Source organism: Heteronotia binoei, chromosome 15, assembly GCF_032191835.1.
Source record: "Heteronotia binoei isolate CCM8104 ecotype False Entrance Well chromosome 15, APGP_CSIRO_Hbin_v1, whole genome shotgun sequence".
Lineage (NCBI taxonomy): Eukaryota > Metazoa > Chordata > Lepidosauria > Squamata > Gekkonidae > Heteronotia > Heteronotia binoei.
Genome location: NC_083237.1, coordinates 33605334 through 33677422, shown reverse-complemented (window position 1 = coordinate 33677422; position 72089 = coordinate 33605334). Strand labels below are relative to the sequence as shown.

The 72089-nt window shown below is 46.5% G+C and overlaps 2 protein-coding genes across 2 annotated transcripts; both read right to left on the bottom strand.

The window, feature by feature from the left end:
- Positions 1 to 31049: 31049 nt before the first annotated feature.
- Positions 31050 to 32015, bottom strand: LOC132583373 (olfactory receptor 10AG1-like). The gene has a single exon (XM_060255027.1). The coding sequence runs from the start codon at positions 32013 to 32015 to the stop codon at positions 31050 to 31052; it is 966 nt and encodes a 321-aa protein (XP_060111010.1).
- Positions 32016 to 46924: 14909 nt separating this feature from the next.
- On the bottom strand, positions 46925 to 62462 carry LOC132583372 (olfactory receptor 10AG1-like). Its single transcript, XM_060255026.1, has 2 exons — positions 62352 to 62462; positions 46925 to 47890 (listed from the first exon to the last, which is right to left on the bottom strand). The coding sequence occupies exons 1-2, from the start codon at positions 62460 to 62462 to the stop codon at positions 46925 to 46927; spliced, it is 1077 nt and encodes a 358-aa protein (XP_060111009.1).
- Positions 62463 to 72089: the final 9627 nt, after the last annotated feature.

The window sequence follows — 72089 nt, the reverse complement described above, 5'->3', positions numbered from 1 at the left end:
CACCAGGCATGTATCTTCCTGAAACTTAATCAATATTCCCAATTTTCCTGCCAAATCTCTCCCTAACAGGTTTATTCCTGCCTCAGGTAACCACAAGAATTGGTGCATGAAGCTGGCCGCCCTATCCCCTTCCCTTACCAGTACCAGAGTACAGAGTGGGGCCATTCTTTGATTTCCTTCCACACCAATTATTGAAAGTTTACAATTTGAAATTTGAACCCCAGGGGGCAGCTGTGCCAAGGAAGACCTTGTTGTCCCTGAATCTACCAAAAAATCAACCTCCTGCCCTTTTTGCCCCACTTTTAGGGTTATCATGGGCTCTGCAGAAGTGGGGCCAAAATGCAGAATGCCCTGACCCCCCCCTTAGTTTTTGTTACCTCTATCATACATGGCGGCCACCCGATGAAGTTCGGCCTGGCCCTGTCGGCGATTAGGACATTCGCGGCTCCAATGTCCCCTCATTTTGCAGGACTTACACATGTCCCTGGGGAGGGGCTGTCGGTATTCTCCCCAACTCTGTCCTCCTCCCCTTTCCTGCAGCCAGTCGCCTCGTCCCCTACTGGGCCTCCGGAGGGAAGGTCCGTACCTTCCCTGTGGCCTCGAAGATGGGGTGGGATTACCACCATCTCCGGTATCCAGTCTTCTCCTCCCACTATCAGTCCCTGCATTTCCTTTACCATTTGAACCATCAATTTAATCTTTTTCTTCTCCTCCACCTCCTGCCTCCTTGCTACAACTTTCTGTGCCTCCCCTACCAAGTCCTGTAAAGTCTTTTCCATTAAACCATCTATCTTTTGTAACTTCTTTCTAATGTCCTCATTACTTCCTGACACGAATTGGAGTTTCAGGACTGCCTCTCCCTCCCCGGAGTCAGGGTCCAGCCCCGTAAAGGCTGACATCCCTTCTCTCAGCCTCGTTAAGTACTTGAGGGGACTTTCCTCCTTCTTCTGAGGGTGTCCAAAGCCTTTTGTGGATTAAAGACCTTGGGTATCATTTTAACAATCCCTCCTAGCAAGAGTCCCCTATAAGTGACACAAAAGGTCCGACCTTCTGGGGTTTAAAAATCTAGATTTCCTGGGTTGGTTTCAGGGACGACTTCTAAGGACCCTGCTTCATTCCTATCATTCCCTTCTTTTAACCACTCCGCTCAGGCAATCCAAAGTGCCTGTCATGTCTCCTCCGTCCCCACCAGTTGTTTACAAATATGCATCAGTTCACTGGGTGTATAAACTGATGGACCCAGGAAACCATCTAGCTTGTCCCTGAATATTTTAGGATTTTTATACAAGGAGGGCAATTGAGTTTTTATGGTGTGTAGTTCTGTGGAGGCCAGTGGAATGTCCACAAATCCTACTCGCCCATTCCCCATTGGGACCTGGCGGAGGGGAGCAATTCTCCCCCCTGCCACCCCTTCACTAATCTCCTCTTCTCCACTACCCTCTCTTGCCTTTTCATCTAGCAACTTCTTTCGCTCCGCTTTTGACTCTGTTTCACTGGCTTGACCTTTTTTTCTTACCTCCTTATTTTTGTCCCCCCACACCTGATCTCTTTGAATTATGTCTCTCAATTCTCCAAAATTAACCCGCCCTCTTTCTTCATGAGGAACAGGGTGTCAACCCTGTTCTCCCTCAGGAAGGGGTTGACCACCTTCTTCCACCGGCGGAGCATTAGGCAAGTGATATGGTGGGGGATGGTCTAAGGGGTCCCACCTTTTCTCTTCTTCCTTTTTTTCATTTTCAGACCCTGTCTCTCCCTTCCTCCCCATAGCCATCACAATCTTTTGTGACGTAAAAGCCAACCACACATCTACACAATGTAGATTGTCTGGAACTTCACGTCTCGGCTCCAAATGGAGCCAATACTGTTCCATGTCTCTTATTATTCCCCTATCCTTAGTAACATATTTAGGCCAAATGTGGCCCCATGGCAAATCCCTAATGAGTGGCTACTCATTTAAGCATTTATTAACTACCATGTCCTTAGAGACTCCATAATCCTTGAATTTTTCCCACTCTTGGTACAACTGTCCGAGTGGAGAATCCCGAGGGAACTCAACCTTTGTCCCTCTTCCATTCCCACTTTTATTGCCCTTAGGTCTTTCTAGCAGGGCGTCCCCCTTGACCTTGGAACCCTTAGATGCCTTATTTCCCATTGTGTCTAACTTGACCAATAATACTCACCGGGGATGACAGTCTCTTTCCGTCAAGCATTGTCCCTCGCGTGCCTGGTTCTCCAACCCACTGGAACAGTTCGGCTCCGTGAGGTGTCAAGACAACACTGAGAAAATGACCGTCCTCTGGTCCCAAACACGGGCCAGTGGGCCAGGACTAGGGCGCCAGTCGGTGCCAGGACCCTCACTCAGGAGTCGTTAATTCCACCCCTGGCCAGAAGGCCAGTCTATTAGGAAGAAAGGAGTTCTGGACATGTGGGTCAAAGGAGCAAGCGTTTTATTGCGTGGTTTGCAAAGCAAGTAAACCCACCCAAAATCTCCAAAGTCTGTGTCGCAGCACAGTTCAATTTAAGCCCACCTGGAACTGCCTAGTCTGTAGGGTGGCCAGAATGTCCCGGCCTCCCAGGAAAGTCCCACCCCGCCTCCTGAATCCCGCGTCCCGATTGGCCAAGCTCGGGACTCATTCAGAGTCCCGGATTGGCCAGTGCCCCTGTCCGTCATTTTTTCTCCATTTTTTTTTATGATGAAGCCAATTACAAGGCAGCCTGCCTCCCCCAGCCAATCACAGGGGCACCTGGAAGGCAAGGGAGGGCATGCCAGGCACCAGGGCTCTCACCAGATTGGGCCCTGCTGGCTGCTGCCTGCCCTGGAGGCTCCGCCTCCAGGCTTCCCGCCCGACTGCAGTTAACCAGAGAAAGAAGAGGAGAGAGAAGAAGGTACGATGGGGAGGGGAGGAGGAGGGAAAACTGGGGTGTTTGGGGGCTCCGTTTTGGGGCAGAACCAGGAAAAGGTGCCAGGAGAAGGGGAGGGGGAGGGAAAACCTCTTCCCACCCAGCCCCGATGGCAGCAGCTTCAACTTGCCCCTTCCCTTCTGTCCCAGCCCCCATGGCAGCAGATTCAACTCGCCCCTTTCCTTCCCTTCCCACCCAGCCCCAATGGCAGCAGATTCAACTCGCCCCTTTCCTTCCCTTCCCACCCAGCCCCATGGCAGCAGCTTCAACTCGCCCCTTTCCTTCCCTTCCCACCCAGCCCCCATGGCAGCAGATTCAACTCGCCCCTTTCCTTCCCTTCCCACCCAGCCCCATGGCAGCAGCTTCAACTCGCCCCTTTCCTTCCCTTCCCACCCAGCCCCCATGGCAGCAGCTTCAACTCGCCCCTTTCCTTCCCTTCCCACCCAGCCCCATGGCAGCAGCTTCAACTCGCCCCTTTCCTTCCCTTCCCACCCAGCCCCCATGGCAGCAGCTTCAACTCGCCCCTTTCCTTCCCTTCCCACCCAGCCCCCATGGCAGCAGCTTCAACTTGCCCCTTTCCTTCCCTTCCCACCCAGCCCCAATGGCAGCAGATTCAACTCGCCCCTTTCCTTCCCTTCCCACCCAGCCCCCATGGCAGCAGATTCAACTCGCCCCTTTCTTTCCCTTCCCACCCAGCCCCCATGGCAGCAGCTTCAACTCGCCCCTTTCCTTCCCTTCCCACCCAGCCCCAATGGCAGCAGCTTCAACTCGCCCCTTTCCTTCCCTTCCCACCCATTCCCAATGGCAGCAGATTCAACTCGCCCCTTTCCTTCACCTCCCACTCAGCCCCATTGCAGCAGCTTCTCTTTCCCCCTTCCCTTCCCCTTAGGCTTCCCAATCCCCAGGTCCCAGCGGGGGATTCCTGAGCTTTACAGGCTTTCCCCAGCCAGCTGGCCGGCTAGATCTTGGGCAGGACCTGCCAACAGGTAGTTTGAAAATGTGTGTGTGCCTTTAAATTGGAGCAGGAAGTACTTCATGGGGAAGGGTTACCAACAGCAGGTCGTGAGAGAGTGCAGCCCCTCTGTTTGTTTTGCTTTCCTTTCGACAAGTGAGTGTGTGTGTTTAAAAAGCAGCATAACCCCTGTACTTTCCAGACCTGGTTGTGGAGGCACCAGAGACTCCTACTTTGTTCTACTGCTTCAGACCACCAAGGCTGCGCCAGAGACAGTTAAGCATGTGTCTGAGTGAGAGAGAGAAAATGGGGGGGGAGGGGAGGGAACTCTGTTATTCCCTATGGAGACTTATTCTCATAGGAAATAATGGAAAATTGATCCGTGGGTATCTGGCGCTCTGGGGGGGGCTGTTTTTTGAGGTCAAGGCACCAGATTTGCAGCATAGCATCCAGTACCTCTTCCCAAAATACCCCCCAAGTTTCATAAAGATTGGACCAGGGGGTCCAATTCTATGAGCCCCAAAAGAAGGTGTCCCTATCTTTCATTATTTCCTATGGAGGGAAGGGATTTAAAAGATGTATGGTCCCTTTAAATGTGATGGCCAGAACTCCCTTGAAGTTCAATTATGCTTGTTACACCCTTGCTTCTGGCTCCGCCCCAGTGTCTCCTGGCTCCACCCCCAAAGTCTCCTGGCTCCACCCCTAAAGTCCCCAGATATTTCTTGAATTGGACTCGGCAACCCTAAAGGGGGGGGGGATTCTCTCTCCTTTCCTTCCTTTTTTAAAAAATTAAACAGCAGTGTAGTGGGCGTCCCATGGCATAGGATGATACCTGTAAAGTGATGATGGACTCAATTGAGGATCTTTTTTGTTCCTTGGGGCAAGAAGTGTATTTTGTGTGTTATTTGTACATTTATGTTCTGCTTCTAGTAATTAATATTACTGTGAACTTTATTTGCTTTATAAAGTGCAGAAAACTAAAAGCTCACAAATAGGCAAGGTAGCTATTTTTACTGGATTCACATTTGTTGTTGAAAGAATATGTAGTGGTCTTTTAATTTAAACAGAATGCATTATAAAGCAGGAGGCTAGCAAAATTTATTCCAGCATAAGCTTTTGTGATTCAGTGCTTACTTCAAAAGATGCAGCAAAGTGTATATCCGTTAAATATATGCTCAATAGAAAGATGAGGAAGGGAGTGGGAGGATGTTACAAACAGGGAATGATTTAAAGGAAGATACAATAAAAAGGAGAATCGGAGGGAGTGGAGTCACTACTAACTGTTAGGCAAAGTAGAATGTGAAATCAAAGGCCTCATGATGCCAGCTGTGCTGTGAGAGAGTAGCTCGGGTATTCTGTGGAAGGCTTTCTTTGGATTTAAATTGATTCAGTTTTAATATTCTTGAAGTGCTTCTGGGAAGATGGACTTTTAGTTTTTGTGTAATATTGGCAGCAGAGAATGATTTAGAATTTTTCACAATAAACATTTTCTTGTTTGGGTTCTTACCTTTTTGGCATGCTTTTCCTAAAGTTTGGCACTATCTTGTGGCAACTTAAAAAAAAGATGAGATCTATTGTTTTAATCACAGGCTGCAATCACACACACTAAATAATGCACTTTCAGTCCACTTTCCAACTGGATTTTTACTGTGTGAACTGACCAATTCCGCACTAGACCTTTAATCCTGGTTTAACCCTGTCCCCAAGCTGACATTCTGTACAAAAATCATAGAATCATAAGAGTTGGTTTCTGTGATGCTAGTGAGGAATGTCAGTTTGGGGACAGGGCTAAAATAGGATTAAAGATCTAGTGTGGAATTGGTCTGTGTGTGATCTCAGAGAGAGATCCTAAATCAGGGACAACAAAGTTAGTTTAGTTTCAGATTATAATATACTGTGCTGAATATGATGTGTTTTTGAATAGTGCTGTTTGCATCTATCTGTGAAAACCCAATTCTTTATTAGTCCAGTCAATTATATGAGGTTTACTTTTGTTAATATGCTTTTATCTTGATGACCTTCATTCTGAGCTATTTCTCATGGTCAGATTTTGCATTACACTGTACAGAATTGCAAGTAACTAAATGGCACCCTGATGATCCTGAAAACATTTTACTTGGTTCAAGGCTGCATTGACTTCACTGTAGTGTCCATACAATTGCACTTATGATTTCAGACAGACAAAAATTATGCCACACATCTGTATTTGTATGAGAGAATCAGTTAATGCATTCAGGCTACTCCAGCAGACTGGCCAAAAAAAGGTGTCAATTTTAGTGATTTCCTGTTTTCTGGCAACAGCTTGAATGACTGAGAAACATAATCTACAATATCAAATTGCCATTAGTGAAGTGGAAAACTTCCTCAATATATAAATATTCATTATTCTTTTTTAATTTAAATCCATGTATCACTTCAATGTTATATATAAATGCTAAGTATTATTGAAGATGGATGTTAATTCCTGGGATCTGTCTGTCTGTCTACTGCATTTGCAGTCTGCCTTTCTCACTGACAGTTAGGGTAGTTTACAGCACATGACGCTGGCATGGCCATGAAGTAAACATGATGCTGAACCTAAGACATGACTATGTGGAAGAAGGCAGGCTTAGTTCGAAGTTACATTCTGTGATGCACAGCAGGTATTTACAGTGTAGACTTTATGCTGGAAATGTCTGGAACAGTCTGAAGAATTTCTTTACATGTTAAGAGAGTTGTTTGCCACTGTTTCCATACCACCCTGCAGTATATATATATTTTTATCCAGATTGGGGGAAGGGGTTAATGTTGCTGTCATGTTGTATAGCTGAGCAAAAAAATTACACATTCCAGGAACGAATGCTGGAATGCTGGAGAGATTTGAATCAGATACCAGCATCCTCCCGCCCCCCCCCTCTCCATAAGCAAATGGCGGCAGTAAACCCCGAGGATTTCCATCTGAGCTTCATGCCCTTCTGCCTAATATCAGACTGGTTGAGGTTAGCCAAGGGCAGGCCTCATTTGGGGTAGGAGCTCACAGGAGCAGAGCTCCGGAACCTCTAAATTTTATAGTGCTCTTTCTTTCTTACCCCTCCTCCCCCACATACTTGCTTCTGGACTCCATTGTTCAAACCCCCTGGGAGAATTTTGCTGGACTCTTAAGGTTCGACAAACTTTCTCATATTTTTCCCCACAAAAAATGGGGAAATAACCAAAATATATAAAGCAGACAGATGGAAATCTTCCTCATGCCACTGTGGCCACAGAGGAGAAAGTAATTTAAAAACTACAATGGGAGTAAGGTTTGATGGTGACAGTTCTAATTCGAGAAGCATTTTAAGGTAGATGCTGAGCTGATATAATTTCAGTACACCTTCTGGTGATGTCGGGGTGTGTGGCATATGAAAATGAGGTGTCCTAATTATGTCACTTCATGTTTCCAGCAGTGGCATTTAGGGGCAATGATGTCACAGGAAGTGATGTCACTTCCTGCTTCCGGCAGGTGGCGCGGGGGGGGGGAAACGATGTCACAGGAAGTGATGTCACTTCCTGTTTCCGGCGGTGGCACGATGTCACCGGAAGTGACATCACCGGAAGTGACATCACTTCCTGTTTGCGGTGGCGCACGCTTCGCGCGCACGCACACACATTCATTCCCCCCTCAAGGTGTCCCTGGCTGGCCTGCAGATATTATGGCCACCCTACTAGTCTGGCTCTGTTGACCAATTGGCCCACAGACTCACAATCTGTTCGTCCTATTCCCTACACTCTAACATGCACGCACCCTGTGTTTCCTCCCCCCTCCCTATTTCCCTAAGATATGCTTTGGCGCTTTTACGGCCGTTAAACCTTAAGTTTCACTTTCTCACCTCTGGCACAGTTTAAGTTTTGTTTCTTTGTTCTGAAGCAAAGAATGTAAGCCCATATCTGCTTGTGGCTACGAGAAGCTTCCTGCTGCCTAACTGTTGGCCTTGTAGTTTAGCTACATCCTGTTATGTAGTACAACCAGGTGTTTTATAACAAAATGAAACATAATTTCCTCTACTCCTATCTTATCACTGTCAAGTAGACGGATTCAACAAGGAGTCAGAGATGAAACAAATACTTCATTTATTGATTGACCGTTACTGTGGCTCAAGCCGGACGCTTGAGTAGAATGAAACCAATACATTGATACAAGCATTATAAGATACACTTCAAAAGAATTCCTATGGGGAGGGTAATAGGAGAGCATTCACACATAACTACAAAGATACATTCCCAGGCTAGTTATCACACCATTTGGCCTTGCTTAAATGTACGGCTCCTACTCCCTCGCACCTCTGTCTGGGAAGGCACAATTTACTACTTTCACAGCAGTTACCAGCCATAAAGGAAAAGAGGGGTCACTAAAGGAAAATAACCTAGCAGCATTTGGCCCAACATGATTTTAAGCAGGCCTGTTCTTGACAGGCAGGACCCATCAGTCTTTGAGCAGAATCAGGCTATCTTGACAATCAATAATTGTTCTTTCTCAGAATCCTAGTGCAAAGTATTGCTAGCCTTGATTTTGTATACTTGGTGCTGGGTTATTGGGACAGATTAGATATCCCACTGCTGAATAACCCATCTAGCTCTCTACTGAGTGCTCTCTCTGAGCTTAGGATGTTATCTCTAGTCTAATGTTGATCCCCAGGTTGATAGATGGGTCACCTAATGCTGGATCCATGCACTTTGCCATGCCAGTACTCTCATGATTATATTCAATAAAGCTGTGGCCTCCTTTCATGCTAGTCACATTCTCTAGTTGGTTTGTTCTTCTCTTCTCCCTCCCTCATTCCCCTGTCCTTGGACCACAATAGGGCTATCAGGGGTGGCCAACGGTAGCTCTCCAGATATTTTTTGCCTACAACTCCCATAAGCCCCAGCCAGCATGGCCAATGGCTGGGGCTGATGGGAGTTGTAGGCCAGAAACATCTGGAGAGCTACAATTGGCCACCCCTGGGCTATAGGGTTGTCAGGTCTATGTCTGGCAACACCAAGAGCTTTTAGGTTAGGGCCTGGGGAGGAGGGGGGGGAAGGAGGGTTGTACAACACCTGAAATTCTAGGAATTCACCCAGTCTCTAAGATAGAAGTGGCAATCAGAAGTGATGTCACTGCACCTGCAATGTCACTTCCTCCTGTTTTCTCTCACTTCAGGAGCAGGAGAGACAGCAGGGACAGGAGGATACTAGCTGTGATAGACAACCTGGTAAGCCTAAATTAGAGGGATGGTGCTCTAATGGCGCAGGTCCTTTCTGTGGGGTTTGTTGTTTATGATTACCTGACTGTACCTCCCTATGTAACCCTTTACTAAAGCTTCTGCACATGATTTTTCTGGGCTTCAGCTGTGGCTCACTATTTTAACTAGAGGTCTTCTGTTCTTTTAAGTACTGTCATTTATTAAATCTTTCCCAAGATGGCTGCTCCTCTAGTCTTCAAATGTCTTTCCTCTTTAAAAATAGGTGATTTTGCCTCCAATCCACCAAGAAAACACACAAACACACATAGCTTTTGGCCATCGTCCTAAAATGGCTCACAACAGCAATAACACATACGTATATAAAGCAGTACAATTTTAATGTTTACATCTGTATAGACAATGTCAAGAATGAAACCCATCAACCTGGTGGGCAAATATGCAAGATGGAGAATACATATTTAAAATTGTGGGCCCCTGCTAAACAAAGGGGTAGAAACTGAACAAATCTCTCTCTCTTTTTTGAAGATAAAAGCAGAGAGTCTGGTTGCATGATAAAAATAATGAAAGACGATTTGTGAATAAGACTAAGCTGAACTTTCAAGTACTAAGGGCTTCAGTGGTTCTCCAGATTGCACCTTCATTTCTACTCAGCCTAAAAATAATTCAAATATGAATTAAAATCATATTTCTAAAATGAAAGTTACATTGGTTAGTATCAGCCTTATTATCACTGACTTGTTCTAACTGTGTTTTTGTACTGTTGAGGGTTTTTTCTCTTTATAATCACTACTTCTGATCCATGTTAAGCCTCCCCATTGAAATGAAAGGGGCTGACCTCTGTGGATCTGTGATAACTTTTAGTCTCTCTGCTAGAGATGACAACTTTAATAAATTTTTAACCCCAGGGCAACAGGAAAGGAACTGCTTCATTGATTTCCTAAACTGCTCATGCATATAGGAGAGGGAAGTTCATAGCAAACATCATAGTAAAAAAAGGCAAAGTATTTTGTGGCAATCTTAAAACTGGCATTAGAGACATTTTAACAAAGCTTGCAACACTTCTTTGAGCAGCCATTCCCATCCAGAAATGGAGAATCTTCTGCTTCCAAACCTGGTGAGGATATGGATGCATGTTTGATTTGATTTATTTGATTATTTGGATAAGTATACACAAATTCCACACCATTTCCCCATAGATACATGGCTCACTGAAGCCACTTTGGACTCTTTGGGTAGTTCATTTGCATAGTTGTGAGCAACTAGTGTTGGATTAGTGTGACAGTCTTCCTCCAGATACCTTGAAAGGACACTCAGCACTCTGAAATATGTTTCTGGGGATATTTCATAGTGAAGGTTAAAGGAATGAGAATAATCTGAAAAATGTAATCCCCTCCCCCCCCAACTACACTATTGAGGGTTTTGCACAAAGAGCCACAGGAATAGAAATTACCTAACATTTCCAGGAAATTTGTTGACTGAGAATGCAGACACAGATCTACATTCTTTTAATTAGTTATTTTTATAATATGCTCCTTATTGTTCAGCTTAGGTCTCAGCACAATAATGTAACACTTTGGGGAAAAAATACAACCCAGTAAACCAGCACTGGAGGCCAAGATCGAGAAGATCTCCACAGCTACCATGTATTTTCCTTTGGTGCTCAGGTAGGTAGGGACAAAGCACAACCAAACACAGCAAAAAACCAACATGCTAAAAGTGATGAACTTGGCTTCATTGAAACTGTCAGGTAACTTCCTGGCTAAGAAAGCAACTGTGAAGCTGACAATGGCCAGGAAGCCCATATAGCCCAGGACAATGTAAAACATGGCAGCTGATCCCTCATTACATTCCAGTATGATTACCCCATTCAGTGAGTGCATGTCTGTATCTGGGAATGGAGGGAAAGTACTGAGCCAAAGAGTACAAATACCTGATTGAACAAAGGTACAGGAGAGAACAAGAGAATTGGCCATTCTTCTCCCCACCCATTTTCTTGCCCTGGATCCTGGTTTGGTGGCCATGAATGCCAGAACCACAGTGATGGTTTTGGCCAAGACGCTGGAAAGTGCCACAGAGAAAATGATACCAAAAGTTGTTTGACGGAGAAGGCAGGTCAGCTTTCCAGGCTTCCCAATGAAGAGCAGGGAGCAGAGGAAGCAAAGCAGGAGGGAAATGAGGAGGACATAGGAGAGGTTCTGGTTGTTGGCTTTGACTATGGGGGTGTCCTGGTGCTTCATAAAGGTTCCAAGAACAAAAATGGTGACCAAAGAGAAGGAAATAGCCAACACTGTTAAAATGATGCCTAAATGTTCTTTGTAAGAGAGGAAGCTTATACTCCTGGGAATACATTTATTTTTGCCCTTGTTTGGATATCTGACTTTTGAACATTTGACACAAGCATCCATGTCTGAAAAAAAAAGAGAACAATTTAACATTTTATTTTTTTCTAACTGTTTGCTATCCATTTAAGTATTTCCCCCAAAGTGAACAGCTAATTAATATGCAGATCCCTGCCTTCTAAAATCCAACACAGGAGAGGCTATACTAGGAGAGGAAGGAGATGTGGTAAGGGTGCACAGGGGGATACTTTGCCTCAGTTCAGTCACCAGTATTTTACAGGAGTATATGACTTGGATTTCTGGTTTGTTTCTTCAATGGTGTATACAGATATATCCAATTTGTAATGAATGTGGTCATTTAAGCTCTTTTCATTGGGTGTATAGTGAGAGATTTTCTCCATTGTAAGGGCATTGTGCTAGACAGTCTGTTAAAAATAAAGTTTGGTGATTGGAAAGGAAAGGTCCCCTGTGTGAGCACTGGTCATTTTCGACTCTGGGGTGACATTACTTTCACGTTTTCATGGCAGACTTTTTACGTGGTGGTTTGCCATTGGCTTCCCCAGTCATCTACACTTTCCCCCCCAGCAAGCTGGGTACTAATTTTACCGACCTCAGAAGGATGGAAGGCTGAGTCAACCTCAAGCCGTCTACCTAAAAACTCAGCTTCTGCCGGGGATCTAACTCAGGTCATGAGCAGAGCTTAGGACTGCAGTACTTCAGCTTTAACACTCTGAGTAGGTGATCCTTTAAAGTATTTTTTTTGTATGGTAGTGAATGGGAGTATACTCCATCTTGTTTGTATTATATACAGAATGTTTGCTGGACTGTCCAATTACCCCTCCTTAATGAAGACGTTGGATGACTGAAACATGCAGAATATACTGGCTATCCATGTTGAGGGTGCCCCGGGGCATGTTCTCTCCAGATTTGAATGTTTTTGTGGACTTTAAACATCATTTGAAATATCTTTGCATTAGCACTTTATCATTGTCAAAAATTATTCTAAGAAGCTTATAGTAATTTATGATTTTTTTAATGCTGCTTGTATGACTTGTATTACATGTGTTTATTCAGTACTTTATGAATTGGTCATAAATTGATTGGAAACAGATTTTGAATTGTATTAGTATTTGAATTGTCATGTCAAACTAACCTGATCTCTTTTTTTGAGAAATTGACTACCTTGCTGAATCAGGGGAATGCTGTAGACGTCATTTGTCTTGATTTCAGTAAGGGTTTTGATAAGGTTCCACATACTATCCTTGTTGACAAGTTGGTAAAATGTGGTTTGGATCCTGTTACCATTAGGTGGATCTGTAACTGGTTGACAGATCGCACCCAAAAAGTGCTTGTGAATAGTTCTTCATCCTCTTGGAGAGAAGTGACTAGTGGAGTACCTCAAGGATCTGTCCTGGGACCTGTTTTGTTCAACATCTTTATAAACAATTTGGATGAAGGAATAGAGGGAATACTTATTAAATTTGCCGATGATACTAAATTGGGAGGGGCTGCAAATACAGTAGAAGACAGAAACAGGATACAGGGTGACCTTGACAGGCTGGAAAACTGGGCTAAAACCAATAAAATGAATTTTAACAGGAATAAATGTAAAGTTCTGCAATTCAGTAGGAAAAATCCCATGCATAGTTATAGGATGGGAGAGACTTGTCTTAGCAGTAGTATGTGCGAAAAGGATCTAGGGGTCTTAGTGGATCATACGCTGAACATGAGTCAACAGTGTGATGCGGTGGCTAAAAAGGCAAATGCAATTTTGGGCTGTATCAACAGAAGTATAGTGTCCAGATCACGTCATGTGATGATATCGCTTTACTCTGCTCTGGTAAGACCTCACCTAAAGTATTGTGTTCAGTTGTGGGCGCCACATTTTAAGAAGGATGTAGACGAGCTGAAATGGGTCCAGAGGAGGGCAACAAAGATGGTGAGGGGTCTGGAGACCAAGTCCTATCAGGAAAGGTTGAAGGAGCTGGGGATGTTTAGCCTGGAGAGGAGACGGCTGAGAGGTGATATGATTACCATCTTCAAGTACTTGAAGGGCTGTCATATAGGGGATGGTGTGTAATTGTTTTCTGTGGCTCCAGAAGGTAGGACCAGAACTAATGGATTGAAATTAAATCAAAAGAGTTTCCGGCTCAACATTATGAAGAACTTCCTGACCGTTAGAGCGATTCCTCAGTGGAACAGGCTTCCTTGGGAGGTGGTGGGCTCTCCTTCCTTGGAGGTTTTTAAACAGAGGCTAGATGGCCATCTGACAGCAATGAAGATCCTGTGAATTTGGGGTAGGGTTCCTCAGCATGATCATCCAGCTACACGAAGACCAGCGAGGCCAAGTCAGACACTGCAACGACCTCTCGGAGCCCTTCCCAATAGGCACAGGTGTAAAGCAAGGCTGCGTTCTCGCGCCAACTCTCTTTACGAACTTCTTTAGCATGATGCTTCAAAGAGCCGCAGTAGATCTAGATGATGATGATGGTGTCTACATCCGCTATCGCACTGATGGCAGCCTGTTCAACCTGAGGCGACTAAAGGCTCACTCCAAGACAATGGAAAAACTCATCCGAGAGCTACTATTTGCTGATGATGCTGCACTCGTCTCCCACTCGGTATCAGCTCTGCAGCATATGACGTCCTGCTTTGCAGAGGCTGCCAAGCTATTCGGCCTAGAAGTTAGTCTGAAGAAGACAGAAGTTCTCCACCAGCCTGCACCCCAGGAAGATTATCACCCTCCCTGCATCACTGTGGGTGAATCAGTTCTGAAGACAGTCCAGCAGTTCAGCTACCTGGGGTGCATCATCTCCTCAGACGCAAGATTGACAAGGAGATTGACAACAGGCTGGCAAAGGCAAATCGTGCATTTGGCCGACTGCACAAAAGAGTGTGGAGCAACAAGCTTCTGAAAAAAGGCACAAAGATCAATGTTTACAAAGCGGTTGTGATGACAACCCTCATCTACGGCTCCGAATCGTGGGTTTTATACCGTCATCCCCTGCGACTCCTTGAGCGCTTTCATCAGCGCTGCCTTCGCACCATCCTCAACATCCACTGGAGTGACTTTGTGACCAACACTGAAGTCCTCAAGAGGGCGGAGGTTACAAGCATCGAGGCACTGCTGTTGAAGACGCAGCTGCGCTGGGCAGGGCATATTTCTAGGATGGAAAACCACCACCTTCCCAAGATTGCCCTGTATGGCGAACTTTCCACTGGCCATCGAAATAGAGGGGCACCAAAGAAGAGGTACAAGGACTCCTTGAAGAAATCCCTTGGCACCTGTCGCATCAACCATCACCAGTGGTCTGACCTAGCCTCAGATCACAAAGCATGGAGGCACACCATCCACCAGGCTGTCTCTTCCTTTGAGAACGCACACATAGCTGGTCTTGAGGACAAAAGGAGATTGAGGAAGAATCGCACTGCTACAGCACCAACCCCAAATCGGACTTTTCCCTGCAGCCACTGTGGCCGGATCTGCCTGTCCCGCATTGGTCTTGTCAGCCACCAGCGAGCCTGCAGCAGACGTGGACTACTGCACCCTTCTTGGATCTTCGTTCACGAAGTCAGGCCGAGAGAGAGAGATTTGTGAGTTTCCTGCATTGAGCAGGGGGTTGGACTAGATGACCCTAGAGGTCCCTTCCAACTCTATGATTCTATGATTCTAGTAATTGGTCACAGATCTCACATTGCTTTCAGTCTTTTGTCCGTGATTTTCTCCAGGGGAGCTGATCTCTGCCAGCTGGAGATCAGTTGTAAAAGCAGAGATCTCTAGGCCCTACCTGGTGCTGGCAACCGTATCTTTAACTGGTTAGTCTGCTGCAGTCTTTCCTGTACATAAAATATCTGGCCACTGTGGTGCATGTCTTGATAACATATAAATTCATTTACTGCAATGTAATGTAAAATTTTATTTATATCCCGCCCTCCCCCGCCGAAGCAGGCTCAGGGCGGCTAACAGCACTTCAAGTAAACAATACAATACAATACAATAATAAAACATTAAATTCACATTAAAATTCACATTAAAACAATCAATAATTAAAACATTCCTAATTCAGCACTGGCGGTAAACATTATTAATCTAACGGTAAACATTAATTCAGTTATTAGTAAACACCTGTTTGAAGAGGACGGTCTTGCAGGCCCTGCAGAACTGATCTAAGTTCCGCAGGGCCCGCACCTCCTCTGGGAGCTGATTCCAGAATTGTGGGGCCGCAGCGGAAAAGGCCCAAGTGCGGGTGCTTTGAAGTTTGACTTCCTTTGACCCAGGGATATTCAGTCTGCTTTTTCCCACTGACCTCAGTGCTCTCTGGGGCTCATAAGGGGAGAGACGGTCCCTCAGGTAGGTCGGTCCTTGGCCATGGGGCTGCCTTTGCTTGCAAAGTGTTTGGTAACCTCAGTTGATACAAATGCTGCAGCCAGAATACTGACTTTGTTTGCAGGGACGATATCACTCCAGTCTTGGTCCTTCTACACTGATTCCCAGCTTGTTTTTGAGCCCAACTGAAAGTGCCAATGCAGACCTTTAAGGCTCTGTATGGTCTGAGACTAGCATACCTTAAGAACCACCTACTCCTATATGAATCTACCTGACTACTATGATAATTTTCTGAGATCCTATTTTGGCTCCTCCACCTGCTGAGTTTAAGCAGGTGGCAACAAATGACCGCGGCTTCTAGGTCATTGCCACTGGTGGGTGAGCTTCTTCTTTTGTTTGACAGTTCCTCCTTCTTATCTTATGCTTTAATTTCTGTTTTCATACATGTTTTCATTTGGGTTTGAACTTATGTTTTGTAATGTTTTGCTTTTAATAGTTGGACTTCTTTGGGAACGGTGGGACATAAATTTTGTAAATAAGTAACAAAAGGCCAGAGCCTTGTAATTATTGAACCCTATGATAGTAATGCCTGCTTAGCTTAGCTGAATCCATATTGTAACTGTTAGGAAATAGCTAGCTCTGTATCTAACAGTGTGCACAAATGCTTCGCATTCCAAGCAAACGGGAGGGTGACGGGGAGTCCTTGGGAAACATCTGCCAGTAACCTTTGAAGCTGCCTCCCCCTCTCCTCTCTCACCGATAAGAAGCCTGGGAAACCAAGCAGGGCCTCTTGAGGGGTGGGAACCAGTTTGTTATTGTAACTAGAATAGCTTAAAGAATGTAACCGCTGCTGAGCTCGTCATCAGAATCAACTCGTCTTCTACCTGTATAGTTCTCAATAAACGCTTAGACTTTAACCAGAGTTATGGGCCTCGTTTGACGTTCTTCAAGTTCTGACACCCACCCCCCTCTGCCCCAGTTCAGTTGTCAAGCTATGGTACATTTTGTTTCCTACCCTTGTTGCCTGAAATCATTCCTTCAGGACAGGAGACACAGTTATAGCAGCAAAATTTCTCTTCTTCCTTCTTTTCTTTGCTGTAGCCAGGAAGGCAGGGATCATTGCACAGTGAATGGGGCACCACCTGCCCATAAATCAGAAAAAGTGATTACTGTCAAAGAAATATATAAAGAATATATATAGCCTGTCCAATACAAATTGGGTGTTGACATGGAATTATTACATCAAACATTTTGCCATTTGCACCTTGACTTTGCTGTTTACTTTTACTCCCCCAACAGGAAATGTGATAAATCACCAATTTAGAGATCAAAAAGGGTGACAATCAAGTTCTTTGATGCTTTATTATCCAGAACATATAGATATTGACTTCAGATATACATTAATCTATTTGTGAATTAATACAGATAGTATCATGATCCAGCAAAAGCAATTCTGAAAGTTTTATGTCATCAGACGTAGCCATTGAACATGAAATAAGACTGGAGCTGATTGGGATGTATTTTCCTGTTGTTTTTGTCAAATAAACTCATGACCAGTGTTCCCTCTGAGTTAGCATGAGCTAGTTTATAGATTTTTAGCCTCCAGCTCACAGATTTTCTTCTTAGCTCAGGAAGGATGACCCCAGAGCACAATAATTTATGCAGTAGCTCACAACTTCAATGCCAATAGCTCACAACTTTAATGCCAATAGCTCAACAAGAAGAATTTTTGCCCACTTGGAGCATTGCTCCAAAGTATATTTTGAGACTGTGGTAAACTTATCATGAAGCATATTTTGAGACTGTAGTAGATTTAACATGAAGACAAGTTTGATCTCAACAGGGTTTTTTTGTTACCATAGGAATAAGGATGGGGGACCCGTGTTTTCAAATTGCCATGTTATCCAGTTTCAATCATCATCTGAAGATCAGGCAGAGCTTTGAATGAACTAAAATGCATTTCTCCCACCTTTTATATCAATTCAAGAACCTGCTTCTATATCTTACCTGGTTAAAGCTTCTGTGCCACACAATTTGATCTTTGTGTAGAATTAACGTCTTTCTTGGTGGAGCATGAGGATCAAGTCTACCCACTTTTACTCTAGCAAAAGAGTTGTTTGAGAAAGTTACCCAGTTTGTAACATCAAAACCTGCTATTATTTCTCCATGTTCATCAAAACTCACAGTGTCTCCAGCACTATTGTTGAAGGAGATGCTTCTTAGAAAGTGATGGAGCTAAGTTGAAAGAGGAAATGAATTAAAAAAAAAAGATCAGTGAGGTGTTGAAGTCTTTGCACCGAGCTTTGCCTCATTCTGGCTTCCCTGGATATAGATTACTTCTGTTTCAGTTTGAACATGTGACAATTGCTAGAAGTGTTTCATTTTCTGCCTTTTGGCTCAAGTAGATGGAAACCAATTTCTTAAAAAGCTTTTTCTATTTTTTTCAGATAGATAGCAGTACTTAAGCAGACTGAATTAACCAATGCCAGGGAGCAACATCAGGAGAAAGCCTTGGGCCTATATAACTTGTTGTTGGCCATCCAGAGTATTTGGGTGGTCACTGTCTGAGACATGACACTGGACTAAATGGAGTATTATTCTGATCCAGCACAGCTCTTCTTATGTTCTTACATTCTTACAGCTGTAAAAACTGGATGAACATAATTCTGATGAAGTTGTTTTAGACTTGGTAAGAGAGCATAATTCCATCAGTTCTTGGATGACACTTGAACAATTGTTTTGAAAATGAATTGTGATTTTTGTGGTATTGTTACCTGCCATGGCTCCAAATTCTGAAATTTCCACTCCCTTGGTTGTACCAGTGCTCTGGATTTGAACTGAAATTTGTACAAGGCATGTAAAGCATGTGCCACAGCATGAACAGCATTGTAGACATTGTAGCTCTGTCCAGTCATCCTCACTTCAAACAAAGTCCCAGGAAGACTTTCTAGCTTCTCTTCTCCAGTGCAAGGTATCTTGGTTTCCTCATATTTATCAGAATGTTTCAAAGAACAGTCAAATGCCTGCTCCCAAAAGTCTTGGATAAAGCCATCACCTTTTGCCCAGGAAGGCTTTATGATCTGAAGGAAATTTTGGAATCCTGGTGGCTGACTTGAATGAACTGTAAAGGAAATGGCACCATGAAAGATCTGCGTATCCCAAATCCTTTGAAGGGATACTGATTCAAAAACCCACTGTGATGTAATAATCCACACTTTACTCAGATGAGGCAATGAAGAATCTTGTGCTAGACTTAGCAACATTCTCAAGGTGTACATTGATGTAGATAGTCCATATATGAAACATACATTTGCCTTGCTCTTTACAAGAACTGGATATTTTTCCATCAGGTTTAAAAGCTGGTCTAACAAATCATCCGTATCAGTCCGTTTGGGAGTTCTCAAAATGAAGTCATAACAGATTCTGTTCTGAGAAAGCAAGGGCATCACTGTCTGCAAAAACTTATTCCCATTGTCATCATCCACAGCAAAAAGCCCTATCCATGTCCAGTTGAAGTGATGAAGCAACTGAACCACCCCCATGTACTGAAAGTTCTCATTGGGGACCATCTCATACATGGATGGGAATAGTATTTTATCACCATGTGCTGGGGTAAATGATTCATAAGTGAACTGGAAAAAAATAAGTTTCTTTCCTCAGGCGTTATATGTAAAACTTGCAATACCCCCCATTTATTCATTTACTTGAAAAATCTGTATTGTGCCTCTTAACATGAAGGTTTTAAAGAAATGCACTATAATAAAAACTACCAAAATAAAATGCCCTGTCAGAATCTAAATGACAAGCCCATGTAACAGGGCTTCTAGAGTCATATATAGTCATGAGATCCTTCAGAAACCCTGGTCCCAAACTATTTTAGGCTTCAACAGTAGTAATCAAAATCAACAATTTAAATTTTGGCTTTTAGGGGAAAAGTAAAGCAACCTGTGTGGTTCTCTCAATATGTATTCTTGCTTTAAGATCTAGGACAACCAATTGGCTTACAATCCTCATCTCTTTCCCAGTGAAGGTTGTCTGAAAACAAGGCAGTTTTATTTCTAAAACTAAATCCGAAGTTGGATTGAAATGAATTTAAATAATTGGTTTCATTCAAAAGAGTATGGAACTTTACAGTAGCCATAAACTACCTTGCTCGCAAAGTGATAGTGATTTGAATGTCAGTTCTCAAGTTGGGATTCTACAGAAATGGTTTCACAACCACTTCCTTCAAGTGGAACCTTCACCTCCCTGAATTGAGTATTTACTATTATCAAGCCCCAGGCATCCCTCCAAGCTAGATGGAAATAGCTAAAATGAACAAGCAAAGTGCCAGTAGAACATATCCCTCAAAGTAGCTTGTTCACATCCTCAGACTGCAATACATGAAACTTATCCAAATTATTGTGACTAGACAATGCTCTGTTAACATTCTGATATTGGCCTGCTAATAAATTGTTGCCTTACTTGAGCTGTATATGAACACTCTCATCCACAAAACAATTAGGAAAAAGGATAACAGCAAGTTTCTACTTGTGTGTTTATATAATCAGCTTGTTTAGTATTGCTTCTCATTTGATTTTCATCTGTAGAACTGACTACCTAACCACTTAATGGCCACAAAATCCTTAGTAGACCAAAGAACCCATCTGGGTCTGTGAGAAGTTATGGCATACTTAACAGGGATCATATCACATCAACTGGCCAGGTCATCTCCAAGCTCCAGAGATAATCAAGGGCCTCAAATGGCATCATAAATACCCTCAAAACATGCTGAAAAATCAGCCTCTAAGTCCAAAACAACAGTTACTTGTTAGTCTGTTATAAACAGAAAATCTATGACACAGAAAAAAACTCTACTCCTGAACCATATAACTTCAAAGCAAAATTTAAGATCAGATATCTAACTGCACAGGTGGGAATATGATGTAATTGAGACAGTCGTATGATCAGTATAGAGGCTTAACAGTCCTTCACTGACCTGAACAAAGTGGCATCAGCAAGGATATTTTAGTCCAAGGTTTGAGACTCCCTTCATTAGCTCAGGAGATAAAATGCTTGGGTGGCATGATGGGTGATATAGCAACAGAATCTCAAAACAAGTTCTCCATCCTCAAAACAAAGTACCCTCTTGAAATGAAGACTAAAATTGCTTGATGAGGGCAATGTCAGCCTCAAGAACATGGTTTGTCCCCGTTGCTGACAATCAAGTCTTGGTTGATGCTTTACTTGGTGGGTGTCTCTATCCTATGCATGCATCTTACCTGAGGAATCTTGTAGTTAGTTAAAGTGGTGGCCATACTGGCATAGGTTTCAGTAAGACGTGATCCAATAACAGATATAAGTTTTTTCTGGGCATCACACCTGAAGTTGGGGATGAACATATTGTGTGTTGAAAGCAGGCTTAGGGTGGCTTTATAGGTGATCTTTGCAAGGTAGTAACCGCTAAGGATATGGAAACCCAAGGTTATGTTTGGTAAGATGCTGGGATTTTCATTTATCTCTTTAATAGCAAATACCAAGGCCAAGATGTTCTGGTAGTGCTTTGGCACTGAACTGCAATGAGAATTATAAGGCAGTGAAACAAGAGAAAATGCATTGTACTCCCTTCATGATAACAACCACAGAATCAATCTCTTATCTTCCATCTGTCACAAGCTTCACCTGCTGATTTCTGCACATCAGAAAAAAAAAATAAACCAAGCTGTGTCTTGCATCCTGTATCCTTTTATCAATTAAGCTTCAGACTCATATTTAAATATAAAATTCTTCCAGTGACAAGAACTTCTGGAGCAGGATGAAAAAGACTTTGGAAATTTCACTGTACTGTTATCCTTAGTGAACTGCTTGCTGCTTCTTTTGTAATAATTCTTTTTAGAACGAAAAACACCACAGTCCATTGAAGATGGGATCCATGAAAAGGATAATGCATTTAAATCAAACATAAAATATAAAGTGAGATAGTTTTGTCAAACTGACTTATCATTTCATAGGTCAATAAAATTTTGACATCAGAGCTGGGTGGGAGTAAAGGCCAATTTAGACATTATGATATACACCTAAGTGCAATTTGAAAGTATTGGAAAGAAGTGGGAACAAAACTTTGTATATGGTGTTTAAGGTTGTGACATGGGTAGCCTCTTTTTTGAGTATGGTTTACTAAGCCAACAGACAAATCTAGAGAGGTGGAAAGGAATTATGAAAAGTATACAACTGACATTAAAATGACAAAACTGAGGCTACCGTAACTTTGGTCTTATTATGAGGAGACAATAATGCTAGGAAAAGTTGGAAGAAGGAAAAGAGGAAGACCCAACATGAGATGGATTGACTCAATAAAGAAAGCCATGGCCATCAGTTTGCAAGCCCTGAGCAAAGGTGTTAACAATAGGATGTTTTAGAGGATTGCCAAAAGGCAGCAATGACTTTACAACACCATCAACACATAAAACAAGAAGATGGGAGGAGGAATGTTGGGGGCTGGGAGTGGAAGGAAAGTAAGGAAAAGGCAAACTGTAATGAAGAATTGCAAGAAAGGGTGTGCTGAATCCATATTTAAATAAAGACATAATTCAATGAGTGTTATCTTTTTGCATGAATTGCATGAAAACTCAGTTCTGTTCAGTTCCACAGAGTTAGTTCAGGAGAATTCTCAGAAGATTTTGCCCCACAATATATTGTGGAAGACACATCAAACATGACTGACAATTTCAGTGTCTCCTGGAACACGATTTTTTTCAGTGTCACTTAAGTGCAACTTAAGTACTCCATAGCTTAAATATTTTTCAGATCTAAAAAAAAAGTTACTGAAAAAAGAAAATAATTCCTTACAAGCATTCATCAATCAGCTTCTGGGTGGGTTGTTCTCTGAAAGTGGGAGAATCATGGAGCAAGAAGATGTGACTGACAATCTTGCCAATAACTAAATCTCCAGGCTGATAATATGCATGGAAAATAGGAAGTGGGTCATCATATATGGTGCAGTTAATAGAGTGTGTTTTGCACACAGTATGACACAGCAGAACAAGCAGCAGCACCAGTATTAGCACCATCTTGGTGACCAAACTTTCCTTCCAGATACAGACTCCCATGTTTCCACCTACATCATTATTTAGCATAAGTTTGGCAATCACCTTCCTTGAGTGATGACTCGAACAGTAGTACTAAGCTAAAGCTCAGTTTACAAAGAGATCTCTGTGTGCCCTGCTTTATAGTAATAATGGCTTATTTTATTACATTTCATTGCTCAGTATCTCTAGACAGTGTTTTGCTCCCAATATTCTTGTTTTCACATCTCAGAAGGAATGGGTTGTTGCTATGGCCCTGGGTACAGCTGTGCAATCAAAGTTGTCAGCAACTATATGTGCAAAGGAAAGCATGAAAATACTCAATAATACTATTTTTAAATGTTAACTGGCAGCAACAGTGGAGGACGCAGGATTGTTGCTGTCAAGAAAAGCCATTCAATAAGGCAATAGGCTTATGTGTATATATTAGGCAATTCGTCCTTATAAAGTACAGACTATTATGAGAAGACAGGAGTCACTGGGAAAGACAACAATACTAGGAAAAGTTGAAATCAACAGACTCAATGTGAGATGAATTTAATCAAGGAAGTCACGGTCCTCTGTTTGTAAGAGCTGAGCAAGGTTGTTACCAATAGGACATCTTGGACATCATTAATTCATAGGATCACCATAAGTTGGAAATGGCTTGATGGCATTTAACACACTCATACACACACCTTATAAAGTACAATATTTCTCACTATAACACCTAGGTAACTCTAACTTAATCTGGAAAATAGGAGAGAATAGGTACAAAGTTATTCACAGGTTATCTATTTTTTTCAGAAAAATAGAGAATTAGCTTGAGAAAAATACTCTAAAATATAAAGAAGAAATGACAAAATATAAATGTAAGAAGACAAACGATTTACAGAGCTCTGCCAACTCCTACTTTGCCTTCATTGTTATATGGGGTTCTTATAGTGTCTTTCACATATGGCTATTGTTGGCTAAGTTCATAGCCTTGAAAAGCCCATTGGGAAGTGAAAAAGAAAGCATTAATTTGGGAAAACGATGTTGGAGATAATCACCTCCCAGTGGACTGGCTTTCACAAAGACATCATGTGAAGTAACACAGCTAGAAAGTTTATTTCCATGACACCCCATCAAAACTTTTTCCTCCACTTGTCACCTATCCAGCCAGTTGCCCAGTTTTGTCCCCTCTTGTTGAGAAGGCTCCCACATGTCTATCATTTTACATAATATGTAAAATTGGATTGATCAATTTCCTTTTTCTTATGAATAAAACATGAACAAAATAGCACATTGTTGGCTAAAAAGTGATTTGTGTGCTGATGCTATAATGCTACAATGAGTACATGAATGTGATGGGAGCATTAAAGCATAGCAAGGTGGGCATGGAAAGTTTCATGGGCAGCCAGTACAGTGCCTTTTTTGTCTCAAGGGATGTTGTGGAAGAACAGGATAGTTCCATGTACTCTGTGCCAGAGAATAAGATGGTGTAGGGATGTGATAAAGATAAAAATAAACTCTACAACAGAGCTTAGTAGACTACATGTGGCTGGACCATGGTTGAGGTAGGATTCTAACTCACACTATGGCCAGGTCTTGCTTAAGTAACAAAGAATACATAAAGGGATTCCTTCTATTCATTTGATTTGTACTGTAAATGCAAAACCTATGAGGGATGCAAGTTAAGGGTGAGACTGAGCATCATGTTGTGTCACATAACCAGAATGTAGAGCATAATATCCGTGGGTGGGTGGAATCCATGGGCAGGAAATATGTTTCTGCAACTTCCAGATAGGAAGAAAAATAGGAAAAGGAGAAAAAATGGAGGATTAAAAAGTCCTGCCAAGTAAGGAACAGAGCTTGTATATGAAGAAACGACATTTGGTATCTTGGTGGAGGAACCAGGTAATGAGGTAGAGAAGGGAACAGCAAAGTGGCCAAGGAGGGAGAGGAAAAACAAGAGACTGGGAAAATAGACAATTTTATTTACTTTATTTATAGTCCAAAAATTAAAAAAGTACAATAAACAGCCTTTTTCATGCGGGAGGATTGCTCCTTCAGGAGGCTTCCGCCGCCAGAGATCAAGGGCGTGGAGTGTGTAGGCCTGGAGTGGGACGTTGGGGAGAGTCTGGCAATCTGGCTGGTGTACCGTCCGCCTAACGCACCAGCCAGTGCCCTGCCGTCCTTGATGGAGGCTGTAACAGGCTGGGCATTGGAGCATCCTCGACTTATAGTCCTGGGTGACTTCAATGTCCATGCCGAGGACGCAGCTTCCACTCCTGCGACGAACCTAGTGCTTTCCATGGCAGCACTGGGACTTTCCCAATATGTAACAGCGCCCACACACCAGGCTGGGCACACACTAGACCTGATCTTCGCGGCGGGAGTAACAATGGGTCAGATATCTGCTGAGGCAGTGCCATGGTCTGACCACCAGGTCCTGAAGGCCCGTGTGGACATACCACCTCTGTCCCATTTAGGCGGTGAGCAGATTTTGGCTCGCCCGCGTAGTCAGATGGACCCATTGCGGCTTCAGATGGCTATGCGGGACCCTTGGCCTACCGGCGACTCGTTGGATGGACTGGTGGAGACCTGGAACAACCGGCTCTCCGAGGCCATCGACGAAATCACCCCCAGACGTCCTCTTCATCCTCGATCACGATCCGCCCCGTGGTATACCCCGGAGCTGCGATCGATGAAACGACGATTAAGACGACTAGAGAGACAATGGCGTCGCGCTCGTGACGAAACTACGAGAACATCATATAGGTCATTTATGAGGGCCTATGAGATGGCTATTCGGACTGCAAAGAAGGAACACTTTGCATCCAGAATCGCATCTGCGACCTTGCGCCCAGCACAATTGTTTAGTATAATTCGGTCATTAACAGAATTGCCACAGGGCAAACAAAATAGTAGAGAATTGGAAATAGGCTGTGAGGCTTTTGCGAGCTATTTCGCAGATAAGGTCTCGTCACTCCGACACGACCTACCCGCCATAATTAATACAGTATATGAACTTGGGGCACCGAGCACGTCTTCTGGTTCAATTCTGGATTCCTTCAGTCCACTCAGTCTGGAGGAAGTCGACAGGACCCTTGCAGCTGTACGCCCTACGACCTGTAGGTTAGATCCGTGCCCGTCTTGGCTTATAAAGGCTAGCCAAACGTGGCTACGTGAACCACTACAGGACATCATCAATAGGTCCCTGATTGAAGGGATCTTTCCCACACCTCTTAAAGAGGCAGTGGTCCGTCCCCTCTTAAAAAAACCATCAGCAGACCCGGCCACATTGGCGAACTATCGGCCGGTGTCAAACCTTCCCTTCCTGGGTAAGGTCATAGAGCGGGCGGTGGCGACTCAGCTGCAGGGATTCCTGGAGGACACTTCCGCACTGGATCCATTCCAGTCCGGCTTTCGGCCAGGTCACGGGACGGAGACAGTTCTGGTCGCCCTCATGGATGATCTTATGCGACATCTGGATCAGGGCGGCTCTGCAGTGCTGCTGTTATTAGATCTGTCAGCCGCTTTTGACACAGTTGAACACCAGCTACTGACTGACCGCCTCACCGATGTGGGGATACAGGGATCTGCCTTGCAGTGGCTGACTTCCTTTCTCCAAGATCGGGGACAAAGGGTGGTGATAGGGGAGGAAGCATCCCAGAGGCACTCCCTTAGTTGCGGGGTGCCGCAAGGAGCGGTCCTATCCCCGATGTTATTTAATATCTATATGCGCCCCCTTGCCCAGATTGTCAGGAGGTATGGACTGGGTTGCCATCAATATGCGGATGACACCCAGCTCTACCTAATGATGGGTGGCCAGTCTGACTGTACCCTGGAAAATCTAGACCTGGCATTACAAGCCGTGGCCTCCTGGCTCAGACTGAGTCAGCTGAAATTGAATCCGACGAAGACGGAGGTTCTCTACCTGGGTCAGGGCGGTCCGGGGAGAGAGATCCAGCTGCCGGCCCTTGACGGGGTGCCACTAATACTGGTCCCCAAGGTCAAGAGCTTAGGCGTGCTCCTTGAGTCCTCCCTTACAATGGAGGCTCAGGTGGCAGCCACTGTTAGATCTGCCTTTTTCCATCTTCGGCAAGCACGGCAGCTGGGCCCTTACCTGGACCGCAGCGACCTAGCGATGGTAATCCATGCTACGGTCACCTCAAGAATAGATCACTGTAATGCTCTCTACATGGGGCTACCCCTGACGCTAACCCGGAGACTACAACTAGTGCAGAACGCTGCGGCATGGCTGTTAATGGGGCTACCACGATGGGAGCACATTCGGCCAGTACTGAGAGAGCTGCACTGGTTGCCTGTTGTGTTCCGAGTTCGCTTCAAGGTGTTGGTATTAACCTTTAAAGCCCTTTATGGTCAGGGACCTGCCTATCTACGGGACCGCCTTTCCCCATATATCCCCCAGAGAGCACTGCGATCAGGGACAAAAAATCTGCTGTCTGCCCCTGGCCCAAAAGAAGCCAGGCTATGCACAACAAGATCTAGGGCCTTCTCGGTGGCAGCACCAGAACTCTGGAACACCCTCCCAGAAGCTATAAGGGCCCTGCGGGATTTGTCGGCGTTCCGCAGGGCCTGTAAGACCGAACTGTTTAGACAGGCTTTTCTGGTTGACTGAAAATGGGCTGCCACCGGACATCCTACAGAAGCTGGTGGTCATAGTCAGAACCCAATACCGCCAGACTGGATTGAGATAGCGTAATAGTTTTAAACTGATAAATGTATTATGGTTTTATATGTTTTATGGAATTGATTGTTTTTATGATACTGTAAGCCGCCCTGAGTCCGCTTGCGGAGAGGGCGGGATATAAATGCAAAGTAATAAATAAATAAATAAATAAATAATAAAACCAGAATGTGAGGTTGAAAACAATGCAATAAACAAGTATAATACATGACACAGTATGAACACTGCTAAAAATGGATTACATAAATCAGAAAACAATGCAGTAAAAACAAGATAGTACATACAATAAACAGTGAAATAAGTTTAATAATTCCCTTTATAAAATTGCCCTCCAGATCAATTCAATTTTACATATTGTGTAAAATGACAGAAGTGTTGGAACCTTCTCAACAAGAGGGGACGAAACTGGACAAGTGGCTGGATAGGCAACAGGAGGAGGAAAGAAGCCAAAGGTGTAGAAATGGGTGAGTGGCCAGGTAGACAACAGTTGAGGAAGAGTGGGTAGCTGGGAGTGAGGTGGTAAAGAACAACTAGGCAGCTACATGAAAGGGGGCAGCAACAGCAGTTGGGAAGGTGAGGGAGGTGAAGGCAAAATGGACAATTCAGTAAGGATTGATGGGGAAATAGGGATCCCAGCCTCCCACTGGGGGTGGGTTTCCCTGGTTTTGGGACCCCCAACCTGTCAGCACAGAGCTGGCATGTGTGATGTGCCTGGCATGTGCCTGGCATGATGACATCACTTTTGGGTGATGTCATCATGCTGCATGTTCATAGTACAAACAAGGATCATCCCCTGTACAGAGCCAGGAAAGACCTGGCAACCCTATGGTGAAATCAGAGCCACTTCAAGAGGGGAGGGAGCAGGAACCACTAGGAAAGGGGCAGAACGTGGATCCTCATGGATTGCCTGGTTTTCATAAATGTAATTCTGAACTGAGTTATGCAGTGAGGATTAATAGATCTCCAAAATGTATCAAAGAACAGATAGTGGGTGTGTGACAGTAATGGAAGGGTTAATAGAAAAACTAAGGACTCATAGAGCCTGAGTCAGGTGATCTGAGGGTGGGGGCCGAAGTGCTCAGAACTCTCAGGAGGAGTGATTGACAGATAACGGCTGGTGAGTCGACAGTGACTAACTGTCTGAGGGAGACAGTTGAAGAGAGGAGTTGGTTTTTCAACAGAGAGCTGAAGAGACAGGGAGATATCAGCTGAGAGCTGAGGAGAAGGAGCTGAGACAGGAGCTGAGGAGAGACTTCCAGTGAAGTAAAGCTCGCTGCTAGCTCTGTGGAGACAGCCAAGGGGCTGAGTGTGACAAAAGGAGAGTCACAGTGAAAGACCTGAGACGTCACAGAAACATATACACTTCTCTTAAGAACTAACAAGGTTGCTGAGGGAGAGAAGTGGGTCTAGAAAAGTCAGAAGGGCTGGGAGGAGAGACACCAGTCGGCTCAAGAGACTAGATACATAAAACCCAAGAGGCCAACCTGAAATAGTGTTGGAGAGTGAAGAATATATGAACTGTGAACCCTGAGAGACCTCAGTAAAATCTGTACTGTAAAGCCTGAACTATTTAGCAACTGTTATTCATCTGAGATACAATATAGCCCATGTAAATACATATCATCCCCCAGTTGGAGACTGTGTAAATAAAATTCTGTGGTTTACTTTTAAGTTCTCTGGTGCCTGTATATTGGGAATAACCATTGAATCAGCCGTATATTGAGTTATCCATCCATCTGTAAATAAAACAAAACCTCCGAAGAGACTAGTTTTGAGAAATCCATATTATACCCACCCCTTTGGTTCAGTAGTCATGAGGTAAAACACAGAAGAAAGGAACAGAGGCTGATATAGGGGCTGGGGTCGCAATAAGTCGCCTCTGAGTGTGCAGGGCGGTCATAGGGGGGTTCTCTACAAACTTGAAGGAAGTCCCAGGTTTGCAAAAAATCTGAAATCCCAAAATGATACGAAACAAAAGAAATCCAAAAATGAAACAAAAGAAAACTTCTCAAAGTAATAGAAACTATGCCAGTAGATTTATGAAAAGAAAAGAGAGCTCTCAGCTGCCATTATGGAGATTGTTAGGCAACCACAATTACATTGTTGAGCTTTCCAAAAGTTATATAAAGCAAAGCCAATCTAGGGAATCTCACTTATTATTAAACCTTACATGACACTTTAAAGATGCTACTATGGACTTTCTCTTGCATTTTTTCACTGCTCCCCCTGAACTGTTTTTTATATTTCAATAGACCAGGTAGATGAGATCACAACCACCACAGCTTTTTTTTTTTTGCTGGAAAGGGAACTTCCAGGGGCTTTCTTCCTTCCCAGAGACACTCTTTCCATTAGCTCTTTCAGAATGCTGTAGTAATATCAGTATGTTAGTCAAGGTATACTGATATTATGATATTAAGTATGTTAGTCAAGGTATAGAGCCCTGTGGCACAGAGTGGTAAGCTGCAGTATTGCAGTCCAAACTCTGCTCATGACCTGAGTTCGATTCCGGCAGAAGCTGAGTTCAGGTAGCTGGCTCAAGGTTGACTCAGCCTTCCAAGGTTGGTAAAATGAGTAAAATGGGGTAAAGTGTAGATGACTGGGGAAGGCAATGGTAAACCACCCCATTAAAAAGTCTGTCATGAAAACATTGTAATGTAATGTCACCCCAGAGTCGGAAACGACTGGTGCTTTTACAGGGGACTACCTCTTACCATTTTTAGTCAAGGTATGGCAAAGCATCTTGAATCCCTCACTGCAAAACCCAAGGGTTCAGCTAAAACAACATCTCTGCAGGAGAAAAGAAGACAGGATACAAGAATTGGGCATGTAAGAAAGTTATAGTTATCTGAAAGTTTATTAAAATATTTCTTATCTTTTTGTTCTCATACCTCATCAAATTCTGCGCTGCAGAGTCCATTATTTTGGATTATATAACACATATCCAGTTAATTCAAGACAGGAAGCTCAGAGGATTACCAATGATCAACTTTCAACAATATTGTCAGAAAAATGGTCCTTCTCCACACAGTAGTGTTACTTAGATCTAACAAAAGTGACACTAGATCTAACAAAAGACATGTGAGTCAAAGGCATGTCAGGATTTCCATGTGTACTTGTCAACATAGTGCTGGATATAAAAAAAAACTATAAAAGACTTTTTTGGGGGAGGGGGGAAGGGTTATTGAGCAAGGTTATTGAGAGCTAGTTTGGTGTAGTGGTTAAGTGCACTGACTCATGTTGAGGTTCCCCTGGCTCAAGAGAAACAACAATTATGATGTTTTTGGGTATTGGGATTGACACCAATAGACAGTTTTCTTGGCTCCCTGTAGAAAAGCTGGAGAACACTCCTCCACTTGCAGCTGCTGGAATGGCCTTGGATCAGCTATAGCTCTCATAGGAGTTGTCCTTGAAAGGGCAGCTGCTGTGAGAGCTCTCTCAGCCCCACCCACCTCACAGGTTGTCTGTTGTTTCAGATGGAGATAAAGGAAATTGTAAGCCACTCTGAGACTCTGATTCAGAGAGAAGGCCATGGTATAAATCTGCTGTCTTCTTCATCAAGTAGAAACATGGATGAAAATTGCATGATGGCCTCATCTCATTCCTGTATCCACTTCCATAGACCATTTTTTCCCCAACAGTTTACCAAAGGCAGCTTTTACCTCCCTGTTCCTCAGAGTGTAAATGAGGGGATTGCAAAAGGGAATGACAATTGTGTAGAGCAAGGATAACAATTTGGAAAACTTTACTAAGTTGCTAGTCTGTGGGCATAGATAAACAAGCATCGCTGAGCCATAGAAGAGACTCACCACAGTGAGGTGGGATGAGCAAGTGGAAAAGGTCTTTTTGCGCCCAGTGGCTGATGGCATACGCAGTATTGCCCTGGCGATGTGTACATAGGAGGCCACAATGAGGAGAAAGGGGACCACTACAAAGAAAATGTTCTCAGTATACACAGCCAATTCATTGGCATACAGGTCAGCACATGCCAGCCTTAGCACTTGTGGGATGTCACAGAAGAAGTGATCAATCTCATTTGATGCACAGAAAGGCAAGGAGAAGATGAGCCTGATTTGCAACAACTGCACAGGGAAGCTGATGGCAAAGGAAGTGACCACCATCACCACACGCACCCTGTGGCTCATGATGGTCGTATAGCGAAGAGGGAGGCAAATGGCAAGATAGCGGTCATAGGCCATGACTGCCAGCAGGAAGCATTCAGTTCCACCAAAAAAGAGCATGAAGAACATCTGTGTAGCGCAGGCTGGCAGGGAAATGGAGTGGTCTCCAGAGACCAGACTGGCCATCATCTTAGGAAGAGTTACTGAAGTGTAACACATCTCCAGCCCTGAGAGGTTTCTCAGGAAGAAATACATGGGAGTATGTAAGGCAGAGTCCAAAGTTGTCACCACCACAATCAGACCATTCCCCAGCAGAATGGCTAGATAGGTGGCTAGAAAGGCAACAAATAGAAGGACAGGATATTCATGGTATCCTAACAGAATGAACTCATCCACTGTGCTGTAGTTCTCCCAGTGCTTGACCTGCTCATTGTCCATCTGTAGAGATAGAAAAGGTATATGAGTCAAAGGCATTTCTAGACATTGGGTAGCATTCAACCAGCTTTTCTGTTGGTAAAATTCAGGGCAGGGTCCCATTTGATCACGCAAAAGGCTGTTCTGGGGATCATGTGACCTAAATAGTTAAGAGCCATGTGGCTTAGGATTTTTAGTAAGGGATAGAATTGGGTGACAATGAACAAAAGAGCTGGCAAGAGCTGGATCTAACAAAAAAAAAGCTAGTAATCTCTTGCAATACAGCTGTGGACTGCACATTCAGCACTTGGATGTAACATTTGGTGATGATTTGCATGTGTGCATAGACTATCACATGTCTAATGCAGCCCAACAGAAACCCATCTCTTATAGACTGGAATCTCACAGTTTCTATAAACTGGCACTTTTACTATCATCCAGTTTCTAATGCCACCTGAAGCTCTTTCTGTTGCACCCTCTGCAAAGGGGAGCTTGAAAGCAGGTATCTGACATTAATTGCTGGGGATCAGAAGAGACTATTATGGAGATGCTATATGTTATGTGGCAGGGTCAGCCCTTGGTGGGCAGTCAGTGGTCCCCTACCTAGGGCTTGGGGCAGCTGCCCCAGATGACTGGTGGCAAAGGCCATCCCTGATCCTCCTCAATTTGGTGCTGGCAGGCAGAATCGTGTGATCAGGCATCACTTTATATATTTGTTTAATTTGTTGCATTGGTCTTTTGCAGTTATAATTGAGGAGCTGCAAAAGTCTTTTGTAGTATAGTTTTTTTTAAAAAAAATTCAACCTATGGACAATTTTTTTTTGGTACGTGTATATTTTTTTTAATGCAACCTATGGATATTGATGTAATAGTCTCCTGACCTAGTAAAGAAAAGAAATCCAGAAACCTGCTAGTTGGAGTAAAGATTGGTCTGTAGTAGAACAGCTGGATTGGAATCTAGCTGCACCCTGGAGACAAAAAAAATATTTTTGGGGTATGAACTTTTAAGAAACAACTCTTTGAATCTTGAAACTCATACCCAGAAAATCTTGTTTATCTCTAATCTGCTACTAGAGTCAAACCTAGCTCTTCTAGGAGTGAAGAAAATCTGGGAGAATAGAAGGGAAGTAGAATAGTTTCCTTTTCTGTTACTTTTAAAGTTCAAAATCAACCCATGAAGAAAAATATATAGGAACCTTTCTCCATAACTATGGAAAGAACTCTCTCTCTCTCTGGTAAAAACATAATTATCATACTACAGATCATAACAACTAAATGCATATACAGTCATGCCTGGATGTGCCAATATTGTGTTAGTATTCATTGAATCATAGAGTTGGAAGGGACCTCCAGGGTAATCTAGTCCAACACTCTCCACAATGCAAGAAATTCACAACTACCTCTGTCCATGCCCTCAGTGACCTCAGTTCCATGCCCAGAAGATGGCAAAAGAACAAAACCCAAAAAAACTCCAGAATCCCTGGTCAAACTGCCTTGGAGAAAATTGCTTCCTGACCCCAAAGTGGTGATTGATGTTTCCCTGGACATGTAAAAAAGGGCCATGAGAACTAATCACTGATGTAACCCTTCCTGCCCTTCCTCTCAAGATCTACCTTGTATTTTTTAACTCTTATTTTTTATTTATTTACCTTAGATTTATATGCCACACACTCCGCAAAAAGACTCAGGGCGGCTAACAGTCATGTCAAAATTACAATTTCAGTTATAATTTTATAATGATAAAACTTAATAACAATTTAACAATTTAAATTTCTATACACATGTACTAAATTTTTATACACATGTGTACTGACAATTTCTATACACATGTACTAAATTTCTATACACATGTACTAAAGACAAATGTGTCCACAACAGCACTCAGAAATTGTCCCGCCCAGCCCGGGCGAGGACTACGCAAGGGGGACCCCCCGGCACCTGCCAGCCACTCCCGGCCCCCGCCGCCGCCCCAAGAGCCTCCCACACCTTCCCAAGCCCCCGCGGCAGCCCCACCCCTCACCTGGGCTGACGGAGTGCGCCTCTCAGCCACCGCGCCCGTCTCTGGGTCCGAGGAGCCTGGACAGAGCGAGACGTCGGGGAGCAGGAGGGAGAAGCTGAGCCCAGCACTGGGCAGAGAGGAGGAGAGCCACCTGACCCGTGGTCGTGAGAGACGCCACACCCCAGCACGCTGCAGAAGTCCGAGACGCCCGAGGCACGCCCAGGCAGCCCAGCCCCGGCTCGCCTCTCCCGGGCGTCTGGGGCTTTGAAGGGGGGGAGGAGCCAGAGAGGGGCAGAACACAGGAGGGGGGAGGACTGAGACGGGGGGATAAAGGGAGGGAAGGAGGAGGTCAGGGAGGAAGCTGGCCGGTGCTTATTGAGGCTGCCTCGCGAGAGAGAGGGACAGGAGCCGCAGCACAGCCAGGAGGGGAACGGGGGCCTGCGGTGAAGTAACCTGGCTCCCCCCCCCTGTTTCTGAGACCTCTGGGGAATGCCCCAGAGTGCCCAGGAGGGGCGACGGCGGTGCCGGGAGACCGGGAGAGGTACCCAGAGCGTGACAACGTGGTGGAGGAGGCGGGCACTCTCCCGAGTCTAAGATGGCCACACCCCCATATTCCAGCCCCGCCCGGGTGGCACTCAAGTCGAGTGGCGACCCCACACATCGAGCCGGAGTCCAGCGACTCGTCAACAGACGAAACGAGTGAGGACTCCGTGATAAACTTAGAACTGACGTCCGCTATGGACACTAACCTCGCCGCCCTGGATTTGGCCCAATTTGGGCAGTGGCTGGCAGGCCACCAGGCACAGCTCCTACGGGAGGTCACCTAGCAGCAGACGGCGGTTCAGGCCACCCTGGTGCGGGACCTCCACCAGGCGCTCCTGGCCCGCCCGGAGCCGCAGGGCCACCACCATTTGGCGCCGGAAGGAGCCCTTGGCCCCCTCTGACGAAGCTGGGGGTGGAGGACGATGTTGAGGCCTACCTGGAGGCGTATGAGCGAGTGGCTGAGGCCGCTCGTTGGCCCAGAGAGCAGTGGGCCTTTATCTTGGGACCCTACCTGACAGGGGAGGCCCAGGCTGCCATGAAAGCCCTGGAGCGGGCCCAGGCGGCGGACTATACAGCACTCAAGGCAGCCATCCTAGACCGCCTGGAGATCACGCCCGAGGCCCATCGCCAGAAGCTGCGCTCCTGGCTTCCAACAGGGGAGACTCGACCACGCTCGGCGATAGCGACCCTCAAGGATGCTGCCACCCGTTGGCTCGACCCCACCACCAGCGACGGGCGGCGCATCGTGGAGCTGGTGGTAGTGGAGCAGCTGCTGCAGGTGTTGCCGCCGCGTACCCGCCATTGGGTGGCCTGCTGGAAGCCAACCCGCCTCTGAAGTCCAGGAGCTGTGGGAGAACTTTCAGGCTGCCGACCACCGCAGCCTGCCCCCCCACGCAGAGGGCGGCAAGCCAGGGAAGGGCTCTCCCCAGCCCGGTGGCCGGGCTGCCCCAGGAGCAACACCAGGAAAGACGCCCGGGACCGGAGACCGCGGAGGCCGGGCGCGGCTGCTGCTGGCCCACTCCACGCCTGGATGGTGGGGGCCTGGAGGACACCCGATGTTACCCGGACTGAGTCTACGCCCCGGGGGCCGCGAGGGGGAGAAGGAGGGACGCCCGCCGCCGGAGGCCTGCCGCACTGTGGGAGACATAGGGCCCTGCTTCACCTGTGGCCAGTGGGGCCATCTCAAGCGAGAGTGCCCCCTGATGGAGTGCGACGTGAGCTGGGAAGAGTCCTGGCAGGCGGCCGAGATGGGGACTCGCCCCCCCCCCCTGGACGATCCTGGTATCCTTGGGAGGGCGGCAACTGCAGGCCATGGTCGACAGCGGCAGCTCACTGTCCATGATACGGGCCCACCTGGTGACCGCCCCGCTGCCTGTCATCCGCACCGCCGCCATCAAGTGTGTCCATGGACACATTGAAAGGAGCCCAGTGGTGTCCATCCCGCTGAAGTACTTGGGCTGCTACTGGAGCGTGCCGGTCGCCAAAGTAACCAGCCTGCCCTACCCAGTACTGCTTGGGCGGGATGCTCCGTGTTTTGGAGACGTGGTGGAGGCAGCAAACCCTGGCCAGCAGGGCCAGCCTGCCGGGGCCGGCTATGACGCCGCCGCCCCCGCGGGGGAGACAGAGGATACTGACCCTGGGGAGGGCCCGTCCACTGCAGAGCGTCCCACGACGGGCGGCCGAGAGACGTGGCCGGCGGACCCGCAGTTCGTGGAGGCTCAGGCAGAGGACGAGGAGTTGGAGGCGTTGCGATGGCACGAAGCAGTCCGGGACGGGGTGGTCGTGGATGAGCGGCGCCTGCCTCGGATCATCCAGGAAGAAGGCGTTTGGTTCAGAGAGGTAAAAGAGCGGCTGGGCCCCAGGAAACAGCTGCTGGTCCCCCACCGGTACAGGCCCAAAGTCCTGAAGGGCGCCCACGACCACCAATGGGCGGGCCACCAGGGGGTGAAGAGTACTCTGACTCGGGTGTTAGCCAACTTCTTCTGGCCTTCCGTAGCGTGGGAGGTCCAGGCCTACTGTCGCTCCTGCGACATCTGCCAGCGCCTTACATCTAGGGCAGAGCCGCAAGCCCCCCTAGCCCCCTTGCCGGTAGTGGGGGTTCCATTCAAGCGGGTGGCCATGGACTTTGTGGGGCCCCTACCCCGCACCCCTCGGGGGGCCCGCTACATCTTGGTCCTCATGGACTACGCCACCCGTTATCCTGAGGCTATTCCCCTGCCCACCATGAAGAGTGCTGGCGTGGCCAGGGCCTTGATGCATTACTTCGCACATGTAGGGCTGCCTCGGGGGATACTCACAGACTGGGGCACACCCTTCACGGCGAGCCTCATGCGACAGGTGTGCCAGGCGCTGCACATCAAGCAGCTCTTCACTTCCGTCCACCACCCCCAAACTGACGGGCTGGTGGAGCGGATGAACCAGACCTTGAAGGCCATGCTGAGGAAGACAGCATACGACCACCCCACCACCTGGGATCTCTATGTGGATCCGCTGATCTTTGCCATCCGAGAGACGCCCCAAGCGTCCCTGGGGTATTCCCCGTTTCAGCTGCTGTATGGGAGGCAGCCTCGGGGGTCCTGGGCCTGCTCGGAGAACAGTGGGTACAAGGCAGGGGAGGGCCAGAGGAGACCCCAGAGGAATACGTCAGGCAGCTGCAGGAGCGCCTGGAAGATGTGCGGCGGGAGGCCCGGGAGAACCTCACACAGGCCCAGGAAGCCCAGAAGAGGCGGTACGACAGGGGCACTAGGGCCTGGGGGTTCCAGGTGGGAGACAACGTCCTGGTCCACAGGGGAGTGATGGGTCAGACCCAAGGGGACCCATGGCGGGGACCCTTTCAAGTCACCCGAGTCCTAGGCCCCCTGACGTACAAGGTCCAATGTGGGCCCCGGGCCCGCCAAAAGAAGACCCTTCACGTGAACAGCCTAAAGGCCTGGGTGCAGCGGGAGGCGGGGACTGAGCAGGGGCTCTTGGCCGAAGATCCAGGCGAGCTCCAGGACGGAACCCTGCCCTGGACGACCGCGGAGGGCGCCGGGGGAGGCCCGGTGTTGGATGCCGCCCTCACCCCCAGCCAGCAGCGGGATCTGCAGAAGGTCCTGGCCGAGTGCCCGACGGTGTTCTCTGACCAGCCGGGCTTGACCACCCTGGTCAAGCACCGAGTAGTAACCCCCGCCGGCCAGGTGGCTCGCGCCCGTTGGAGGCCCGTGCCACAGAAGCGCTGGGATGTCATCGCCTGGGAGGTGGAGGAGATGTTGCGCCTCGACGTCATCGAACCATCACAGAGCGAGTGGCGCAGTCCGGTGGTCCTGGTGCCAAAACCCGATGGCAGCATGCGCTTCTGTGTGGACTATCGGGAGGTGAACAAACTGGCCAAATTCGATGCCTACCCAATGCCACGGGCGGATATCCTGATCGACCAGCTGGGGGAGGCCCAGTACCTCTCCGCCTTGGATCTCACCAAGGGCTATTGGCAGGTGCCCATGCACCCGACTGACAGGGAAAAGACCGCCTTCGCCACCCCACGAGGTCTGTTCCAATTCAAGTGCATGCCCTTTGGCTTGAATGGGGCTGCGGACACGTTCCAGCGGCTGGTGGACAAGGCCCTGGCCCAGTGCGAGGGTTTCGCTCGGGCCTATATTGACGACATCGTGGTGTGTAGCCCCACCTGGGAGGCCCACCTGCTCCACCTCTGCCAGGTGCTCCAAGCCCTGCGAGCCGCCGGGCTCCACGCCAACCCGCGGAAAAGCCGCCTTGGGTTCCAGGAGCTAAAATACCTAGGATTCCTAGTGGGGAAGGGCCAGCTCCGACCCCTGCCAGAGAAGGTCATCACCCTGGAACAACAGCCCCGCCCGCGCACCAAGAAGCAGTTACGGCGCTTCTTGGGATTCGCGGGCTACTACAGCAAGTTTATCCCCAACTTTGCGGCTGTGGCCACCCCGTTGACGGACAGCCTGCGGAAGACGTGTCTGAACGTCCTCCAGTGGGGGCCAGCCCAGGAGGCAGCGTTCGAGACGCTGCGCACTAGCCTCTCCCGTGACCCCGTGCTGCGCAACCCGGACTTCTCCCAGCCCTTTGTGTTGCACACCGATGCTTCAGGGACCGGTATCAGGGCGGCCCTGCTCCAGGGGAGCCCCGGGGACGAACGCCCGGTGCTATTCATCAGCCGCAAGCTCATGCCCGCTGAGCGGGCGTACTCCACCGTAGAGAAGGAGGCCTGGCGGTCAAGTGGGCCGTTGGGGCGTTGAAGTTCTGCCTCACCAACAACCCCTTCCGGTTGGTGGTGGACCACGCCCCCCTGCTGTGGATGTCGAGAATGAAGGACTCCAACGACCAGGTCCTTCATTGGTACATGTCTCTTCTCCCCTTTTCCTTCACAGTGCACCATCAAGCTGGGGCGGACCACCGCGTGGCCGACTACCTCTCCCGGATCTTCGAGGAGGAGGCTGAGAAGCAAGGGACACGGGGAGGGGGGGTGTCCCGCCCAGCCCAGGCGAGGACTACGCAAGGGGAACCCCCCGGCGCCTGCCAGCCACTCCCGGCCCCCGCCGCCGCCCCGAGAGCCTCCCACACCTTCCCAAGCCCCCGCGGCGGCCCCACCCCTCACCTGGGCTGACGGAGTGCCAACAGCCGCCCGAACGGTGCCTCTCAGCCACCGCGCCCGTCTCCGGGTCCGAGAAGCCTGGACAGAGCGAGACGTTGGGGAGCAGGAGGGAGAAGCTGAGCCCAGCGCTGGGCAGAGAGGAGGAGAGCCACCTGACCCGTGGTCGCAAGAGACGCCACACCCCAGCACGCTGCAGAAGTCCGAGACGCCCGAGGCACACCCAGGCAGCCCAGCCCCGGCTCGCCTCTCCCGGGTGTCTGGGGCTTTGAAGGGGGGGAGGAGCCAGAGAGGGGCAGAACCCAGGAGGGGGGAGGACTGAGATGGGGGGATAAAGGGAGGGAAGGAGGAGGTCGGGGAGGAAGCTGGCCGGTGCTTATTGAGGCTGCCTCGCGAGAGAGAGGGACAGGAGCCGCAGCACAGCCAGGAGGGGAACGGGGGCCTGCGGTGAAGTAACCTGGCTCCCCCCCCCTGTTTCTGAGACCTCCGGGGAATGCCCCAGAGTGCCCGGGAGGGGCGACGGCGGCGCCGGGAGACCGGGAGAGGTACCCAGAGCGTGACAGAAATATAATCTGTATAGATCTGCAAGTCAGAGCCCTGAATAATGACAAGTCATGCAACTAACAGTAGCAGAATGTTAAGTCATACTCAAAGGGGGGGGGGGGGAATGTGGACATAATAAGGCCAATGACTGTCAGAAAATCAGGACTGTCCCTGCAAAATAAGAACAGCTGGAATTTATGCATATACCCCCTCTCTAGTCTCATGCTTTCCCCCTCCTCTAGTCTGGTCAGTTTCTTTGCTAAAAGCATTGAACTGCAAGGAATTAAGAATAAATGTCTGAGTACAAAGAAACATTGGTTTGGTGTGCCATGAGAAATGTTGAACATTCCAAAGATATGAATGTTATATATTCCAAAGCTACACATAAAAATCTCACTTTTTCACAAGAATATAAGAGAAGTCATGTTGGATCAGGCCAGTGGCCACCCAGTCCAACACTCTGTGTCACACAGTGGCCAAAACCCAAGTGCCATCAGGAGGTTCACCAGTGGGGCCAGAACTCCAGAAGCTCTCCCAAAGTTGCCTTCCAAGCACCAACAATACAGAGCATCTCTGCCTGACATGCTGTTACATCTAGACCATGTAGTTAATAGCTACTGTGGGACTTCTGTTCCATATTTATCCAATCTCTTCTTGAAGTTTTCTATGCTAGTAGCCCTGTTCATTTCCTTTTGCTGTTAGATCTGCACATGCAAAGAAAAGTGCATATGGATCAAGTGCCTCCTGTGAAATCAAAAGCTTTCAAGCAGGAAACCCCTTCCCCCAGCATGAACAGAAGTTTCCAGGTTTACACATCAACTGTGGATTAGAATGAATATGTTTATGATGGGGGTGGATATCTGAAGCCATTCTTCTGTGGGATTTCATGGATCTCTATCTCTAGAATTCAAGAGAATCATACATCTGTTTGTAAGAAAAAGCCAATGTGTGCTCAAGTTTCAAATGAAGCCAGGGGTCAGTATCTGGAGAAATATGTGGTTTCACACACATGTTCAGTTGCACATGCATCACATGTAGCCTGAGAAGTGCTCATCACATATAAAGAAAAAGCAAGTATATACTGTACACAGATTGTACATGTGTTTAGTGTAACTTGCTAACAGAGCTAAAGTCTCTCCCCAGCTCCACACTGAGTCCTGAGGATTCACTGAAAAGGAGTCTACAATTCATCCACACCAGTCTTCAGACATCTGTGCTGGACAGCTCACATGGGAAAGCTGTGCATTGCACCATCATAGTTATTGATCCCAATTTAGAATTTGGAGAATCTTGAATTTTTATCCAATAGAAATATGTTCTAGTTTATTCTGTTTACTGGGAAAGAGCTGGGAATATCTGCATAGCTCGTTTTAAAGGCTCAGAAACTACAAAAGGGCTAGTGGGATTTCCAATCCATCTTAATAACACAGTCTCTTCTCTCAGCCTTTTATTGATAATTTAAGAAATGAGCTTTCCTGCACATCTGTCACTTCTAAGCCACATAGAAAAATGTGCTGATTTTTAGGCTGGTGGATAGTAGGTGGCATTCCAAACATTAATTTTCCTAAGCCCAACTGAATAGAATGGAATTTATTTCTGCATGGACTTGCTTAGGACTGCTCCGCTTGAGTGCAATGCTAAGCACACTTAGTAGTGAGTTTATCTCAGTGAACCCAATGAACTCCATATGGGTTAGCAGCATTGGTGCATGAAGTACAGGAACTGGAGCACAGGCTGAAATCATAAGAATACTTTCCTGGGAGTGAGCACTATTGAATAAAATGAAGGTTACTGCCAAGTAGACATAATTGAAATTGCTCCCTGAAAAGCAGATCCAATAATATTGTCAGGCCTTTTAGACCTTTGCCCAAGGCAGTTTCACATTTTATTATTATTGTTTTGTGGTACTGTCAGCACCTTTGGAAATTAAGCTATCTCTGGGAGCCTTAAACTTTGGGGCAAATGGTACTGCCAATGAAATACATTCTGCAAATGTAAATTCTATTCTCCTGTAACAGAAGGTGACCTTTCTTGCAGCTGAATTAAAGTTGAGATCTACAGTTTTCATAAAATTGTGGTGATTAAGAATAAATAAAATGGACTTGCTATTGGACTAATTCTCTTTCAAGGCACACTGAGGCATCTAATACTGTGATCTGTATTAAAAACTTGCAGAGATGAAAAAGAGGAACTGGGAGCAGATAGATTGCATTTGCCTTGACAATATATGATGTATAATTGTCACAAATCCCATTCTGATTCATTTTTATTCAATGAATAAAACCCGATTACCTATTGCAATGGGGTTGATACAAGAGAGCTTCCTCATAGATTATGCACCAAATTTGATATCTGCTCATAGGACAGGTGAAATGACATCAAACAATCGACACTGAAAACAATTATTTCAAAGACTTACCAATATGCCTTTTAACACTAAAGACTTCGATTTAAGACTCAAATCCTTCATTTTCTTCTTCATGGATATTCCTAATCCACCCTTTGTCCAAGAAGCCCAAAGTAGCACAATGTGGTTTCCCTCCAGTTTAATGATCCTCACAACAACCTTGTGAGACAACTTAGGCTAAGAACTAGTCCAAGGCTAGCTGGTGAACATTAGGACTAAATTAGATTTGAACTCAGATTTTTCTGATATAAATATGCAACATTACAGTTACTAGACCAGCACTCAAGGGGAGCAATCCTAAATGGGCTCAACAGTAGGAATCTTCTTAGAAACCTGGAAGACCAAGGTGCAGTTAACAGCAGTGTAGAACTGTATGGTATGAGACAGATGTGTAGAGGAGGTCCAAGGTAATCCAAGTTCATTGCTAGAGGAAAGAAAAGACTTTACCTTCTTTGGAATAGAGGGAAACAATGGCAAAGCTGAGTGAGATCCTGTATTTTTTCTTGCCAGTGTCTAGCAGGAAGAACTCAGCCTTTATTCTGTGGAACAGTGGTTTCCCCAGGTCTGTGTTATGTGGTTAACAGTGGGGAACAGTGGTTTCCCCAGGTCTGTGTCTGTGAGTTATCTGGTTGCTAACTGAACCACCAAGGGACATTGTTAGCTACCAGAATGGTTTCTTCAACATTAGTGCTACCAGCAGTAGGTCCCAGTGGGGAAAATGGGCTCATTTCAATAAATAATGGAGAAACAGTTACTTTTAAACTAGAGAAATTCAAATGGGAAAGAAGACTGGTCAGCAGCATGAGCAGCCCTAGAATGATGTTGGGCTCTCAATGCCCAGAAACACATGAACTCATGAATCTGAGCACTGGTCCATCAAGGTCAGTATTGTCTACTCAGACTGGGAGCAGCACTCCAGAGTCTCAGGCAGAAGTCTTTCACCTCCTGCCTGGTCCTTTTAACTGGAGATGCCATGGATTGAAACTTGTACCTGCTGTATGCAAAGCAGATGCTCTTCCACTGAGGTACATGCTGTGTTTCTGTGGCATTGAAAGCCCAGCGACCCCCCTAGAGTCCCTTAATGAGGCCTAAGTCCACCCCCCACATTCCTCCTTGAAAGCCCAACCCACTTTCAACTTCTTCAAAATTTAGCTTCCAGGAGTGTGTTCGTATATAAAAGGAAAACTCTGGAACTTTAATAAGCAAGGTTCCAATACAAGGATTCTGAGGCCCGGCTAAAAGTCTGGCAAGCCCAGCAAATTCCAGTTTGCAGAAATTCTTGTCACATTTGAAGCTTCTGTTGCAAAAATTTTAAAGTCTGTTCAAGGACCAAGAAGCATCTCTACTTTTGTCCTCCACACCATGGGAAGATAATGTTGGGGGGCAGGGAATGCTAAAGGGATGTGGTAGCTCAGAACATGCCCCCTAATCAGCTGAGTCAATATTTGCAAAGGGTTTTGACTTGCAACCTAGTGATATAGGCCTTTTTTTGATAGAAAAAGCATAGCAAGAACTAATTTGTATATTAGGCCACACCCCCTATATCACTATTGTTTCACACAGGGCTTTTTGTGTAGAAAAGGCCCAGCAGGAACTCATTTGCATAGTAAGACACACCCCTGATACCAAGACAGCTGGAACTGTGTTCCTGTGTGTTCCTGCTCAAAAAAAGAGAGATCCCAGTAGTGATATGTCTAATATTGATGGGTGACTCACCATGTAGAGCAAAATCACCAACCTTGTGTGTGGGGAAATTCATGGCTATGGTATATGTTTCTGCAACTCCTAGATAGGTTGAAAAACATGCCAAAAAATGGAGAATTAAAAAAATCCTGACAAGTAAAGAACAAAGCTTGTATATGAAAAAACTATATGTGATATCTTGGGGAGGAACTGTTTAATCAGGTAGGGAAGGGAACAGCAAAGTGGCCAAGGAGGGAGAGGAAAAACAAGACACTGGGAAAATGGATAATTTTATTTATTGTATTAATACTCCAAAAGTTAAAAAAACACAAACAATAGGATCAGAATACGGGGTTAGAAAAGAATGCAACAAACAAGTGTAATACATGACACAGTATGAACACTGCTAAAAATGGATTACAGAAATTAGAAAACAATGTAGTAAGAACAAGACAATACATACAAGAAACAACCAAATAAGTTAGAGCCTTAATCCCTTCATAAAATTGTATGTATTTATTTATTTTATCAAGTTTATATTCCGCCCTCCCCTAATGGGCTCAGGGTGGCTAACAACAGTTAAAAACCACATAGAATATTGAAAAAACAGAATAAATAATAAAACCGATTCCATACATTTTCCAACCATAAAAATCCAAGATGCAAGTTAATGTTTCTGATTATCTGTATTTGTCCAATGAGATTGTCAGTGCTGCGGGGCATTAGCTACCTCCCCTTAACTGTTGAAGGCAAGTTTAAATAGTTTGGTTTTACAGGCCTGGTGGAACTGTGGCAGGTCCCATGGCGTCCTGATGTTTTCGGGTAGGGCCTTCCACAGAGCGGGGGCTATTGTTGAAAACGCTCTGGCTTTAGTGGTGGACAATCAAACTTCTTTCAGTTCAGGGATCTTAATAAGATTTGGGACCCCAAACATAGTGCTCTCTGGGGCACATATGGGGAGAGGCGGTCCTGAAGATAGACTGGTCCTAGGCCATAGGGTTATGACCAGCATCTTGAAACGAATCATATCCTGATCATATTCAATAAAATGATAGAGTGTGGGAGCCTTCTCAACAAGAGGGGAGGAAACTGGCCAATTGACCTGATAGGAGATAGAAAGAGAAGGATAAAGGGGGTAGAAGTAGGTGAGTGGCAAGGTATACAAGAAGTGGGAAGGGACAGTTTGGCTGGCGGATGGGGCAAAGAACAACTGGGCAGATACATGAAAGGGGGCACCAACAGCAATCAGGAAGGTGATATGGGGAAGGCAAAATTTACAATTCAGTGGGAGTGTCAGGCAATGCTAATTTCTCTGAATTTAAGATGCTTGTTACTAACCTTGAATAAAGCCATGCACATCAAAGCAGGCCCTGGCTGGGGCCTTTCTTTCGCTTTTACTAACAACTGCAAAACTTTGCCTTTGAAGATAACACTTCCCAGGGAACTGGCCGGAGGCTAGCCCGGGAATTTAGACCACAAGAGATAAGAGGGAGAACTCGTGTGAATCTTCACACGTGAAGGTAACATTGTTTGGGGAAATGTAGCTTTGTTTAGAAATGCTTTGATGTAACTCCATAAGTATGCTTCGCCTATGTTAAAATCTATCAGTCTCAATCTTCCTATTGAAGCATATGGATTTACAAATAAACTATACTTTGTTTCAACTCAAGGACTAGTTATTTTTGAAATCTGATTGCCTGACAGGGAGATGATGGGAAAATCAGAGCCACTGCAAGAGTAAGGGAAGCAGGAACCATTAGGAAGGGGACAGAAGGGGATCCTCATAGATCTCCTGATTTTCATATTTGTAACCTCAAACTGAATCAAATAGTGTGAATTAATAGATCTCCAAAATGTATCAAGGAACAGATATTGAGGGATCCTCTACACACCTGAAGGAAGTCCCAGGTATGCAGAAAATCTGAAATCAAATTAAACAAAACAAAACAAAACAAAACAGTGGGGGATAAAACTTCTCAAAATAATAGAAAAGATGGCAGTAGCTTTATGAGAAAGAAAAGAGAGGTCTTAGTTGCCATGTGGAGGTTGTTAGGCAATCACAACTACAGTGCTGACTAGTTTCCCAATAACTGATTTATGTAAAGGCAATCCAGGGAGGTCTCACATTATTAACCCTTATGTGACAGTTTAGATATGCTAGTATGGAAAAAGCTGATCAAGGTTTAGCTGCACTTTTTCCTGCATTCTTTACAGCTGCCCCTGAACTGTTTTTTTTTTTACAGTTCAGTAGGCCAGGTAGCTGGGATCACACCCACGGCTTCCTTTAACTGGAAACGGGGCTTTCCACCTTCCCCAAGGAAAGGTCCCCTGTGCAAGCACCAGTCATTTCCGATTCTGGGGTGACGATGCTTTCACAACGTTTTCATGGCAGACTTTTTACGGGGTAGTTTGCCATTGCTTTCCCCAGTCATCTACACTTTCCCCCCCGCCAGCAAGCTGGATACACATTTTACTGACTTTGGAAGGATGGAAGGCTTAGTCAACCTTGGGCCGGCTACCTGAAATCCAGCTTCCACTGGAATCAAACTCAGGTCCTGAGCAGAGAGTTCAGACCACAGTACTGCAGTACTGCTGCTTTACCACTCTGTGCTATGGGGCCGCTTACCTTCCCTAAACACCCTCTTAATTTGCTCTTCCCAAACACTGTAGTAATACCAGAATGTTAGCCAAGATATGGCAGAATATCTTGAAATCTCACTGCAAATCCCAAGGGTTCAGCTAAAGCAACATCTCTGCAGGGGAACAGAAGACAAGATACAAGAACTGGGCACGTAAGAAAGTTATAGAATTATCTCAGAGTTCATCACAACATTTCTCTTCCTCACACCTCACCAAAATCTGTGCTGTGGGGTCCATTATTTTGGATTGCATGACACATTTCCTGTTAATTTGCAGCACAATTCAAGACAGGGGAGCTCTGAAGATCAGCTATGATCAATTTTCAATAATATTGTCAGAAAAATGGTTCTACTCCACACAGTAGTGATTAGTGACAGTTTTTGCTCCTGTCAGGATTCCCATGTGAAATTGTCAACATAGTGCTGAGATCTTGAAATAATAAAATATGACTTCTTGGGGGGGGGGGGGGCGGGGTCGAAGGACATTTAACAAGTTAAAACATACATGAAAATTGTGTGATAGCCTCATCTATTTCCTGTATCCATTTCCATAGATTGTTTTTTGCCCAACAGTTTACCAAAGGCAACCTTGACCTCCCTGTTCCTCAGAGTGTAAATGAGGGGATTGCAAAAGGGAATGACAATTGTGTAGAGTAAGGATAACAATTTGGAAAACTTTACTAAGTCGCTAGTCTGTGGGCATAGATAAACAAGCATCGCTGAGCCATAGAAGGGACTCACCACAGTGAGGTGGGATGAGCAAGTGGAAAAGGTCTTTTTGCGCCCAGTGGCTGATGGCATACGCAGTATTGCCCTGGCGATGTGTACATAGGAGGCCACAATGAGGAGAAAGGGGACCACTACAAAGAAAATGTTCTCAGTATACACAGCCAATTCATTGGCATACAGATCAGCACATGCCAGCCTTAGCACTTGTGGGATGTCACAGAAGAAGTGATCAATCTCCTTTGATGCACAGAAAGGCAAGGAGAAGATGAGCCTGATTTGCAACAACTGCACAGGGAAGCTGATGGCAAAGGACATGACAACCATCACCACACGCACCCTGTGACTCATGATGGTCATGTAGCGAAGAGGGAGGCAAATGGCAAGATAGCAGTCGTAGGCCATTGCTGCCAGCAGGAAGCATTCCGTTCTACCCAGGAAGATCATGAAGAACATCTGTGTAGCGCAGGTTGGCAGGGAAATGGAGCGGTCTCTAGAGACCAGACTGGCCATCATCTTAGGAAGAGTTACTGAAGTGTAACACATCTCCAGCCCTGAGAGGTTTCTCAGGAAGAAATACATGGGGGTATGTAAGGCAGGGTCTAAAGTTGTCACCGCCACAATCAGACCATTCCCCAGCAGAATGGCTAGATAGGTGGCCAGAAAGGCCACAAACAGAAGGACAGGATATTCATGGTATCCTAAGAGAAGGAAGTCTTCCACTGTGCTGTGATTCTCCCAGTGCTTGACCTGCTCATTGTCCATCTGTAGAGGCAAAAAAGAAATGTTCTGTAAGTCTAAGGCATAATTTTTCATTTCCAGACAATGGGTTTTATTCAACCAACATTTCTGCTGGTAAAATTCAAGTCAGGGTCCAATTTGATCACCCAAAAGGTTGTGCTGGGTATCATGTAAAGTAATAGGTGCAATCCACATGGTATTTTGTTGTATTAAGTGGGCAACAATGAACAAAAGAGCCAGCAAGAGCTGGATCTCACAAAAAAAGGTAGTAATCTCTTGCAAAGCAACTTGGACTCCTTCACACATGCACATTCATCACTTGGATGTAACATCTGGAGATGATTTGCATGTGTGCCAAGGTCATCATTAATTTAATGCAGGCCAACAGAAATTCATCTCTTATAGGCTGGTATTAAATACTGGGTTCCAGACACATTGCAGTGAAACAGCTCTGCTTTATTTAGTGAAATTAGCAACAAGACTGAAACCCAGGGCCAACAGCTCTGCTTAATGCACGCAAATGATCCCATCCAAAACCCAACAACCCTTAACTATAGGTATAAGTACTGGCCCATTGTCTCCTGATTGGCCATTTCCCAGAGTCCAAGTGACTATTGTTCTGGAGCCTCAAGCTCAGCAAAGTCTCTGGTAGAACACCCAAGAACGTTCTCATCCCAATACATAACAGCTGGCATCTCACAGCTTGTATAAACTGGCACTTTTACTAGCATCCAGTTTCTAATTCCATGTGATGCTCCTTCTTTTGCACCCTCAGCAAAGGACAGTTTGAAACCAAGTATCTGACATTAGTTGCTGGGGACCAGAAGAGACTGTTATGCATATGAGATGCCAAATGTTATGTAATTGTGTGGGGGTCAGTGGGTGGGCAGTTAGTGCTTAGAGCAGCTGCCCCAGATGCCTGGTGGTAAAGACCATCTCTGATCATCCTCAATTTGTTGCTGGGGGGAGGGCAGAATTGTGTGATCAGATATCAAATTATATTTGTTGAATTTGTTGCATTGGTCTTTTGTAGTTATCATTTAGGAATTGCATTGGTTTATCGAAGCATAATTTTTTTTTTAAATGCAACCTATAGACCAAAGAGAAGTCAGATACTGATGTAACAGTCTCCTAATTTAGTAAAGAAAAAAAATGATAAAAACCTGCTTGGATTAAAGATAGTTCTCTGAGAGAGCCAGGTTGGTCTGTAGTAGAACAGCTGGATTTGGAATCTAGTCACACCCTAGAGATGAAAAATATTTTTGGGGTATGAGCTTTTAAGACACAACACTTTGAATCTTGAAACTCATACCCAGAAAATCTTGCTGCTCTCTAATCTACTACTTGAGTCAAACCTAGCTGTTCTAGGAGTGGAGAAAATCTTATCTTTAAGGTTCCAAATCAACCTGTGGAGAAAAATATATAGGGAAGGAACCTTTCTCCATAACTATGGAAAGAACTCTCTCTCTCTCTCTGAATTTTGAATTGTGAAAATGGCTGGAAGGCAAAGTGTTAAGCAGGCTACTGTTCCTCCTCTCAAACTGGTAACAAATTGGAATGACATATTAAGCTTCATAGCAGAGGAAGAATTTGAACCTTGCTCTCCCAGGTCCTAATCCAACCTTCTAATGACTGTACCACAACAATCCACACCAGACATTTGTTCATTTACATTAAAATTGTGGTAAAATATAATCCTTATACTACATTTCATAACAACTAAATGCATATACAGTCATGCCTGGATGTGCTAATATTGTGTTAGTATTCATTGAATCATAGAGTTGGAAGGGACCTCCAGGGTAATCTAGTCCAACACTCTGCACAATGCATGGAATTCACAACTAACTCCATCCACAACTTCAGTGACCCCAGTTCCATGCCCAGAAGATGGGGGGGGGGGGGGGAAACCGGTGATAATTGCTTTCTGACCCCAAAGTGCTTCACTGGGCATGTAAGAAAGGGCCAACTAAGCACTGATGTAACCCTTGCTCCCCTTCATCTCATGATCTGCCTTGCATTTCTATACACATATACTAAAAACAAATGTTTCTACAACTCCACTCAAATATAATCTGTAGAGATCTGCAAATCAGCACTGAGCCCTGAATAACAACGTCATGTAACTCGCAGTAGCAGAATGTTGTCATACTCAAAGGAGGAAATGTGGACATAATAAGGTCAGTGACTGTCAGGAAATCAGGACTGTCCCTGCAAAATATAAACAGTTGGAATTTATGCATCTCTCTAGTCCCATGTTCTCTAGACCCCCTCTCTAATCCCATGTTCTCTTCCTCCTCTTCCAGTCTGGTCAGTTTCTTTGCTAAAAGCATTGAACGGCAATGAGTTAAGAATAATGTCTGAGTACAAGGTTTTGTGTGCCATGAGAAATGTTGTACATTCCAAAGATATGAATGTTGTATATTCCAAAGTTATGTATAAAAATATCACTTAGACTTTTTCATACGAACATAAGAGAAGTCATATCAGATCAGGCCAGTGGCCCATCCAGTCCAACACACTGTGTTACACAGTGGCCAAAACCCAAGTGCCATTAGGAAGTTCACCAGTGGGGCCAGAACTCCAGAAGCTCTCCCAAAGCTGCCCTCCAATTACCAAGTATACAGAGCATCTCTGGCTGACATACTGTTCTGTCTAGACCATGTGGCTAATGGCACCTAAGGGACCTTTGTTCCATATTTATCCAATCTCTCCTTGAAGTTGTCTATACTAGTAGCGCCATTCATAGCATTTGGCTGTTAGATCTGCACTTGCAATGAAATGTTCATATGGATCAAGTGCCTCCTTTGAAATAAAAAAGAAAGTTTTCAAGCAGGAACTGCCCCCCTTCCCCAGCATGCACAGAAGCTCCGAGGCTTACACATTAACTGTGGGATTTCATAGATCCCTAGAATTCAGGAGAATCATACATTTGTTTGTAAGAAGGAGCCAGGGATCAATATTTGGTGAAATGTGTGGTTTCAAACACATTTTCAGTTGCACATGCATCAAATGTGGCATGAGAAGTGCTCATCACATATAAAGAAAAAGCAAGTATACACTGTACACAGATTGTACATGTGTTTAGTGTAACTTGCTGACAGAGCTAGTCTCTCTCCAGCTCCACACTCAGTGAGAAGGACTCGACAATTCACCCAAACCAATCTTCAGGTTGAAGTGCTGGACAGCTCACATGGGAAATCCGTGCATTGCACCATCATTGCAACTAACCCCTAATCTGGAATTTTGAGAATCTTGGATTTTTCACAAATGTAAATATGTTCCAGTACATACAGTTTACTGCGAAAGAGCTGGGAAAATCTGCATATCTTGTTCTAAAGGCTCAGAAACTACAAAAGGGCCAGTGGGATTTCCAGTCTGTCTTAATAGCATAGTTTCTATTCCTCTCTCAACCTTCCATTGACAATTTAAGAAGGGAGCTTTCTTGCACATCTATAACTTCTAATCTATGTAGAAAATATGTTTTTAAAAATGCTGTTACATAGCAGGTGGCATTCCTAGCGCTATTTCCCCTGAGACTAAGCCTAACTGAATAAAATTGGACTTGTTTCTTTGTAGACCTGCTTCGGATTGCTCCCCTCAAGTGCCGTCTTAAACACACTTCATGGTGAGTAAGTCTCAACAAACCCAATGCACTGAACTCAATGAGCCCAAGCTGCCCTGAGCCTGCTTCAGCAGGGAGGGCGGGATATAGATTAAAAATTATTTTTATTATTATTATTAAGGTTAGCAGGATTGGAGCAAGAGGTGCAGGAACAGGAGCACAGGCTGAAATCTTAAGAATACTTTCCTGGGAGCAAGTGCTATTGAATAAAATGGGGCTTATTTCAAAGCAGACCTGATTGGAATTGCTCCCTCAAAAGCAGAGCCTATAGCATTGACAGGTCTTTGATCTCTCTTCCCCATGACACTTTCAAATTACCAACCACCACCACCCCCCAAGAAAAAACAAACAAACAAACAAAACAAAACCTGGAACTGCCACACCTTTGGAAATTAAGCTCTCTCTGGGAGCCTTAAACTTTGGGACAAATGATAGTGCCAATGAAGTGCATTCTGTAAATGTACATTCTATTCTCTTGTACCTGAAGATGTGCTGAATTAAATTCACAGCTGAATCACAGCTGAATTAAATCTGAAGTCTACAGTAAGAGACATTTTTATAAAATTGTGGAATTAAAAATAAACAGAATGGATTTGCTATTGGACTAAATCTCTTTCAAGATACACTGAGGCATCTAATACTGAGATCTGTATTAAAAGCTTGTAGAGATGAAAAAGAGGAACTGGGAGCAGATGGATTTGCATTAGCCTTGACAATATATGATGTATAATTGTCACAAATCCCATTCTTATTCATGTTTATTCAGGAGTATCCCATTGAGTTTAATGGGGCTTACAAATACACTTCTTATTGCAATGAGGCTGATACAAGAGAACTTCCTCATAGATTATGCACCAAATTTGCCCCCCAAGTCGGAATAAAGAGACGGACACAATTAGATTGGTGAAACTATGGGCCACTTTTATTAAAATAACCAGCAACGGCAAGGGCAACCGAACTGCGGCCAGGTCAGGGCCAGGGGTCTCCTCAGACCGCTCCCCTGCCTTTTTCAGCGGGTGAGAGACCCGGCCCCCCAGCCGGAGCCGTGAGCCACAGCTCCCGTTAGGCAGGCCCAGCAGGGAGGCTCGCACCGGAGGGCCCAAACACCAGACGCGAGTCTCAGCGAAAGGCACCCATCCAATCGAGTCTCCAGGACAGTCTGCATTCACATACCTCGGGCCACACCAAAGGTTGATCCTGCCAGACCCCTAACTCCCCAAAAGGGGGAGGCTAACCGGTCCTCCCCAGGCCGCATGGTGCCATAAACCCCGTAAAACCTGCCACAACTAAGGCCAAGTCTCTACTTAGGGCTTAGCACCCACAGAAAGGCCCAAAGCCAACACAAGCCCTTGCCATAAATCCCTCAGGAAAAGCATATTACCCTTTTCTGAGAGATGCACACCATCCCCTCTGTAGAGGTCGGGACATTCCTTAGAAATATCCGGATGGGGCAAATAGTGGCCCAAACCACCCTCCGAAACCTTGCGAATCTCCTTATTTGCTCTATAACGAGCCCTTTCTAATCCAGCTGGATTCCAAGCACTGCGCCACCCAAGCACGGAATCATGGCCAACCAAATTATAATGGTACCAGGCCATCTGTTCCTTATGTACTTGAAATTGTCTCAGGCCTTGCCTTTAATCAGCCCGAGATCATTCCCTCCCAGGTGAACAATTAATACCTGCGGAGGAGGGCCCAAACACCCATGAAATAAGAAAAAAGGCGGGGGGAGCAAGCCAGGCCACTGAAGACCCCTGCTCCCCCGCCATTCAACCGTAACATATTTGCTGAGCCCCAGCTGAGAGCCAACAGCAGTTCTCTGAGCTTGACTGTGCCCACAGATGAGAACTCTGCTCCTCTGGCCAGGAACAACAGCATCTAAAAGGAAAAACATACAAGTTATAAAACGAAAACTTAAACTACCCCCCACCCCGCTCCTAATAACAACTACCAGCGGAGCAAAGGGGCGAATAGCACTTTTGTAAGCCTGAGATCGCCAACGGCCAAGGCTGAATGGACGAAGTAGGATAACCCAAGGCAGCAGCTGTAGAGGCCGCGCCGATTCTAAGAAATGGATACAAAACCTCACTCCAAATAACCCCAAAAATTGATGTCTTGCCAGAGGGCTACCCTCAAAATGGCAGAACAACAACCTTTCGCAACCTCAGAGCTACCTTACCCCCTGATAACTTAACATCCCTACCTGAAACTAAAACTTTTAACAAATATAAACTGTTCCCCTTATGTGGGTACCTGCGAAGCCATTCCTCAAGAGGACCCACCTTCATCGGGCTGAGGCCTTTCCCCAGATTGAGAAGGCCCCCCCCCGATCCTTTCTGGCCCTTGCGCGGCCGGACTCTCGGGCAGTTGTTGAAAGAGTGTGGGCCGGCGCACAGGGGGCATTCGTGCTTGAACTGGCAAGCTTTACGACTGCACGCCCCCTGGGCCCCAAACTCCCAGCAGAGCAAGCGGTGCTGAACTGCCTGCCCCGCAGCGCTGCGGGAGGATACTGAAGCACTGGAAGGAGAAGAGGAATCCTTGGTTACAAGGTGACCACTGTCGGATCAATCCCCCAAATTGGGCCAAGCAGGTGACATCACCTGCAGCCACAACTGCTGGTGAATCCGATCCCAAGGGAGTGAAGGGTACAAAGCGGCCCTCATCCTGAACTCCTGGTCATATTGGATCCAGGCCGGGCCGCTGAACATCGCATACCCCTTGTATATGATGTCCTTATACTGAATCAACTCTGTGTCACACAGTGGCCAAAACACCCAAGTGCCATCAAGAGGTCCAGCTCCTCCTTGTCCTTTTTCTCCAATTCCCTAAATAAAAGGGGGAATACGTCCACGTATTCCCCTTTTTAGATTTTCTCCCTCGTGGCAGGCAGCAGGTGATCACCCAGTGGCAAAGCCACTTCCCCAAAAGCCATAGCACTAAAGGGGACCGCCCCGTACGGAGATGGGCAACCCCAGCCTCCAGGCCAAGCCGCTGCTGACCCCTGCTGCCCCACCCCGGGCCAATTACCAAACGCACCGAACTGACCCTGTGGCCACGTCCCATTGCTCAGCTGCTCTAAACCTAGAGCAGAAGGAGCCCCAGCACCGCTTAACGGAGCACCCGCCCCACTAGGAGCAGCAGACACCCAAGCCCTCCAAGGCCATACAGGCCCAGAATGAGGCAAAGAGCCGTCCCCCGACTTACCAGAAGGTAAAGCAGGCACCAAAGCTGATCTGGTACCGCCCGCACCGGACAACAGGCCCGCTCCAACATCAGAGCCAGCGGGCCCCACAGCTCCTCCAGCAGCAACCGCAGCAGATCTGCCCTCCAAAGAGATAAGCGGGTCAATATATCTGCCTGCAAAGCACGCTTAAACAACCGCCCCTTCTTGGGCAACTGAGAAGGTGGAAACCCCGATGCCTGCTCAAGTGCCCGCAGCCTCTGAAAAATGGCTGCATTAACTTCATCATCCCCTTCCTTGTCCGACGAAGGGGGGGGCGGAGGCTTAGATGGAGGCTTAGGAGCCTTAGGGGCAGGCTGTTTCCCTTTTGACTTTCCACTGCCTTTGCGACCCGACATGCTCACTGAAGAGCACAGCACAAAGCAGAATTTCTTTAATTAGCTTAACCAAGCCTGGGGCAAACAAAGGAATAAAGGTGGGAAAAAACAGCCTTCAAAATGGCCACCACCCCAGTGAACTCTAAAATGGCCACCGCCTCAACATCTCGTAAAATGGTCGCCCCAAGAGTAGGGTTGCCAAGTCCAATTTAAGAAATATATGGGGACTTTGGGGGTGGAGCCAGGAGACTTTGGGGGTGGAGCCAGGAGACATTGGGGTGGAGCCAAGATCAAGGCTGTGACAAGCATAATTGAACTCCAAACGGAGTTCTGGCCATCACGTTTAAAGGGACGGCACCCCTTTTGAATGCCTTCCTTCCATATGAAATAATGAAGGATAGGGGCACCTTTTTGGGGCTCATAGAATTGGACCCGCTGATCCAATCTTTTTGAAACTTGGGAGGTATTTTGGGGAGAGGCACTAGATGCTATACTGAAAATTTGGTGCCCCTACCCCCAAAAACAGCCCCCCCAGAGCCCCAGATACCCACGGATCAATTCTCCATGATTTTCTATGGGAATAAATCTCCCTAGGGAATAATAGAGTTCCCACCAGACATTTCCCTCCCCTCCCTCCGCTTTCTGAAGACCCTGAAGCGCGGGGAGGGTCTCCAAACTGGGGGATCCCCTGCCCCCACCTGGGGATTTGCAACCCTATATTTTCCAACCCAGACTGGGCAACTCTACCTCTGGGCTTGGCTTGCTGGAGGCAAACATTTTTCCCTTTCTGCTAGCAAGGCAATGGAGAGGCAATCACTACCCAATTATTTTTAGAGTGTTTTACACATGGCTGCAAATCACTGAGCAGGGAGTAAAACTGAAGCCATGATCCTTTCTCACCCCTCTCGTGGTGGCCGGCCAGCTCTCTTACCGTTTTGTAGATAATTCTCCCCAGGCCCTGTGAATTCATCTGCATGGTCACTCAGCAGAACTAACAGCAAATGAATTCCAATTTTCCCTCTGAAGAGAAGCTCTTGCCCTTAAAAATTATTGCATTTTGTAAAAGGCTTGTATCCAAACCAAGCCAAAACCCTCAGAAGGCTTAAAAACACAATAAGGAAGGGGTGCAAAAAACAACTGCCAGTTCTGGGAGAGAGGGACACAGCAGTCCACACCACACAGGGCTCCGCCAGAACATCAACGGTGCCCGACCCGCACAATTCCGTCGGCAGCGCAAGACAGACAGGCAGGCCCCAAAGTCGCGTAGCGTGCCGGGGTCTGCCGTCCACACTGGCGCCCAAACCGCAGAGTGACAGGGGCCCAGTGGGACGAGGGAAAGGAGACCCTCCGCCGCTCTCCCCAGGCAGCCCGCAGCGGCGGCGGCAGCCCGCAGCGGCGGCGGCCTGTGCCTGTGCCACGGCCACTCTCCTCAGGCAGCCCGTAGCAGCGGCGGCGGCCGCTCTCCTCAGGCATCCCGTAGCGGCGGCAGCAGCGGCCTGTGCCGCGGCCGCTCTCCTCAGGCAGCCCGTAGCAGCGGCGGCGGCCGCTCTCCTCAGGCATCTCGTAGCGGCGGTGGCAGCAGCGGCCTGTGCCTGTGCCACGGCCGCTCTCCTCAGGCATCTCGTAGCGGCAGCAGCAGCAGCGGCCTGTGCCTGTGCCGCGGCCGCTCTCCTCAGGCAGCCTGTAGTGGCGGTGGCAGCAGCGGCCACTCTCCTCAGGCAGCCTGCAGCGGCGGCTGCTCTCCTTAGACAGCCTGTAGCGGCGGTGGCGGCAGCAGCAGCAGCCGCTCTCCTCAGGCAGCCTGCAGCGGCGGCAGCCTGTGCCCGTGCCGGCGGTGCCGGCCGCTCTGGTGCCACCGCAGCAGCGGCGGGCACCGTGAGGGGGAAGCACTGTCCCTCCCCCACCTCCAGATTTTTGGAGAGCGGGGGAGGAGGCTGCCAACCTGGGGGTCCCCCGCCAGGGCAGGAGGGTTGGGAAGCCTACCCAAGAGCAAGGGTGTGGAGAAGAAGAAGCAAGGCCAAAATGGCCGCCAAACACCAGGGAAAAGTACAGCACTCAAAAAATGGCTGCCCCAAGCACAGGGTATGGGGAAGAAGAAGCAAAGCCAAAATGGCCACCAGGCACCAGGGAAAAGTACAGCAACTCAACAATGGCCACCCAAAGCACCAGGAACGGGGAAGTAGCAGCAAGGCTAAAATGACCGCCAAGCCCCAGGGTAAAGTACAATTACAAGCACCCTCGAACCCATTGACCAATAGCTGCCTCTCAAAATGGCCACCGAGCCCGGCTGCTCACCACTGTCTTGGCCAAATGGCCACCTAATCCCCTGACAGAATGAAGGGGGAGGGGGTCCAAAACTGGACTGCTATTTATAGAAGGTGCTGCTACTAGGGCCCCTGCAAAGGAAGCCTCCCTCAGCCCAAAGGGCACCCTATAACCCCCCTGGGCACACAGTCAAACTTTAAAGAACAATGCTCCAGCGACGCGCTCGGCTCAGCTCCGCCGATCCACGCGACGATCCCCAGCCTCCCGGCCTACACAGCCCTCAAACACTAGGAGCGTGCAAACACGCTCCCAGCCCTTCCGAAAACGCCGAGAGGACTGCACGGCGTCAGACGGGGCTTCAGCAATAGCACTGAAGCCCCGCCCCCTAGAGACGCGCTCAAAAGCGCGCCGAAAAAGTTCGCTCTCCCTCCAGGGGGGGGCAAAATTCCCCCTCTAGCCATGCTGCGATGCAGTGGGCTCAAGGAGGCTCCATTGATAACATCAGTTCATGGGACAGGTGAAATAACATCAAATAACCCACATTGAAAACAATTATTTCAAATACTTGTCAATATGCTTTTTAACGCTACAAACTTGAGTTTGAGACTCAAAACCTTTTTCTTCTCCATGGATATTCCTATTTCACCTTTTGTCCAAGAAGTCCAAAGCAGCACAATGTGGTTTTCCTCCAGTTTAATTATCTTCACAACAACCCTGTGAGACAATTTAGGCTAAGAACTAGTCCAAGACTAGCTGGTAAACATTAGGACTAAATAAGATTTGAGCTCAGATTTTTCTTATATAAATATGCAACATTACAGTCACTAGACCAGCACTCAAGGGGAGCAGTCCTCAATGGGCTCAACGGTGGGAGTCTTATTAGAAACCTGGAAGACCAAGGAACAGTTAACGGCAGTATAGGACTGTATGGTATGAGACAGATGTGTAGAGGAGGTCCAAGGTAACCCAAGTTCATTGTTATAGGAAAGAAAGGAGTTTACCTTCTTTGGAACAGAGTTGTTCTGGAGCATGGGCAAAGCTGGGGTCCTATATTTTTCATTGCCAGTGACTAGCAAGAAGAACTCAGCATTTATTCTGTGGAACAGTGGTTTCCCCAGGGCTGAGTTGCAAAGAATGTCCCCATGAGTTCGCTCATTGCTAACTCAACCACCAATGGGCATTGTTAGCTACCAGAATAGTTTCTTCAACATTAGTGCTAGCAGCAGTAGGTCCCAGTGGGGAAAATGGGCTCATTTTGGTAAATAATGGAGAAACAGTTCCTTTTAAACTAGAGAAATTCAGATGGACAAGAAGACTGGTCAGCAGCGTGAGCAGCCCTATGATGTTGCTGGGCTTTCAGTGCCCAGAAACACATGAACACATGAATCTGAGCACTGGTCCATCAAAGTCAGTATTGTCTACTCAGAATGGGAGCAGCTCTCCAGAGTCCCAGGCAGAAGTCTTTCACCTCCTGCCTGGTCCTTTTAACTGGAGATGCCATGGATTGAAACTTGGACCTGCTGCATGAAAAGCAGATGCTCTTCCACTGAGGCACATGCTGTGTTTCTGTGGCATTGAAAGCCCAGTGACACCTTAAAGTCCCTTTAAACCCTTGCTTTCTGCTGTGGCTATGAGCCACCAAAAATAGCATGGAAGTTTGGATCCATCATAAACTTCAGTTCGCAAACCACGACCAGGGCAAAATTCATGACAAATTTTTCTTCCTGGTTCAATTTGTGCCTATCTCTAGTGTTTATAGGCCCTAAGGATCTCAAATAAAATTGAAGATATACATTGTCAGAAATACTTAGGAAGATGTGGGTTCAAGAGGGGGTGGATATTTTTAAAAAGTTAAATACTGAAAGTACAATCACAGACAATTCATGTGAGAAGAAAAAATGGAAGAAGCCAAGGTGGCTCCATAAACAGCTCTCTAAAGACTTGAGAAATAAAAAAGACTCCTTTAGGAATTGGAAGGAGGGCCTTATAATCAAGGATGAATATAAACAAATTGTCAGACAGTGGAACTTCAAATCAACCAGACCTTGAGTTGATACAAAGTTTAGGCTTTATTCGAGAGTCCATAGCATCTGAATGAAGAAAGATTGGAACTGATACAGTGTTGCATACTAGAGCATGTCTTAAGGAATTCTACATCAAAGGTTACTATGCAAAAAATCACATTTCTAAACATTGCTGGGTTGAGGTGCAAGGTTTCTCATTTTTATTGCCACTTCACAGGGATGGCTGAACTGCCATCCCTAGAGGCGCTTCTCTTCAAAGGAAGGTAGCTTTTGTTAGTTTTCAGGGAAAGGAATGTTCACACTGTTAGTAACATTCTAGGCCTCTACTTTGATATGCAAGGCTGTTCCCAGGGTTAGTAGCATGGGGTAAAAGATGGAGTCGGTCAGGCTAAACATTTCATCACAGTTATATTCCATTGTCTGACATACTGCCCCCCCCTAAGCTCTTGCTCGGGGTTTGTCTGGGTGCAGTAGGTAAAATCTTTTGAGAAGCATAGGAGCGCGGAGGTCTGATGATTTGACCCACTCATCACAATTTGGGGGAAAGTATTTCCAGCTCACCAAGTAATGTAACCCTCCCCTTTTCATTTTGGCATCTAGCACCTCCTGCACCTCATGGTGACTCTGACCCTTCACTTGAATAGGTTGAGGCTCTGGAGGGCGGGGGTGCCATGACGTAACTCCAGGGTCTCGTCGGAGTAGGCTGCAATGAAAAACAGGGTGAATTTTACTAAACATTTTAGGCAGCTCCAATTCTACAGTCACTTTATTGATCACTCGTTTGATCTTGAATGGCTCCAAGTATTTATACGCTAGTTTCCGGCAGGTTTGTGGTAAAGGGAAGTTCTTGGTGGATAGAAATACAGTCTCTCCTGCTTTAAAGTCCCATTCGGGGGAATGTTTTTTTTGTCAAAGTGAGCTTTATAGTCTCTCTTTGCCGCTTCCAAATTCTCTTGGATGATTGCCCACCCCTTTCTTATTTCTTCCCACCAATGCTGGCATGAGGTAGGTGGCGCTGTTTCTTTGTGGCTGGGCAGCAGTGGGAAAGGCTTTCCTTCATAGCCATGCACTATTTGAAATGGTGTTGCCTTGGTGGAACTGTGCAAGCTATTATTGTACCCATATTCGGCAAAAGGTAATAATTCAACCCAATTAGTTTGTTGATAGTTCACATAACACCTTAGGTATTGTTCCAGAAGCGCGTTCATGCGTTCTGTCTGTCTGTCCGTCTGCGGGTGGTACGCGGAACTCAGACCCTGTTCTATGCCTGCTAGTTTGCAAAACTCCCGCCAGAAGTTGGCAACGAACTGTGGCCCGCGGTCGCTAATGACCTTGTCCGGAAATGAGTGTAGTTTAACAACATGTTGGAAAAACAAGTAGGCTAACTTTTTAGACGTAGGGAGTTGTTTACAGGGAATAAAATGCGCTTGCTTAGAGAAATTGTCCACAACTACTAAAATTTCAGTCTTGCCTTGAGACATTGGGAGTTCTACTATAAAGTCCATTGACACTACCGACCAAGGCCATGTAGCGGTTGGGGTTGGCTGGAGGAGGCCGGGTGTTCTACCCCCTTTCTTCTTTGCCATGATGCAAACTGGGCAAGAACTCACAAACTCGGAAATGTCTTTTTTCATTTTTGGCCACCAAAACTGCTGGTTTACAAAGTGCAGCGTTTTCACATACCCAAAATGCCCTGCTAATTTGATGCTGTGGCAGTGTTGCAGGACTTCCTGGCAGAGGGTCTTGGGCACATACAGTTTCCCCTCATAGTACCAACCCCCCCTCTCCTTTAATGATGCCATCTGGCCTTTGCTCCCCCTCCCTCTCAGTCTCTTCAATTAGTCTGCTGCCCCCCCACGGCTCTAGGGGTTTGGGGTTTTTTCCGGAGTGAGTAGTTACCGCCCCGGCCACTGCTGAAGGGGGAATCAGAGAGTCTATGACTTCATCTTTCTGGCTTTCGTGCTGCGGAAGCTGGGATAGAGCATCAGCTAAAAAGTTCTTTGCCCCCGGGATGTGTCTCAGGGTAAAGTCAAATTTGGCAAAGAAGCCGGCCCACCGAATCTGTTTGGCAGTTAATTTTCGCCGGCCTGTGAGGGCCTCTAGGTTCTTATGGTCAGTCCATATCTCGAACGGAACCCTCGCCCCCTCCAGCCATGACCGCCAGGTTTTTAGAGCAAACGTAATTGCAAACGCTTCTTTGTCCCAGACCGACCAGTTACATTGTTCTTGAGAGAACTTCTGGGAGATAGACGCGCACAGTCTTAACCTCCCCTCCTCATCTTTCTGCATTAATATTGCCCCGACGGCCACATCGGAGGCGTCGCACTGGACCATGAAGGGTTTGAGCTCGTCTGGATGGGCTAGGACGGGCTCACTTGTGAACAGTCTCTTAAGTTCCTCAAACACCCTTCGGCACTTTGGTGACCATTGTAATTTGGCCCCGGGTTTTTTAGCTTCTGGCCCTCTTCCCTTAGTCTTAAGGAGGTCGGTCAGGGGCAACATCACCTGGGCAAATCCCTGGATGAACCCCCTGTAGAAATTTGCGAAACCCAGGAAAGATTATAACTGTCTACGTGTCCTCGGGGGTTTCCAGTCCAGCACCGCCTGTATCTTGGCTGGGTCCATGGCTAAACACTTCCCCGACACACGGAACTGCAGATAATCCAGTTCCGACTGGTGGAACTCGCATTTAGATAACTTCGCATACAGTTTGTTCTCATACAGGGTGGATAACACTTTCCTGACCAGTTATACATGGGAGGGTAGATCTTTGGAAAAGATAAGGCTGTCGTCCAGGTACACTACCACCCTCTTGTACAGGTACTCTCTGAGCACTTCGTTGATAAAGTTCATGAACACCCTTGGAGCCCCCTGCAGTCCAAAAGGCATTACTAGGTACTCGAACTGTCCCATCGGCGTGTTGAACGCCGTTTTCCATTCATACCCCTCCTTAATCCTCACTCAGAAATAAGTGTGCCTCAGATCCAGTTTGGTAAAAATGGACCCCCCTGACACTGTACTTAGCAAGTCTTTGCTGCAGTGGGGGCAGCTTGTTGGCTTCCTCCTCACTAAACACTCTCCGCAAGTCCCGGTACTCTTTTGGTACGGAGCGGACCTCCTCCATCGATGCACACATAGTCTCATTCCTAGGGGGTGGAGTTGGCCCCCATTTTCCTAGCCAGTGGTGGTGCGCGCACCATCGGTCTGTAAAGTCTATGGTCTGTGCCCCCCACTGTATGTCTGGCTGGTGCCTAGCAAGCCAGCCCACCCCCAACACCACATCGAAGGAGGATGGAGCAATGACGAATACTTCAACCTCCCAATGGTCTTGATCCCCACTGGCAGCCCCTGGTTTTCTTCTGTACATGGCTCTCCCCTCATTGTGGACCCGTCCATTTGCTCAAACTGGATCAGGTGGGGGAGCATCTTCTGTGTCAGCCGCAGAGCATCCACCAGTCACAGGGTTATGATCTCTTGGGTGCACCCCGAATCGATCAAGGCCCGGGCATGCATGAACCTCTTAAGTCTCGGGTATAATAGGGTCAGGAGAACGAAAAGTAGGGACCCGGTTATTCTCACCCATAATGGTGCTGTTGTTTCCATGACCTACTGCCCAGCACCTTTTAGTGCAAGTCGTCCTCATTTCCCACCGGCTCGAGCTCCCAGGCCTCGTCGCTCAGGTCGTCAGCAATTATAGTATCCTTGTCAATTGCCACCGACATGGCAGTGTTGCCCCGATTGGGCTCCTTGGGCTTCCCCGGCGTCTTCTTTGGGCCCGTTGCCATCGGCTTCAGGTTAAGGGGGGGCTCGAGGTTTCTCCAGGCAATTCATAGCCAAGTGCCCCGGGTCACTGCATCGGTATCACTTTCGAGCCCCTGATGGCTTAGGGGTTCCCTCCGGGGCCTGCATCTTCTTCACCTAAGGTTTTGCCCCTGACTGAGCCTCTCGTCCCCCCTTCACCCCTTGCTGCTGTTGGCATTGCAGGGCTATGCACTTCATGTTGGTTTTGATCTCCCCGGCCAGCTGCACCCACCCCACCAGCGTGGTTGGGAGGGCTTGGTTGAAGACCTGGTCTAGAAGGCTTGCATTGAGGTCCCGTTGGTAAGCTTCAATCTTCATTGCCTCGCTCCACCCTCAAATCTTCGTGCAGTGAGCCCTGAAGACATCACAGTTATATTCCATTGTCTGACACAAATCACCAGTGCTTGTAGAGAAAAAGTTAGGAAAGCTAAAGCTTAGTATGAGCTTAGGCTGGCCAAAGATGCTAAAAACAACAAAAAGGGGGTTCTTTTCTTATGTTCAGAGTAAGAAAAAGAGCAAGGACATGGTAGGCCCATTGCGAGGGCAAGAAAGTGAAATTGTAACAGGCAATGAAAATAGGGCGAAACTGCTAAATTCCTACTTTTCCTCAGTCTTCTCTTCTGAGGAAACAATGCTCCACATGGCAAAAACAGAACATGTAATGAGGGTATGCAGTTCCAACCTAGGCACAGCATAGGGGTAGTACATAAACACAAGGATCTGTCCTGGGACCTGTTTTGTTCAACATCTTTATAAATGATTTGGATGAAGGAATAGAGGGAATGCTTATGAATTGGTCATAAATCGATTGGAAACAGATTTTGAATTGTATCAGTATTTGAATTGTCATGTCAAACTAACCTGATCTTTTTTTGAGAAAGTGACTACCTTGCTGGATCAGGGAAATGCTGTAGATGTCATTGATCATGATTTCAGTAAGGCTTTTATGAACATATGAAGCTGCCTTATACTGAATCAGATCCTTGGTCCATCAAAGTCAGTAAAATAGGAAAGAACTCGAGAAACATAAGATCTCAGTTCTCGCTGACCTTTACCCAGGAGTCAAGCCAACTATCTGCGCACCAATGCCCGCAGAAATAGACTCCGAAACCCAAAGACATGACCTGAAGCTCAGCCTCGAGCCTCATGTCATCTCTCCAAAAGGAGACTCTATTGAAGGACTCCAAAAATTCCTGCCAAACCCTCAAATCATCCATCATGCTGCAGGTAACCCGAGTTCTATGCTGAGGCAGGTGTAACCTCCTAAGAAAGGCCCTCCCTGGAGCAACCACTATGCACACAAAGTTAAGGTGCCCCACCAGCTGCTGCAACTCCAGCAAGGTCACCTTCTTTTTGAGAAGAAAAGCAACAATCCTAGCCCTCAACTCAACTATCTTCTGAAAAGGTACCCTAGACTGCTGTGCTACAGTATCAACCTCGATCCCCAAAAGGTTAGTTTTTGGACCGGGCCTTCCATTTTTTCAGGGGCCAGAGGGACCCCAAGCTCAGCCGCCAGTTCAGTAAAACCTGACAGGAGCTGGCCACAACGCCCTGTCCCCACAGGACCCACAAAAAGGTAGTCCAAATAATGAACAACATCCTGTAATCCTACCTTTGCCTTCACAGCCCATTCCAAAAATGTGCTGAAGCACTCAAAAGTGGAACATGACACAGAGCAGCCCATTGGCAAAGCTCTGTCCATGTAAAACTGGCCTTCAAAGAAAAAACCCCCAAAAGCTTGAAAGCCTCGGGATGCACTGGTAAGAGGCGAAATGCAGATTTAATATCACATTTTGCCAACTCTGCGCCCACCCCGCATGTCTAACCGTGGCAACTGCCTGGTCGAAACTAGTATATCTGACTGAGCATAAATGCTCAGGAATCCCATCGTTCACAGATTTTTCCCTGGGAAAGGAGAGATGATGAATCAAATGAAATTCACCAGGCGCCTTTTTTGGCACCACATCCAAAGGTGAAACCCTAAGATTACCCACCGGAGGATGAGAGAAAGGACCCAAGATCCTACCCTCCGACAACTCTTTGGCTATCTTATCTCTAACTACGTGTTCCAAACCCCGAACTGACTTCAGGTTCCCAGCCATAAAAGGAACCCAAGGCCCCTGAAAAGGAATCCTAAAAACCAACTTTAAAACCTTCTAACAAATACAAACATGGGGCATTCGTGCTTGAACTGGCAAGCCTTCCTGTTACACACTCCCAAAGAACTGTATTCCCAGCAGAGCAAGCAGGGTTGAACCACCTGCCCTGCAGAACCGCGGGAAGAGCTGGATGAAGCTGAAGATGATGATGCTGACCTGCTCACCAGGTGACCATTATCAGAGCGATCACCCAAATTAGGCCTAGCCGGGGACATAACCTGCAGCCACAGCTGCTGATGAATATGGTCCCACGGCAGTGACGGATACAAGGCAGCCCTCATCCGAAACTCCTGGTCATATTGCAACCAGGCAGGGCCACTAAATGATGTGTATCCCTTATATATTATGTCTAAATATTGAAAAAGGGCAGCTGCCTGCCACAGCTGCGCCCTAGCAATAACCCCTGCATAAATACAAAACCCTGGCAACCAATTCGCCCAGGTCCTGTCCTGTTTCCGTTTTTTCAATTTTTCCTTCTCCTTATCATCCAACTCTTCCTTATCTTTTTTCTCCAACTCTCGGAAGAGCAAAGAAAAAATGTCCACATACTCCCCTTTCAGGATCTTCTCCCTGGTTGCGGGAAGCAAGTGGCCCCCCAGTGGCAAGGCAACATCCCCAAAGGGCAAGGATGTAAAAGGAACCATCCCATAAGGGGAAGGTCTGCCCATAATGGAACCTTCTAAGCCAGGAAGCCCTACACCAGGAAAAACACCAGTGTTACCTTGTCCATTAGGCCAGCCCCAATTGGGAAGTGAACCGGCTCCCAAAGAAGCTGGCACCCCAACACCTGCAGCAGAAGTACCTTGTCCGACTCCTGCAGCTGGTCCCTAAGGCCCCCATGGCCAAACTTGCCCTGATCCAGCCGGCCAATTATCACCAGACCTACCTCCAAATCCAGAAGGCACCAGTGGCAATCCACATCCTGATCCTCCAGCCATCGCCATCGCACCCAACTTGGGACCACCAAGGCCAGGATCCCTGCCAGGCAACACTCCACCGGACCTGCCCTCAAGAATAGACAACCTTGTAAGAATATTAGCTTGCCTACCTTTCTTAGAGGCCCTAACCCTTCAATTCCACCTGGTGAAGGGATACTGGACACCTGTTCCAACGCCCTCAACCTACTAATAATACTAGTATTCACTGCTAAATCACCCTCCTCATCAGACGAGGATGACGGGGGTGGTGCCCTCTTAGCAGGTGCCCTGGGTGCCCTAGGTGCAGGCTTCTTACCCTTGGGCTTACCTGACCCTTTACCTCCTGCCATTATTACATTCAAAGAAGAAACCACAAAATGGCCTTCAAGAATATCACCTAAAATGGCTGCCTTCCCTTAAACAGGGAAAAAGAGCTATAAAATGGCCGCTCTACTGCTGTTATCCCCACTCTTTTTTGAAAAGAAGGGCCTAAAAATGGCTGCCTACTAATGCCCTCCTCAATGGCAGCCCTGTTACCAAAGCAATCACTCCCTTGCTAGGGGACCTAAAAAAGGTAGACTCCACTCTATATATATGGCCGCCACCAGCCATCTAGCACACCTGGGACTCAAGCCTTCCCCAAACTACAAATCAGGACAAGAGAAGGCCCCCCAGGCTTCCAACACCTAGGCACCCAAGGCCAATGTGGTGAATTTAGTCCATTTACATTCCAAGATATCAATTTGTAATCCATCATGGTGCAAATTCCTTATTTTCTTCATAAAATCTATGCAGTTCCTGTGTACTTGTGATTGTAATCCTTTTCCCTTGAAATTCAAAGCTCAAACCTTCAGGTATTATCCATCTGTACCTCATTCCATTGTCACATAGTTTTTCTGTCAATTTTTTATATGCCTTTCTTTCAGTTAGCACTTGTCTTGGCAGTTCTTTCATAATTCTTACTCTACTGCCTCCCACTGTCAATGTCTTTTCAAAGTTTTTATTCATGATCTTTCCCACCATTTCTTTTGTCATAAATCTTATGACCACATCTCTTGGCAGATTGTTCTTTTTTGCATAGAATGAATTTACTCTATACATATAGCCATACATATTTCTATTCCCTTCAGGTTCTTCTTCCAAAAATTCTGCAATTGTTTTTATTATGTATTCTTTCAGGTCTGATTCTTCATCTTCAGGTACACCTCTCAGACGGATCTGAGTTTCCATCAGTTTGCAGTCATGAATTGTCATTTTTTCTTGTAATTTTAACAAGGCGGAGTCATGTGTTTTCACTCTCTGCCACTTCTTGTACTTTCTTTGTTATTACCACAGTGTCATTTCTGAGATTCTCTATTTCTTTTTTTAATTCTTTTTTGAGTTCTCAATATTCTTTCTTATTTCTATTGTAGAGGCAGTTATCATTTCTTCCACCCCCTTCATTATCCTAGCTTCCATTGCATCTAATTGGACTTGCATTTTCTCTATTGAAGCACGAGTTCGTTTTGGGTCTGACATGTAAAAAAAGATCAAAAATTTTGATTTCACCAAATTAAATTTGAACCCTCAGGTTTGATAAAGTGAAGCTTGCCCTTTCCAATGCACCCAATTTCACTGTCCTCTGAGCCTCCCAGGCTCAGATATTAATGTTTAAAGTTTTTATTTCTCCCAAAATGGAGGTCGCAACTTTTGCTTCACTTTAAAAAAAAAAATCTTTTTTCCCTTTTACCAGTTAAAAATCCTCTTATCCACTATCCAACAATAGTTATTTTTTAATTGCCAAATCTGTTAACTCCACCAATTTTTAATGTCCCAATCACTTTAAAAACGATGTTAAAACTTAGTCCTCCCAACAATGGCCACCGATGTTTCTCTCTGGTATTATAATCCTAGAGTAGGCTGTTTACTTCATTGACTTCCTTCTTCTTCCTCCAATACTTCCTGCTTTTCTTGCCTTCAAATCTTGTTTCACTAGTAGAGAAATCTCACGATATCTCACGTATTTCCTGTGTTGACTGTGAACGCTGCAGATCTGTGACGATGGGGCTGCCTCCTCAACCACAGATAGACTAAACAATACATTCCTTTCTTCTTTTAACACTGTATTTTAAGTTTACAAAGTTCAAATTTAGCCCCTTATCTTCTTCTCCTTTCAGGCTTTCAGTATTTCCAACTCCCACCTTTTACTTTTGCTTTGTTTAATTAGTCCCAGAATGAAGAGATAGCAATCAGTACCTTTTTTCATAGTTTGTCCAAATTAACACCAGTCCTTTGTAGATTAGATGTTTAAAATTGTAAAAGAAAGTTTGGATCCTGTCGAGCTTATGCCAAATTGATGACTCTGGAAACTTCTGCAGACGATGAATATGCAACTTATCTCCGGAGATCCCTCAAAGCCTCAAAGGAGCCCCCCCTCCCGGGATTCCCTTTCAGCCAAGGTAAGTCTCCTCAAAGTATCTGTGCATATCTTGGACAATTCTCTAGCTGAGAAATGTAGGCAGAAGGCATTAATTTGCCTTTTACTACCCTGAACAGAAGTGCCAGCTTGCCCCCATTAGGGAAAGCAGCTCAGCTCGCCATTTTCCAACCCCGGAAGTCTTCTCCTACTTGGAGGTTTTTAAACAGAGGCTAGATGCCATCTGACAGCAATGAGGATCCTGTGAATTTAGGGGGAGGTATTTGTGAGTTTCCTGCATTGTGCGGACTAGATGACCCTGGGGTCCCTTCCAACTCTATGATTCTATGTTGTCACCTTAATGTTTGTTCAAACAGCTCCTCCACCTTTTCTGTTAAGCCTAATCTACTCTCCGTGCTCCACGGTCCAAGCACTGGCACCTTATCGACTACATTCTGGTGCGCCAGAGAGACCTTCGAGATGTCTTACACACCCGAGTAATGCCCAGTGCGGAATGTCATACGGATCGTCTTGTACGCTGCAATCTCCGTCTTCACTTTAAACCCACACCCAGGAGAGGAGGTATCCCTCGGAGGAAGGTTCAGGTTGGCAGCCTTCAGTCAGCCGAAGTTAAAGCTGCCTTCCAGGCAAAACTCCAGTCAAGAATTGAGGACCCCAGTTGCCCCACAGACCCTTCTCCAGAAGCACTCTGGGAACACCTAAAAACTACCATCCTGTCTATCTCTGAAGAAGTCCTCGGGTTCTCCACAAGGAAAAACAAGGACTGGTTTGACGAGAACAATCAAGAGATCCAAGAATTACTAGCGAAAAAGAGATCTGCCTACCAAGCACATCTTGCTCAGCCCTCCTGTCCTGGGAAAAAAGCAATCTTTCGCGCTGCATGTAGCAACCTCCAGCGCAAGCTTCGAGACATTCAGAACGAGTGGTGGACCAAGCTTGCAGAGAGAACCCAGCTGTGTGCAGACACTGGTGATTTAAGAGGGTTTTACGAAGCCCTGAAGGCAGTATATGGCCCATCATATCAGGCTCAGAGTCCCTTGCGTAGTGCAGACGGCCAAGTGCTCCTCACAGACAAGGCATCCATACTGAACCGGTGGTCAGAGTATTTTCAGGCTCTCTTCAGTGCCAACCGCGTAGTTCAAGATTCAGCAATCCACCTCACCCCACTTCAACCAGTGAAAATAGAGTTGGATGAGATCCCCACCCTAGAAGAGACTGTTAAAGCCATCAAGCAACTGAAAAGTGGCAAGGCAGCGGGAGTTGATGGAATCCCACCAGAGATCTGGAAGCATGGGGGCACAGTACTACGTAACACACTTCACAAAGTACTTGTCACCTGCTGGGAACAAGGCAAACTACCACAGGACTTTCGCGATGCAATCATCATCACTCTACACAAGAACAAAGGAGAAAAGTCAGACTGCTCCAACTACCGGGGGATAACCCTGCTCTCCATCGCAGGCAAAATCCTTGCTAGAATACTCCTGAACAGACTGGTGCCCACCATTGCAGAAGAACTCCTCCCGGAGAGCCAGTGCGGCTTCAGAGCTAACAGGAGCACCACCGACATGGTATTTGTTCTCAGGCAGCTCCAAGAGAAATGCAGGGAACAGAACAAGGGTCTATATGTGACTTTTGTTGACCTTACCAAAGCTTTCGATACCGTTAGCAGGAAAGGCCTATGGCAAATCTTGGAACGTTTAGGATGTCCCCCAATGTTCCTCAGCATGATCATCCAGGTACATGAAGACCAGCGAGGCCAAGTCAGACACTGCAACGATCTCTCGGAGCCCTTCCCAATAGGCACAGGTGTAAAGCAAGGCTGTGTTCTCGCGCCAACTCTCTTTACGATCTTCTTTAGCATGATGCTTCAAAGAGCCGCAGTAGATCTAGATGATGAGGATGGTGTCTACATCCGCTATCGCACTGATGGCAGCCTGTTCAACCTGAGGCGACTAAAGGCTCATTCCAAGACAATGGAAAAACTCATCTGAGAGCTACTATTTGCTGATGATGCTGCACTCGTCTCCCATTCGGTATCAGCTCTGCAGCATATGATGTCCTGCTTTACAGAGGCTGCCAAGCTATTTGGCCTAGAAGTTAGTCTGAAGAAGACAGAAGTTCTCCACCAGCCTGCACCCCAGGAAGATTATCACACTCCCTGCATCACTGTGGGTGAATCAGTTCTGAAGACAGTCCAGCAGTTCAGCTACCTGGGTTGCATCATCTCCTCAGATGCCAAGATCAACAAGGAGATTGACAACAGACTGGCAAAGGCAAATCGTGCATTTGGCCGACTGCACAAAAGAGTGTGGAGCAACAAGCATCTGAAAAAAGGCACAAAGATCAATGTTTACAAAGCGGTTGTGATGACAACCCTCATCTACGGCTCCGAATCATGGGTTTTATACCATCATCACCTGCGATTCCTTGAGCGCTTTCATCAGCGCTGCCTTCGCACCATCCTCAACATCCACTGGAGTGACTTTGTGACCAACACTGAAGTCCTCAAGAGGGCGGAAGTTACAAGCATCGAAGCACTGCTGTTGAAGACGCAGCTGCGCTGGGCAGGGCATATTTCTAGGATGGAAAACCACCGCCTTCCCAAGATTGCTCTGTATGGCGAACTTTCCACCGGCCATCGAAATAGAGGGGCACCAAAGAAGAGGTACAAGGACTCCTTGAAGAAATCCCTTGGCACCTGTCGCATCAACCATCACCAGTGGTCTGACCTAGCCTCAGATCGCAAAGCATGGAGGCACACCATCCACCATGCTGTCTCTTCCTTTGAGAACGCACGCATAGCTGGTCTTGAGGACAAAAGGAGATTGAGGAAGAATCGCACTGCTACAGCATCAACTCCAAATCAGACTTTTTCCTGCAGCCACTGTGGCCGGATCTGCCTGTCCCGCATTGGTCTTATCCAGTAAAGTTATAGAAGAGCAAGTAGTAGCTAAGGGTACCATATCATCATCAAGCCGCATACCAAAGTGACAGCTGCCTCCCCAATGCACCCACGTACACAAAAATGAATGCCGTATGTTTTCCTATGGGGGAGTGAGGCAATAGTCCCCCATGGGAGGCTAGGGATCCACCCACCCAAGGAATGCCAGATGTTTTCTATGGGGGTAAAAGGGTGTCAGCCTATGCTTCTGGTGTAGCAGGGTTCATATTGTTTGGGGAAAGCGTGTTTTGCAACACAGACGTTATTTAGAGAATTGTGGAGATGCAACGGTTCTAAGCAGACATGGTTTGGAGAGGAGACACACCCAATGGATAAAACGATTGCTTTAAAACTGAATTCAACTAACCTTATACGTGTAACATGTCTCTTTAACAGCCGGTTGCATATCAATACAACTCATACTCTTTAACTTGTTCATTAATGATCTGGAGTTGGGAGTAAGCAGCGAACTGGCCAAGTTTGCAGATGACACTAAATTGTTCAGGGTGGTGAG

What these genes read in the sequence shown, in the direction of transcription:
- LOC132583373 (XM_060255027.1), bottom strand. Translation starts at nt 32,015, where the DNA reads ATGGACAATGAGCAGGTCAAGCACTGGGAGAACTACAGCACAGTGGAT.
- LOC132583372 (XM_060255026.1), bottom strand. Translation starts at nt 62,462, where the DNA reads ATGGAGGAGGTCCGCTCCGTACCAAAAGAGTACCGGGACTTGCGGAGA. An exon ending in AAAGACTTGCTAAGTACAGT is followed by an intron (nt 47,891 to 62,351) that starts GTCAGGGGGGTC and finishes TTGCCTCTACAG; the next exon opens with ATGGACAATGAGCAGGTCAA.